Source organism: Anabrus simplex, chromosome 3, assembly GCF_040414725.1.
Source record: "Anabrus simplex isolate iqAnaSimp1 chromosome 3, ASM4041472v1, whole genome shotgun sequence".
In the NCBI taxonomy this organism is placed as follows: domain Eukaryota; kingdom Metazoa; phylum Arthropoda; class Insecta; order Orthoptera; family Tettigoniidae; genus Anabrus; species Anabrus simplex.
This window is the reverse complement of record NC_090267.1, coordinates 48,389,279-48,460,544: the sequence shown is the minus strand read 5'-3', so window position 1 is coordinate 48,460,544 and position 71,266 is coordinate 48,389,279. Positions and strand designations below refer to the sequence as shown.

At 42.4% G+C, this 71,266-nt stretch overlaps 23 non-coding genes across 23 annotated transcripts; all 23 read right to left on the bottom strand.

Annotated features, from left to right (window-relative positions):
• Positions 1-52,219: 52,219 nt before the first annotated feature.
• Positions 52,220-52,291, bottom strand: TRNAA-CGC (transfer RNA alanine (anticodon CGC)). The gene has a single exon. It is a non-coding gene; the product is annotated as a tRNA-Ala (tRNA).
• An 83-nt stretch (positions 52,292-52,374) lies between these two features.
• On the bottom strand, positions 52,375-52,446 carry TRNAA-CGC (transfer RNA alanine (anticodon CGC)). Its single transcript has one exon. It is a non-coding gene; the product is annotated as a tRNA-Ala (tRNA).
• An 82-nt stretch (positions 52,447-52,528) lies between these two features.
• Positions 52,529-52,600, bottom strand: TRNAA-CGC (transfer RNA alanine (anticodon CGC)). The gene has a single exon. It is a non-coding gene; the product is annotated as a tRNA-Ala (tRNA).
• An 82-nt stretch (positions 52,601-52,682) lies between these two features.
• Positions 52,683-52,754, bottom strand: TRNAA-CGC (transfer RNA alanine (anticodon CGC)). The gene has a single exon. It is a non-coding gene; the product is annotated as a tRNA-Ala (tRNA).
• Positions 52,755-52,836: 82 nt separating this feature from the next.
• Positions 52,837-52,908, bottom strand: TRNAA-CGC (transfer RNA alanine (anticodon CGC)). Its single transcript has one exon. It is a non-coding gene; the product is annotated as a tRNA-Ala (tRNA).
• An 84-nt stretch (positions 52,909-52,992) lies between these two features.
• On the bottom strand, positions 52,993-53,064 carry TRNAA-CGC (transfer RNA alanine (anticodon CGC)). Its single transcript has one exon. It is a non-coding gene; the product is annotated as a tRNA-Ala (tRNA).
• Positions 53,065-53,146: 82 nt separating this feature from the next.
• Positions 53,147-53,218, bottom strand: TRNAA-CGC (transfer RNA alanine (anticodon CGC)). Its single transcript has one exon. It is a non-coding gene; the product is annotated as a tRNA-Ala (tRNA).
• A 236-nt stretch (positions 53,219-53,454) lies between these two features.
• Positions 53,455-53,526, bottom strand: TRNAA-CGC (transfer RNA alanine (anticodon CGC)). The gene has a single exon. It is a non-coding gene; the product is annotated as a tRNA-Ala (tRNA).
• Positions 53,527-53,607: 81 nt separating this feature from the next.
• Positions 53,608-53,679, bottom strand: TRNAA-CGC (transfer RNA alanine (anticodon CGC)). Its single transcript has one exon. It is a non-coding gene; the product is annotated as a tRNA-Ala (tRNA).
• Positions 53,680-53,761: 82 nt separating this feature from the next.
• Positions 53,762-53,833, bottom strand: TRNAA-CGC (transfer RNA alanine (anticodon CGC)). Its single transcript has one exon. It is a non-coding gene; the product is annotated as a tRNA-Ala (tRNA).
• An 82-nt stretch (positions 53,834-53,915) lies between these two features.
• Positions 53,916-53,987, bottom strand: TRNAA-CGC (transfer RNA alanine (anticodon CGC)). Its single transcript has one exon. It is a non-coding gene; the product is annotated as a tRNA-Ala (tRNA).
• Positions 53,988-54,069: 82 nt separating this feature from the next.
• Positions 54,070-54,141, bottom strand: TRNAA-CGC (transfer RNA alanine (anticodon CGC)). Its single transcript has one exon. It is a non-coding gene; the product is annotated as a tRNA-Ala (tRNA).
• Positions 54,142-54,223: 82 nt separating this feature from the next.
• Positions 54,224-54,295, bottom strand: TRNAA-CGC (transfer RNA alanine (anticodon CGC)). Its single transcript has one exon. It is a non-coding gene; the product is annotated as a tRNA-Ala (tRNA).
• Positions 54,296-54,377: 82 nt separating this feature from the next.
• Positions 54,378-54,449, bottom strand: TRNAA-CGC (transfer RNA alanine (anticodon CGC)). The gene has a single exon. It is a non-coding gene; the product is annotated as a tRNA-Ala (tRNA).
• Positions 54,450-54,531: 82 nt separating this feature from the next.
• TRNAA-CGC (transfer RNA alanine (anticodon CGC)) lies at positions 54,532-54,603 on the bottom strand. Its single transcript has one exon. It is a non-coding gene; the product is annotated as a tRNA-Ala (tRNA).
• An 82-nt stretch (positions 54,604-54,685) lies between these two features.
• On the bottom strand, positions 54,686-54,757 carry TRNAA-CGC (transfer RNA alanine (anticodon CGC)). The gene has a single exon. It is a non-coding gene; the product is annotated as a tRNA-Ala (tRNA).
• Positions 54,758-54,839: 82 nt separating this feature from the next.
• On the bottom strand, positions 54,840-54,911 carry TRNAA-CGC (transfer RNA alanine (anticodon CGC)). The gene has a single exon. It is a non-coding gene; the product is annotated as a tRNA-Ala (tRNA).
• Positions 54,912-54,992: 81 nt separating this feature from the next.
• TRNAA-CGC (transfer RNA alanine (anticodon CGC)) lies at positions 54,993-55,064 on the bottom strand. The gene has a single exon. It is a non-coding gene; the product is annotated as a tRNA-Ala (tRNA).
• Positions 55,065-55,307: 243 nt separating this feature from the next.
• TRNAA-CGC (transfer RNA alanine (anticodon CGC)) lies at positions 55,308-55,379 on the bottom strand. The gene has a single exon. It is a non-coding gene; the product is annotated as a tRNA-Ala (tRNA).
• An 82-nt stretch (positions 55,380-55,461) lies between these two features.
• On the bottom strand, positions 55,462-55,533 carry TRNAA-CGC (transfer RNA alanine (anticodon CGC)). The gene has a single exon. It is a non-coding gene; the product is annotated as a tRNA-Ala (tRNA).
• An 82-nt stretch (positions 55,534-55,615) lies between these two features.
• On the bottom strand, positions 55,616-55,687 carry TRNAA-CGC (transfer RNA alanine (anticodon CGC)). Its single transcript has one exon. It is a non-coding gene; the product is annotated as a tRNA-Ala (tRNA).
• Positions 55,688-55,769: 82 nt separating this feature from the next.
• On the bottom strand, positions 55,770-55,841 carry TRNAA-CGC (transfer RNA alanine (anticodon CGC)). The gene has a single exon. It is a non-coding gene; the product is annotated as a tRNA-Ala (tRNA).
• Positions 55,842-59,350: 3,509 nt separating this feature from the next.
• Positions 59,351-59,424, bottom strand: TRNAT-AGU (transfer RNA threonine (anticodon AGU)). The gene has a single exon. It is a non-coding gene; the product is annotated as a tRNA-Thr (tRNA).
• Between the last annotated feature and the right edge of the window lie 11,842 nt (positions 59,425-71,266).

Here is a 71,266-nt window from a genome sequence, read left to right as displayed (position 1 = left end):
ATCAACAGCGTCATATGTCCTCACTCCATATGAACACTGCGGAGAGGTTTGGAATTTAATCCAGGCTTTTGGCACGCAATCTAGTGATTAGAAATTGTATACCACCACCTCCCCTACCCTGCCGGTCAGTATTCTGATGGTGAATTTTTCTCGACCAACGGAACTCGAACCGGCTAACCACGGTGTCTTGGCTACCGGGTGGGCTGATGTTCGAAGATGTGCTAACGAGGGAAACTCAAAGAGGACTAGCGGTACCTACTCCTCCAATGATACAACTGAATTGACATTATGCCACGGTTAAGTGTGAATTACTAGACTCATTGTGTCTTTCTTTCTTAATCTGTTCACCCTCCAGGGTTGGTTTTTTTCCCTCGGACTCAGCGAGTGATCCCATCTTTACCGCCTTTATGGCAGTGTCCTGGAGCGTGAGAATTTGGGTCGGGGATACAACTGGGGAGAAGGACCAGGATAAGTGGGAAACTCCGGAAACCACTTCGAGGATAACTGGGGTGGGAATCGAACCCATCTCTACTCAGTTGACCTCCCGAGGCTGAGTGGACCCCGTTCCAGCCCTAGTACCACTTTTCAAATTTCGTGGCAAAGCCGGGAATCGAACCGGGGCATCCGGGGGTGGCAGCTAATCACACTAACCACTACACCACAGAGGCAGACACTAAACTTATTAATTCATTATTTATTGTAATGGTTTTGCACGTTGGTGATTGAGGCTATGTTAAATTAATGAGCGCAATGTTCTAGTTATAGGCCTAATTTATTTGTTTGTTTCATGCTTTTGCAACTGGTTTCTGATTAGTTAACTTACGAAGTGTGAGCCAGCCAGCATAATGATTAGAAGGGCATCTGTACTGACTGCCAGGAAGAAACCTCAGCTTGTTAAGTCTTCAATAGCTGAAAATATATTCTTTTTCGTTCGTGCTAGGTCTAATCAGAAATAAATAAAAATGCTTGGCGGAAGTCGCTCTTCTGTTGTTTTCTGTTGTTACAAATATCATCATTGTCAACCTCAAAAATACAGTTTACCGGGAGAAGTGGGCGTGCGCTTAGAGGCGCGCAGCTGTAAGCTTGCATCCGGGAGGTGGTGGGTTCGAACCCTACTGTCGGCAGCCCTGAAGATGGTTTCCCGTGGTTTCCCATTTTCACACCAGGTAAATGCTGGGGCTGTAGGGCCTACGTTAATTAAGGCCACGGCCGCTTCCTTCCCACTCTTAGGCCTTTCCTATCCCATTGTCGCCACATGACCTATCACAGCAAAAAAAAAAAAAAATCCATTTTATAAAATCATGACTTTGCAAAGTCCACTTCAGCCAAAGTCGACTTTGGAGAAATTAGCGACTTAAAGCAAAGTTAGACTTTGTAAAGTATCTGCAGAAAGCGTTGTTCTTGAATACGACTCTTAGCTTCTGGTGGCTGTTGGTGTTCCAACTGAACGGCCAAGGTTCGAATCTTGTTATATCCTGAAATGTTCACCTACGAAATTATATTAAGTCAGGAAGAGCATTCGACTAAAGCTCAAAATGGCCCAGGGTGGCTCAAAGCAAAGCAAAGTCATCTCCGTACAGGTCATGAAGGTCCATGAAGGATAGTGAAGGTAAAGGCTTCCAAAAACCAAAACAACAAATGACGCAACAGCCCCGAAGGACCTTGGCTTAACAAAAGAACGCTGCTCAGCCCGAAGATTACGCGGTGTCGTGTGGTCAGCACGACGGATACTCTCGGCCGTTATTCTTATCTTTCTAGGCCGGGGCCGCTATGTCACGGTCAGATAGCTCCTCAATTGTAATTACGTAACTTGAGTGGACCTCGAACCAGATCTTCAAAACCAGGTAAAAATCCCTGACCTGGTCGGGAATCGAACCCGGGGTTCCACTATTGGTAATCTCGGCATTAAGTGGGATAGATTGGTTATCTCTATGTTCAGCTGCCTTTACCCCCAGAAATTAACCTGACACTCGTTTTGGTGCAGACTGAGTGAAACTCAGGGCCATGTGACCTCCAGAAGTCGACATCTCGTTTCTTAAAATTTTTGACTACCGGTAGCTGACGGGTGAACTTCAGCGCATCCGGGACTGGAACACTGTAAGTACCTAGGTGTTAATATAAGAAATAGTCTTCACTGGGGGTAATCATATTAACGAAGTTATTAAGAAAGGTTACAGATCTCTTCACATGATTATGAGAGCATTTAAGGGTTGTAGTAAGGATGTAAAGACCAAGCTCGTTAGCTGCAGTAGCTTAATTGTGGCCAGTATCCAGTATTCGGGAGATAGTAGGTTCGAATTCCACTGTCGGCAGCCCTGAAAATGGTTTTCCGTGGTTTCCCATTTTCACACCAGGCAAATGCTGGGGCTGTACCTTAATTAAGACCACGGCCGCTTCCTTCCCACTCCTAGCCCTTCCCTGTCCCATCGTCGCCATAAGACCTATCTGTGTCGGTGCGACGTAAAGCAACTAGCAAAAAAAAAAAAAAAAAAAAGGATGTAAAGACCAAGCTCGTTAGATGCAGGAGCTTAATTGTGGCCAGTATCCAGTATTCGGGAGATAGTGGGTTCGAACCCCACTGTCGGCAACCCTGAAGATGGTTTTCCGTGGTTTCCCCATTTTCACACCAGGCAAATGCTGGGGCTGTACCTTAATTAAGTCCACAGCCGCTTCCTTCCCACTCCTAGCTCCTTCCTGTCCCATCGTCGCCATAAGACCTATCTGTGTCGGTGCGACGTAAAGCAACTTGCAAAAAAAAAAAAAAAAAAAAAAAAAAAGGTTGTGTAGGTCTCTGGTAAGACCGCCGTTACAATATGGTTCCAATGTATGCGACCCACATCAGGCCTAATTGATACGATAACCGGAAACAAATACCAAGGAAAGCAGCACGATTTGTTTCGCGTGTAGTGTTTCGAAAATGTTGCATACTTTGGGCTGGGAAGACTTAGGAGTAAGGAGATGAGATGTTTGACTATGTGGTATGTTTCGAGCAGTCAGTGGAGATTTGGCGTGGGATGACATAAGTAGACGAATAAGCCTGAGCGGAGCTATTAAAATGGAAACGCTCATAGTTTATATATATAAAGCAGAATATCTGTCTCTCTATCCGTCCGTCCGTTCCTTATACAAATCCATACCGTTCCACCAGTCTGAACCAAATTTTGTGTACTTATCTATTTCAATCTTGCGGGTAACCCAATCTACAAGAAGTATTAACAGTCCTCTCCATTCCCTATATCTAGGTCCCTTGACACATTAACATAGGCTAATATAGGCGAAATATCGAATTTGTTCTACAAGGACGAGACAAAGCTCATTTTAAGCCTCATGTCGTGAAGAACAAAACTCGGCAAGGCCCTGCGGGGTCCGAAAACCATGTTTTACGGGCCTAAAACCAATCGTCTTGGAGATATTGGCATCATACTACCTCAGAAATGACCAGCCGTAACCATGGCAACATCAGTTCAAGGATTCTGCAGTAGAATACAGGCCTAGTGTTCGAAGTAGGAACGTGCGTAAATGTAGGCTAGGCCTAGGAGAGATTCTGCTACGCAGATGACTGTCTGAAAAAAAAATTTAAAAAAAAGCACTGTGGGGGTAAGACCTCCCAGGGGTGAAGGTGGGAAGAGGGTGGCATATAAAAAATCGAAAATAATATCGACTCCATAGGTAAGAATGTTCAGCCCCCACAGCCCCCATCGAAACGGGGGGTGAGTAGGGGTAAAGGTCCAAAATAGCCGAAATTATGGATGTATGTGTGTTCACCTGTCTGGGCGGGGGTGGAAAGTGGGTGAAGTATGAAAGTAATAAAAAACGACGAATATTAAAGTAGAATCCATAATTTTCGGGGTCACTCAGATGAATAGTGACACTCCAGATGTCCTTTAAGTCCAACTTCAGCCGCATCGGCATGGGGGTGAGAAGGGGGGAAAAAGCAACCGAGATTACGGATGAAATGTGCGTATGTTCCGGCCTAGATATAATCAAAAACGGTCGATATTAGTGTCGATTCCATCGTTTTCTGGGTCACTGAGATGGCGTTTAAGTCAAAGTTCAGCACCCATCGGTATAAAAAATAACTAACGCGGAACAAGAAACAAAATAATGTGTAGCTAAAACTTGAAATTCAACACATAAGACTAACTCTAAAACTACGAAATAGTTCTTAAAATATCAGCCAACGTCACAATAAAGAGATCTACAAAACTTCGATTCACACGTAATTAACAGGTAATAGGTACCTGAAACAATGAATAAAGTGACCTGGCAGCGCCGGGTAATACAGCTAGTATGAAGATAAAGCTGGAGTTTAAGAGGCAAACATTCACTTGTAGGACGGGGAGTAAGTGATTGGAATAACTTATCAAGGGAAATGTTCGATAAATGTCCAAGTTCTTTGAAAATATTTAAGAAAAAGTGAGGTAAAAAACTGATAGGAAGTCTACCACCTGGGCGACTACCCTAAATGCAGATCAGGGAGGATGGCTTGAATTGATTGGCACATTGTCGTGGTGGATTGATGCATGTATCAATACATTTCATATACGTTAGAGTTTCATGTGCTATGCTGGTACGTCCTGTCCCTGTGTGTTCCCCTGATTAATATACTATATACCAGTAGTGTAGCCAGGATTTCAGTTTGGGCGGGGGGGCATTCATCCAGAATTTTATTTTGATCGGTGTCCAAACTTCCATAGTTTAGGTGGTTTAGAATACCGAAAAAGGAAATGAGTGTCCTTGGATCCAAGTAAGAGTGGTGGATTCGTGCGGATTCCGGAAGCTAATAGTAATCTTCTTCTTCTTCTTCTTCTTCTTCTTCTTCTTCTTCTTCTTCTTCTTCTTCTTCTTCTTCTTCCTCCCCCGCTTTTCCCACATCTGTGGGGTCGCGGGTGCGAACTGTGTCGCACATGTGGATTTGGCCCTGTTTTACGGCCGGATGTCCTTCCCGACGCCAACCCTATATAGAGGGATGTAATCAGTGTTGTGTGTTTCTTTGGTGGTTGGTAGTGTAGTATGTTGTCTGAATATGAATATGTTGGGACAAACACCCAGTCCCCATCCAGAAGAATTAATCAGCCGGGAATCGAACCCGGGACCGTCTGAACCGATGGCCTCAACACTAATCATTCAGCCAATGAGTCGGACTCCGGAAGCTAATATTAATGTACATTATGTATAAAATGCTCAATAAAAGGACATTCGTTAAAACTCCTGGGGTGTCTGGACTCCTTGGACGACAACACCCCCGTTTCCCGGCTACATCTGTTACTCCCATTCCAACATAACTGCAGCATTTCATATATTCCGAGTACAAGTGAAATGAATGCAAGAATAAACAGTTTGAGTAAGGATGCAATATTCTGGTTTAGAATAAATACGGTAATGTTATTATAATAATGGTCATGTGATAAGCAATAAAGAAGTGACATTTTATACAAATAATGCGGCAAAGATATATACACACACATCGAATACATGTTTCTCGTCCTTCTTGTTCATGCCTAGATGATAAAGGCAAGAGAATGATGGCCCGCCGTGACTCGTTATTTCGACATTATAAACAAACCCTACTTGACAAAGACTTCGAATCCAACCGCATCTTAAGAAATAGCACAATGTAGTTAATCAGAAATTTTAAAAAAATGTATATATTTTCGGAATTTAGCTAACAACTTAAACTCTAATCGCGCATGGGACCAACTTAGAGCTCTGGGAATAGGAAAACATCAACAGAGACAGACAACTCCTGACATTCCACTTGACGAACTGAACGATTACTTTAGTAGAATAAATATTCAAGCTACCCAAATAAACTGCACCAACTCACCGTCCTCCCCTCCAGCCAATCCATCATTCACATTTCGCAGTGTCACAGAAATTCAGGTTAAAAGGCTTTGTACTCGATTAAATCAAAGACTACAGGTGTAGATGATATTCCTATTACTTTTATACATAACATTATGGGTGCTATCTCGCCTATACTGACGCACATACCGAACTACTGTTTACTAAACGGAACTTTCCCTACTGTCTGGAAAACAGCCAATATTATATCGGTACCTAAGAGTTTAGACCCACAATCACCCTCTGACTATCGTCCTATGTCCATACTCCCTGCGCTTTCTAAAGACTTTGACCGCTGAGTATACGAGGAAGTTCTGGAATACCTAAATAAAAATTCTCTTTTGGACCCTTTGCAATCTGGATTTGAGAAGGTTCATAGTACCGCGACAACAATTTTGAAGGTTACTGAAGACACTAGAAACGCTATGAACAAAAGACTGCTCACTATACGTATCCTTCTGGACTTCAGTAGCGCCTTTGACACTATAGTAATTCCGACTATGATAAAGAAAATGGAACTGCCAAATTTCGACCTGGCTGCGCTTAAGGTTTTTAGTTCTTATTTGAGTAACCGTAAACGACAAGGCCTCTAAATGGAAAATAAAACTTAGTGTTGCCCGACAGGGCAGTATTCTACGGCCCCTAATTTTCTGTATTTATATGAATGACATACCATCTGTGACAGGAAATAACACACATGACCTCTGTGCTCACGATCTTCAAATATATCGACACTGCAAAACAAGATATTAACAGGGACCTCCGACGACTCAGTGAATATGCACAACGAAGCTCTCTTATACTAAAATTTAAAAAAATCAGACAATTATAATTGGATGACGAAAATTACTGAGCTGCTCAAACAATCTCGCAATCCCGCCTATCCTACTGAATGGCAACATTATTCCCTACAGTAAAACGGTTAAAAATCACGGCGTAATGATGAATGAAACAGTTGTCTGGTCTGATCACACGAAAAAAAATACGTAAAAAGATTTTTGGAGTTCTTCACCCTCTTAAACGGCACAGGGATGTATTTCCATTTGAGCTACAGGCCGAACTAATACAGACACTCATTCTTCCTATTCTTGACTATTGTGACGTTGTTTTAGTTGACATGACGAGAGAAGAAACATTTAAACATCAACGAGCACTGAATACCTGCCTGCGATTTATTTACAATATCGGGTACGATGTTCATATCACCCCATACTATCAGGCTGTCTCATGGCTGATGTCTGATAAACGTCGGCAGCTACACACTTTAACGATGGTGATCAGAGTGGTAGCTGAAAGTCAGCCAATGTATATTTCTTCTAAATTCATCATTTTATCATCATTTCACAACTTAAATACACGTTCTAGATTCATTCTTTCTATTCCACTGCACCGCACAAATAAAATTAATAGATCATTTGTGGTGACTGTCGCCAGATTATGGAATTCTCTGCCAGCTCAGGTCAGAGAAACTAGTTTTTTAAAATCACGATTTAAGGTCACCTGCCGAGATTACCTGCTGAGGACAGCTGACTGAATGGTTGAAGTATGAATGTGTGCGTTCCTGAGGATTAGCCATTGTTAATATTAATTAGTTGTAATATTAATTTAGTAAGCAATTTATTTAAATTTATTTTCAATTCTCTTAATTTATGTAGTTTTAACTATCTTAAGTATCTCAGTATTTTATTTAAGATTCTGATTAGTACGTGGTTAAGTGCACGTGAGGGCCTGGAGCCCTAACTTCGCCACTGTACTGAAGGGACAAACAAACAAACAAACAAACAAACAAACAAACAAATATATATATATATATATATATATATATATATATATATATATATATAATGTAAAGCGTATGGGTATAGATATTTTGTTAGTCGGTAAAGAAAAATACACGTTACAACATATGTTATGTGGGGTTTACCTTGTCCTATTAGTTTCCAACGCGGTTAGGGCCACGCAGCTGTGAGCTTTCATTCGGGAGATAGTGGATTCGAACCCCACTGTCAGCAGCCCTGAAAATGTTTTCCCGTTGTTTCTCATTTTCACACCAAGCAAATGCTGGGGATGTACCTTAATTAAGGCCACGGCCGCCTCCTTCCCACTCCTAATCCTTTCCTATCCCACCGTCGCCATAAGACCTATCTGTGTCGGTGCGACGTAAAGTAAATTGTTAATTACTTTTCCACGCAAGCCTGGGATACAGAATGTAGTAGTATAAAGTTAGAGTTTTGTGACGCTAATATTCGTATGTATAATTTTTATTAACGTGCCAGAAACCAACGACACTGAGCTGTTACCATTTCAACACCGTTTTAAGGATTACCGATCCAAGCCGGGCTTTGAACCTGCGAACTCAGACTCAGAAGGACAGCGACTCAACCAACTGAGCCACATAAAAAGGAGGCGTTTGTGATTATTGTTATAAATAGATGCAGTTAGTATTTTTTACAAAGGTTTTATGAGGAGCATTTATTAAGGCGTACGTTTTCTTACTGTCCTAAATGCACGAGGTCGGACAGAAGAACTAGCTGGAAGCCAAGGAGCCTTGTAGGGGTGTCACTTCCTTCTCTGTTCACTTTTCCAAACCAAACCCCATGGCGTAAGAGCCCCGAAGGGCCATCGCCTACCAAGCGACCGCTGTTCAATCCGAAGGCCTGCAGATTACGAGGTGTCGTGTGGTCAGCACGACGAATCCTCTCCGCCGTTATTCCTGGCTATCTAGACTGGGGTCGCCATCTCACCGTCAGCTAGCTCCTCAATTATAAATACGTGGGCTGAGTGTACCTCGAAGTAGCCCTCAGATCCAGGTATAAGTCCCTGACCTGGCCGGGAATCGAACCCGGGGTCTCCGGTAAGAGGCAGGCACGTTACCCCTCCACCGTGGGGCCGGCTGGTTACTTTTAGGTATCCTTATTTTCGAATTTGACTTAAGGCATTCTGCATTCAATTCCCGGCACTGACAGAGTTAAGAAAGGCATGGGATGAGGAGGATACAGGCTTGTTCTTGAGTGCAATAGAGTTTTCCTTGAGTCTCCCGTAATCTAAATATCTACGGCCTGGAAGGTAGTCACCTTCACGGGGTGTAGTACCAAAGTGGTTCCTTTTTTTAAGTAGACAAATTAAATGAATATTCTACTTCCTCACAAACGAAGAACGATATTATCAATTTTACGAACAGTTTCAATAATGCAGCAGGCTTATGTTTAGTTTAGTTTAGTTTAGTAATGTTTTATTTTACCTGGCAAGATTAAGGCCTTCAGGCCTTCTCTTCTATGATTGTACATGGTAACAATCAAAACCAACAAAATCTACTGAAGTTCCGTCACCGCACTCGGTAGGACCAGCTTTCTTTTCATATCCACCGGGCGAGTTGACCGTGCGGTTAGGGGCGCACAGCTGTGTGCTTGCATCCGGGAGATAGTGGGTTCAAATCCCACTGTCGGCAGCCCTAGAGATAGTTTTCTGTGGTTTCGCATTTTCACACCAGGCAAATGCTGGGGCTGTATCTTAATTAAGGCCACGGCCGCTTCTTCCCACTCTCAGCCCTTTCCTTTCCCATCGTCGCCATAAGACCTACGGTGCGACGTAAAGCAAATTTTAAATAAAAAATAAAAAATCTTTTCACAACCCCTTCCAAGGAAAAGTTGTATCCATACTACTGGCCACTGCATTCACTCGCCATTTAAGGTACAGGGTAAGTCCAAATAATGGTTGGATACTCAAAATACACCACCACAAATGATGCGGTTCTGGCTCAAAAGTATAAGGAAAGGTAAGGGACGGGATCTACTGTTTTAAGTAGAATCCGTATCAATAGAACGTGACTTCCCATTTAAAAAATGTTTCATGCATCGACTGCGATTCAAGCCTGGGCCGTCCTGATGAGAAGATAGAACCATTGTAACTGAGTTATCACGCCCGCCAATTACAAAATAGTTACCCGCACTTTTGATGGTGCCATTTGAGGTTCCAATCAGTCCCCGGGCATTTGACAAAATATATAGGCCTACCTATCGAACTTAGGCACGTATCCGCGATTGTCTTGCTACTGTAAGAATAAAAAATATTTTTCATAACTTACCGAGGATGCACATAGTGTTGGCGTCTCAGTACGGTCCCTCTTAAAAAAAAAAGTTACTTATATGGCACAAAATGAGGAACTAACGTGCAGCTCACAATCCTGTCACAGTCTTCCCAACGCTGCAACTTAAACACAGCACATCTCTCAACCACGGTACAACCCGAGGATCCCTAGGACATTGTTGTTTCCTGGAACCGATATGCAAAAGCTGACACGATGCTGTAAGCTTGCAACTGTTTCTGGCCGTCGCCCCCGTTATCTCGGTGGTCACGTTCCGGCCCCCTACTGAGTAATCCCTTGCTAATTGCCCCTTTCTTCATGTCTTGACATTTTTCAACACACGGTTACATTCTCAATAGTGAGACCTCTACAGGGAAATATCCCCGCGCATCACAATCCTAAGTGTCTTCCTTTCATTCAGGCAGTACGAATATGGAGAACTACTGTATGTATGGACCTATTGAGCCCTGCTAGTAGATTATTGTCGCTACGTTAAATTAACATTTCGACGTACGTTTTTAAATTGTTCGTACCGTACGTAAAACAACGGCTGATCCTCGCTCTAGTTTCAGGAAATATTTTGGGGGGAGGGCCCGGCTCCACTGCCCCCCCCCCCCTGGCTACGCCAGTGCTGTGTACAGTTGTAGAAAATGAGTTGTAACATGGAAATAAAGCGTTTCAGGTCCCGTGACATTTTTTCTTCTTCTACGTGAGGAATGTGTCCTGGAAGTTTGCCCATACCTTGTTGTTACACTCTGCAATAGATAACGACTCTTTGTCAGCAAGGACATTTCGGAGAGTGACACTGGAAATCGTCCACCTATGTGGTGTAATGGTTAGTGTGATTAGCAGCCACTCCCGGAGGCCCGAGGTTGATTCTTGCTCTGCCACGAAATTTGAAGTGGTACCAAGAATGGAACGGGATCCACTCAGCCTCCGGAGGTTAACTGAGTAGAGGGAGTTCAATTCCTACCTCAGCCATCCTCGAAGTGGTTTCCTTCTCTAGGCAAATGCCGGGATGGTACCTAACTTAAGACCACGGCCGCTTCCTTCCCGCTTTCTTGTCTATCTCTTCCAATCTCCCCATCCCCCACAAGACCCCTGTTCAGCATAGCAGGTGAGGCTGCCTGGCCACGTTACTGGTCTCTCTTCCCAGTTGTATCACCGAGCTCGATAGCTGCAGTCGTTTAAGTGCGGCCAGTCCAGGAAAAGACTAGGAGTAGGAAGGAAGGTGCCCTGGCCTTAATTAGGGTACAGCCCCAGCATTCTCCTGGTGTGAAAATGGGAAACCAGGGAAAACCATCTTCAGGGCTGCCGACAGTGGGGTTCAAACCCACTATCTCCCGAATACTGGATACTGGCCTCACTTAAGAGATTTCAGCTATCGAACTCGGTTGTATGTATGTATGTACCGGGCAAATTGGCCGTGCGGTTAGGAATGCGCAGCTGTGAGCTCGCATGCGGAAGATAGTGGGTTCGAACCCCACTGTCGGCAGCCTTGATTGTGGTTTTCAGTGCTTTCCCATTTTCACACCAGTCAAATGCTGGGGCTGCACCTTAATTAAGGCCTCGTCCGCTTCCTTCCCACTACTAGCCCTTTCCTCTCCCATCGTCGCCATAAGACCTATCTTTCGGTGCGACGTAAAGCAAATCAAAAACCAGTTGTATCTCCGACTTAAAATGTCTCACACTCCAGGACACTGCCCTTTAGGCAGTAGAGGAAGGATCTCTCCCTGAGTCCGAGGGAAAAACCAAGCCCGGACAGAAAACGGATACTGCAATGAAATGAAAATTATCTCAGTAGAGGGGCGAATTCGAGGTGTTTGAAATACATAGTTCTTAAATAGTGAAATTAATGCAAGCTTAGTTCCGATCGTTCTCACTGTGAGTTTGTACGATTTACTAGAGCTTGCTGAAGATCATATTGAAAGTCCTAAAAGTAAGCTTGGCCGGCCCCGGTGGTGTAGGGGTAGCGTCCCTGCCTCTTACCCGGAGGCCCCGGGTTCGATTCCCGGCAAGGTCAGGGATTTTTACCTGGACCTGAGGGCTGTTTCGAGGTCCACTCAGCCTACGTGATTAGAATTGAGGAGCTATCTGACGGTGAGATAGCGGCCCCGGTCTAGAAAGCCAAGAATAACGGCCGAGAGGATTCGTCGTGCTGACCACATGACACCTCGTAATCTGCAGGCCTTCGGGCTGAGCAGCGGTCGCTTGGTAGGCCAAGGTCCTTCAAGGGCTGTAGTGCCATGGGGTTTGGTTTGGTTTGGTTTGGTAAAAGTAAGCTTGAATAAAAGAACATTCTTAAAACTGTCAAGTGTTGGATGCTTGGTGTTTGTTCTTGTCATATATCATATACTCCCAAACTGAAGTTGTAATGTGCTGAGAGTTTGTTAGCCAGCAATAAGGTTAGTTGGGACAGCGATACGTCTTCATTTGTGCTGACGGCTACCACGTCAGTGACCTGGGTTCGATGTCGCCTCAATCAGCAGCTGTCAATGAGATCTATTATGTCCTCATGGCTTCTTGTATCATACTAGATTCTCTGCTTTGTCAAGGAACAATGCGCCGTGTCATTTGTCTTCAAAACCGTGGTGAGTGATGATATGGCAACCTTAAGCCACTAAGAATTTCGAGATTTAACTCTTCACTCTGGTGTTTTAACGTTCAGTAGTAGAATTCCAGATGGCATTCACATTCCCATGTGCATTGGATGACTAACCTACCATCAATCAATCAATCAATCAATCAATCAATCAATCAATCAATCAATCAATCAATCAATCAATCAATCAATCAATCAATCAATCAATCAATCAATCAATCAATCAATCAATCAATCAATCAATACTGATCTGCATTTAGGGCAGTCGCCCAGGTGGCAGATTCCCTATCTGTTGCTTTCCTAGCCTTTTCCGAAATGATTTCAAAGAAATTGGAAATTTATTGAACATCTCCCTTGGTAAGTTATTCCAATCCCTAACTCCCCTTCCTATAAATGAATATTTGCCCCAGTTTGTTCTCTTGAATTCCAACTTTATCTTCATATCGTGATCTTTCCTACTTTTATAAACGCCATTCAAACCTATTCGTCTACTAATGTCATTCCACGCCATCTCTCCGCTGACAGCTCGGAACATACCACTTAGTCGAGCAGCTCTTCTTCTTTCTCTCAATTCTTCCCAACCCAAACATTGCAACATTTTTGTAACGCTACTCTTTTGTCGTAAATCACCCAGAACAAATCGAGCTGCTTTTCTCTGGATTTTTTCCAGTTCTTGAATCAGGTAATCCTGGTGAGGGTCCCATACACTGAAACCATACTCTAGTTGGGGTCTTACCAGAGACTTATATGCCCTGTCCTTTACATCCTTACTACAACCGCTAAACACCCTCATAACCATGTGTAGAGATCGGTACCCTTTATTTACAATCCCATTTATGTGATCACCCCAATAAAGATCTTTCCTTATATTAACACCTAGATACTTACAATGATCCCCAAAAGGAACTTTCACCCCATCAACGCAGTAATTAAAACTGAGAGGACTTTTCCTATTTGTGAAACTCACAACCTGACTTTTAGCCCCGTTTATCAACATACCATTGCCTGCTGTCCATCTCACAACATTTTCGAGGTCACGTTGCAGTTGCTCACAATCTTGTAACTTATTTATCACTCTATAGAGAATTACATCATCCGCAAAAAGCCTTACCTCCGATTCCACTCCTTTACTCATATCATTTATATATATAAGAAAACATAAAGGTCCGATAACACTGCCCTGAGGAACTCCCCTCTCAACTATTACAGGGTCAGACAGAGCTTCACCTACTCTAACTCTCTGAGATCTATTTTCTAGAAATATAGCAACCCATTCAGTCACTCTTTTGTCTAGTCCAATTGCACTCATTTTTGCCAGTAGTCTCCCATGATCCACCCTATCAAATGCTTTAGACATGTCAATCGCTATACAGTCCATTTGACCTCCAGAATCCAAGATATCTGCTATATCTTGCTGGAATCCTACAAGTTGAGCTTCAGTGGAATAACCTTTCCTAAAACCGAATTGCCTTCTATCGAACCAGTTATTAATTTCACAAACATGTCTAATATAATCAGAAAGAATGCCTTCCCAAAGCTTACATACAATGCATGTCAAACTTACTGGCCTGTAATTTTCAGCTTTATGTTGGATACATACAAGGATACACAAAATGGAAAGAGCATATGGTATAACAAAAAAATACATACACAAAAATGTTTATCTAAAAACCTTAAAATAAAGCACTGCAACACAGTTGTGAAATCAGAATGCTTATATGCCAGTGAATGATTAGTACTCGATTATAAACTTGAAAGATTGGAAGTACTAGAAAGAAGAATTATAAGAAAACTACTAGGCCCTCTAAAAACTACAGAATTTTGGAAATTAAGAAGTAATAACGAAATTTATCAGAACATAGAAAACATATCTATAACAGTACGGAAGAGGAGACTGCTATTTTTTGGACATATTTACAGAATGGACGACAATAGACTAACCAAAAAGATCTTCACGTATCTTTGGAAGAAAAAGTCAACAACTGCCTGCATTCAAGAGATCGGCAGCCCTGAAGATGGTTTTCCGTGGTTTCCCATTTTCACACCAGGCAAATGCTGGGGCTGTACTTTAATTAAGGCCACGGCCGCTTCCTTCCAACTCCTAGGCCTTTCCTATCCCATCGTCGCCATAAGACCTATCTGTGTCGGTGCGACGTAAAGCCCTTAGCAAAAAAAAAAAAAAGAGATTCAACAGATCAAAAAAGACTTGGAAAGAAACAACATCAGAGAAGAAGTAATGGAAAGAGAAATGTTCAGGAAATAAATTCTAAAGATGGAAGGATTCCAAGAGAGGGAGGCGAAGAAAACCGGCAAAAAGTGGTCTGAAGAAAGAAAAGAGAAACATAGTGAAACAATGAAGGAATATTGGAAGAAAAGGAAGGAATAACAACAAAGGATGAAGAAATGAAATTGGAACGTGGTCCCTAGTAGGCCCTAACGCAAGAAGAAGAAGAAAAGAAGATGTTGGTTTTACGTCCTACTAACTTGTTTTTTATTTTATTTTCGGAGACCCTTTCCATGCACACTGTGAGTACCTAACTACCTACCTACATACAATCATACCTTTTTTTTTTTTGCTATTTGCTTTACGTCGCACCGACACAGATAAGTCTTATGGCGATGATGGGACAAGAAAGGCCTAGGAATGGGAAGGAAGCGGCCGTGGCTTTAATTATGGTACAGCCCCGGCATTTGCCTGGTGTGAAAATGGGAAACCACAGAAAATCATCTTTAGGGCTGCCGACAATGGGGTTCGAACCCACTATCTCCCGGATGAGAGCTCACAGCTGCGCGTTCCTAACCGCACCGCCAACTCGCCCGGTACATACATACAAACGAGTTCGATAGCTGAAGTCTCTTAAGTGAGGCCAGTATCCAGTATTCGGGAGATAGTGGGTTCGAACCCCACTGTCCGCAGCCCTGAAGATGGTTTTCCCTGGTTTCCCATTTTCACACCAGGGGAATGCTGGGGCTGTACCCTAATTAAGGCCAGGACCACTTCCTTCTTCCTACTCCTAGTCCTTTCCTGTCCCATCGTCACAATAATATCTACCTGTGCGGTGCGACGTAGAGCAACTTGTAAATAAATAAATAAATAAAACATGCATGCAAAGTAAATAATTAAATAAATTAATCAATCAATTTCCATCTGCATTTCGAGCTGTCACCCCGGTGGCAGATTTCCTACTTATTTACGTAGCATTTTCTGAAATTATTTCAAGGAAGTTGGAAATGTATCCAATCTTTCCCTTGGTAAATTATTCTAGTCCCTAATTTATCTTCCTACAAACGAATATTTGTCTCAATTCGTCCTCTTGAAAGCCAACTTCATCTACATATTGTGATATTTCCTACTTTTAAAGACACCACTCAAACGTATTCTTCTACTAATGTCATTCTACGCTCTCTCTCAACTGTCAGCTCGGAACATACCTCTTAGTCGAGTAGCCCGTCTCTTTGCTCCCAATTCTTCCCAGCGCAAACTTCGCAACATTTTCGTAACACAACTTTGTCGGAAAGAGTCTCTGTGGCTCAGGCGGCAGCGCGCCGGCCTTTCACCACTGAGTTCCATGGTTCATATCCCGGTCACTTCATGTACGATTTGTGCTGGATAAAGCGAAGGTGGGGTAGGATTTTCTCTAGATACTCCAGTTTTCCCCGTCATCTGTCATCCAGCATTACTCTCCAATATAATTTAATTTCATCTGTACCGAGCTCGATAGATGCAGCCGCTTAAGTGCGACCAGTATCCAGTATTCGGGAGATAGTGGGTTCGAGACCCACTGTCGACAGCCCTGAAGATGGTTTTCCGTGGTTTCCCATTTTCACACCAAGCAAATGCCGGGGCTGTACCTTAATTAAGGCCACGGACGCTTCGTTCCCACTCCTAGCCCTTTCCTGTCCATCGTCGCTATAAGACCTATACGTGTCGGTGGGACGTAAAGCAACTTGCATAAAAAAGAACACCTGCCAGGCATTAATCATTGCCCCAGAGGAGTGCGACAGGCTTCAGCAGCCGGCACAATTCCTATCCTCGCCACTAGATGGGGGCTTCATTCATTCATTCAATTCCTGACCCGGTCGAGTGACTGGAAACAGGCTGTGGATTTTCATTTTCACTCTTTGGCGGAAATCACCCAGAACAAATCGTACTTCTTTCCTCTGAATCTTTTCCAATTCTCGAATAAAGTAATACCGGTAAGGGTTCCACACACACACTGGAATCATACTCTATTTATGATCTTACCAATGACTTTTACAGTATACGCCCTCTTCTTTACATACTTACCCCTACCTACATACATAGAACCTGCACACAGTAATAAAACCACTGCATGATACACTGACTTGCCAGACGAACATTGCGATACAGTAATATCTTGGATGAGTGCTTCAACCGAGCAAGTTACTGCACGGTTCGGGTCACGTAGTTATCAGCTTGCCTTCGGGGGGTAATGGGTTCGAACCCCACTTTTCACAGCCCTGAAGATGGTTCTCCTTGGTATCCCATTTTTAAGAGTTTTCTTTGCGTCCCACCGACACAGATAGGTCTTATGGCGACGATTGGATAGGAAAGGGCAGGAAGCGACCGTGGCTTTAATCAAGGTACAGCCCCAGCATTTGCATGGTGTGAAAATAGGAAACCACGGAAAACCACCTTCAGGGCTGCCGACAGTGGAATTCGAACCCACTACCTCCCGAATGCAAGCTGACAGCTACGAGAGTCAAACCACGAAGCCACTTGCTCGATAACATTAAATGCTACTGTAGTAAAATCTTGCACCACGATTTACCTAACAAGGATGCGGACATGTTTAAGAAATGTCTTCATATTGTACAGAATTTTCTCTTTGCAATCATATATAGTACACAGATACCATTACCCCCAAAATCAAACGGTTTATTATTTTGTTTAAATACATAGAAAGTGATATTGTGATTAAACATTATGTTTTATCAATCTAATTGGATGGTCTAATTTACACACACACACACACACACACACACACACACAAGCAAACAATTATATTTGAGAACTACCCACGGCTTCGCTTGCGAGGATTTCGTAATTTGATAAAAAATTACTTATTCCTCAGTACTGCACTAAGACATTATCTGTAAATCCCTAAAGTATAAAAATTCACCGAAAAATTTACCCCAGAACCTCTTTGTAAAGCACGTTTGGGGCATTGCCTTTTGGGGTACTGGCTACTGGCAGACCTAAATCTGGAACATGGGACATGGACATGAGAAACAGTCCTCCTTTATGTCGAAAAAAATGTTTTCTTTATTTCTAAAGGACATACCTTACCGTTCCGTTCATGGTCAAATAGAGATGATCTGCAGATAATTAAAATATGCAGATGAGACCACATAGAAAGGACATCAGATTTTATATTATTATGCAATAGTACGCAACATTGCGCGCTTTTTAAGAGATCAGAACATCAGTAGTGAGGTGGAGTTCCCAGCATGAACAATATTTTTTATGAACCCACGCAAAACCACTTATCTCATAGCGTCTGATGCCAGCATCTTCAGGAGAAACCGCGGGAGAAGTCAGCTTGGAGGGAAAGGAAACTCGTTGGATATCTCTGTCCACACAAGGAATAGCGAGATTTGGAAATAATAGCTGGAATGAGCGTAATTTTCTGCACATTTTGATATACCACACGAAGGTATTAATAATCTCTACAAATTAATGTATAATTACCTCGAGCACCGTAAGAGAAATTCCTTTTCCGCGAGTGCACATTCAAGTGGACCTCACAGCAAGAACCTCGCGGGCGTGGGTAACGCTCTTTCATAAATCAGCATGCGTGGGACGCGAGAAGCATTCTCTGTGCACATCGCTGACTGTAAGGTGTACGTGTGTGATGGCAGCTCATCGACAAGAAGACTGGTTTCATCTCCATACGTCGCAGTTAGAGAGACTGCATTGCCATAGTGACATGTAAGTAGCAATCTTGTGAGAAGTAAATAGGAACTTTGAACAGTAAACTCATTTAACTGCTTTCTTTAGAAACATTTCTTTGCCACTAATTATTCTACACAGAGTTGTATATTACAGTCTGATGCTAACGTGTTCTCAATTAGTGTTACAAGTTAGGGTATGCTCGGGAAGACAGTACAGCTTAAATTATTTCAGTATAATCTCGGTCAATTGTAAGTTCCATTTGTATAGGAGAATCGTGTACGGTTTTGTAAACATAAAAGAGAGTCAAGATAGCTAAAGGGAATGAGTCAGATGCCAAGAAGGGAACCTAGGCATCTAAATAAAGATACGAAATAATATGGCTTTTCCTTACAGTTCTCTAACATCAAGAATTCACCTGATACTGCCAGGTCATCACGCTGGGAGCGCTGGTACGAGCCGAACAACGGGGACATACGTCATCGCAGAGAGGCAACGATCGAGGACCACTGGCAGCGTGCACCACATCCAGTCAAGGCACCGTAAACAACTAGGTGGCGGCGATCAACACAATAGTACGAGTTTCGAGCTGAACAACACAGATCCTCGTGATGGCACCAATCCCGAACTCCGAACTGCTGCCTTCCATCAACAGCATTAGCATGGGTTGCTAAATCTCATGTCCGCCAGAACTGCTTTAGTGTACTTACAGATGCAGGTCAGACAAATCCTAACTTATCATCATGAAGCAGAGATAGGGTAGTTCAATAACTTAAAGATGTAACTTAACGCCTTCAGGCTAATTTGTAAATAGTAAGTGTGTCCTCGGGCACTTGTATATAAATTATGCTCAGGACGCGCACGATTAGGATAGTTTAATTTTGTATGTTATTGTTACGGAGTTTTCCGTGGTAGTTAGAGGTGAAAGAAGGTGCTGGGATGAATAGGACTCAATCTACGAAATTAAAGTTAAATTTTAAAATTTAACAAGGTTATATTTTTCTTTTCAAGATCAAGAAATAACAAATATAACAGGTACACAGTAGCCTAACAACAAATTGAGAATGTTAAATTACGGTGTTACAGGATTTGGGCTCCGAGAGCCAGACACACAATTCTTGAGCAGTAAGCCCAACTTTACCCAAATACAAGATTCGACAAAGGGGCAGAAAACCCCAATCATGCCCAGGAGCACTTGCTCCCAATTACCTAATAAAGCCTCCTCGAGGCACACAAAATCAACTTTTAAGAAAGAGCAAACCCGCTCTCAAAATTCAAGCCTATCAAAGGCCACACCGAACTCCACCTTTAAGCTGTCCTCCAATTACAATAACACAGGGGTAAAAATACCCAACCTACTGAGGCCTATTCAGTGAAGAAACAGGACAATACATGGCCTCCAAAAATACCAACTTGAGAGGAGGCGAAACTGCAGTCCTAATACATTTTGTTTAAAACCTACTTGGCACTAGGCCGTTAATGCAAGGGCTAATCCCATACAACAGAGGTGACACGATAGGAAAACTAATTACATTTCGAAACGAAGAAAAATGGTTGAGAAAACGTAGTCACCTCAAGAACAATATGAAAGGGAGCTCGAGAGGGTAGGCACTCTCTATCCCAATTTGTAGTTTAAAGAGATAGAATTTATACCAAGAGTCTTTTACATTTTAAAGGAAAGTTACATGATAAAAGTTTCGAACCCGCCCCGAGGGTTAAACTGCTGAGCTAGCAAGAAAGAAGTTATAAGGCGGCCATTACCTGGTGGTTGAACTGCTGCCCGAAGAAAGAGGCGCTTCCTGCCCCCTGCTACATAATTTACACACTGATAGATGTTACTGAAGTGGCGCAGAGACCCGAAAATCAGCAGTTTATATACCCTCGCGGAACATTCGAGACCTTTCAGGAATGAGAACACCCGCCCACAAGCCTTTTATTGGACGACCAAAAGATTACATGTCAGAAGTGAAGAAGAAAACCAGGATTGGTGGAAAATTAATTACAGAAATTACTCATTGGTCGAATTCAAAACTGGCGGAAAGTGAAGGGTTATACAGCCAACCTAAACAATGACTGAAAGAAATTTAACAAAGAACAAACTTATGAACACAAAATTTCTCCAAAAACACAGTTCTTTCACTTCGCACTAGGGTGCATAATTGTAGTCCTTCAGTAGTGCCATCTAGAAGAGAATGTTCACGCTTCTTACTACAGGCAAAACAAAAATACATCGAAAACGACACCGTTCAGAACACTTCAAAATTTACAAGTAGGGACATCTTCTGAGAAACTAGGGAATTAACACTGTAGTTAAAATTCAGGCTTCCTCCAGTAGAGGAGTTTCAACTGGCGCAATGTTTGAATTAGCCGAGCGGAGGTGTACCGCCCGGTACAGTTATATTTCTCGATTTTGGTTTCATGTGTGTCGTAATTTATTGTACATAAGGTCTTCAGTCAATGAAGAAAGTGTCATTATTTCATCAACAAAAGGACTTGCGCAGTCTGAGATTTTTTATAGGCAGACCGAGAGTCTTAGGGCCTAGCTAGAAATGCATGAGGCATGTTTAGGTATATGTGGTATTGTTGTCAGACGTAATGCTATAAGATCTTCAATATTTCCTTTAATGCATATGGGATCTTGCCCGAGGTTGAGTTTGGCATGAATTCACGCATAAATAAATAAGAGAAGAGATATATGTGCTTGATAAGCCCAGAAATGATAGATAGGAGCCCTTAATTGCGCGATGTATGCAAGTATCTGTGAAATGATATTTGTATGTGCACACAAAATGCACGGGAACGTAAAGGGATAAAGCTCTAGATGAGCTCAAATTATGAATAAATTAGAGTGCTGTGATTTGCGCTGTATGGAATGAGAATACGTGTGGTACTTACACGTGAGTTCTGTCAATAAGAGGGCATGGTAATTAAGGACCTTTACTAGGGCTGGGATTTTGTGAATAAGAGTCTCGCCAGTTGCGTGTTTACCAACTGTCAGCCGCTCGTAAATGATGACAGGCTTATGATGGCGCTCGACTCTGATTCAAGCTTCCTGGGTCACAAGGGGGGTGGTTTCTGACGTCACTCTCAGAGGGAAACTCTCTCTACACGTCTGGTCTGAACAGTGAAGTCTCTGGCTACCGAAAGGGAGCCAAGACCTGATTCTTACAGGTTTTTTTTAACCCTTTCACTCCCACTGGGACATATATGTCCCGCAAGGGTATCAACCAATACTATTGGGATTTCATTCAATTATAATAGCACAGGACCGTGTCCCAATGGTTATATATAGATTTGTTAGCTTTAGCATTGCCATGAATTTCCAACAGATGGCACGTGTTCTAAGTTTTATTCATAGAACGGGAGATTATCGATACGGGTCACTGTTTTCGCGCCAATTCTCAGAGGTTACATTATTGCGTTCATTGTGTAATACACGCAGGTGCTTATAGCGATAACAAATACCACTTTCTTGCATCTTACATATTATTATATCAGGTTAGTGCAATGTAATATCTAATTTCTTTACAACGGGACACATATAACCCACTGGTAGTTTTCGTTGGGACGTATAGTCCCAGTGGTATTTTATAATCTGGTTTACGAAATAGATTGTGTTTATTGTAGCTAAGATGACTTCAAAAAGACGGCATTGGGAGGATGTCTTTTCGAATGACAACCAACTGGCAAAGTTTTTAGGGACAAATGAAGAAGATTCAGCGTCAGATTTGGATTTCGGCTCTGATGATGTTGCGGATGTAAATTATGTGCCTAGTGACAATGATTCGGTAGGTCTGGATGGTGATACTGCCTCAGAAGCAGACAAAAACGACAATTGCAGGGAAAGTTAGACAGGAGCCAATCCGCTTGCTGCAAGATGGCAAGATTCTAAAGAATTGGTGGTACTTAGCAACTGCCATGTGGCAAACGAAGTCGAAGTGCTAAAAAAAGAAAAAAGATGGAAGTAGAGAAGTAGTTCCCTGCCTAGAATCAACATCGTTCTACAATGAAATTATGGGAGGTGTAGACCTCTCTCAGAAAGTTGGAACATACGATTTTGATAAAAAATCTCAAAAGTGGTGGAGAAAGGTTTTCTTTAAGGTTCTCATGACGGCCGTTGTCAATTCTTGGATTTTGTATCAAGAAACCAAGCATAAAAGGATTCCGTTGCTGGAGTACATTATTCCCCTTGCAGAACAAATGATGGCTGTTGGGAACGTAAAAGCAACAGCAAAAAGGAAGAGGATATCTGGGCGACCTACCTCGGCATCAAAATTGACGTTGTATGTTGGAGGTCAGTTGCCGGTGGAAGGCAATACCAGAAGGCGATGTGTGAGGTGCTCAAAGCTGAAGAAAGGAACAAGAACCAAAAACTCTCTGTGCAATGTGTAAGCTCCCTCTGTGCAGGCCTACTTTGCATCTTATCACACTTGATCTGCTGCACATAATCTAACCTACATGTGAAGTGTTCTAAAACTAATAATTTGATATATCATCGTTTTAAGTTTGGCTATTTAGTATTCTGTGTACCATATCTTTTAGTTCATATTCTTATAAATAATGGTATTATAAATAAGAGTTGGCATCTTTCAAAATGTACCAGTGGGACATATATGTCCCACCCCTCTCAGAGGCACAACGTATCAGATATTAATTAGATATTGAAATTATATACTAATTAGAAGTTCGTTGACCAGTAAATGCAAATAAATAACCTAATTTATGAAAAAATAAAATTGGTAGTGAAAGGGTTAAAGTGAAATATATACACGGTTGCCTGTACCGTTGTACATGCATTCTAGAGATTCATGATCATTCTGCGCATTGTTAATAAATTGGGTTTCCATTGTGTCGTAATTAGATATGTCGCATGTCTTACAGTGGAGTCAGGAGTTCGAGTCTTTGATGTTATGTATTTTGTGTTGCATGTTTTAGTGTTAAGTGCATGTGTTAACCTTAAGTCCTACAGCATACTATTCGTATGGATAAATTTCTATATTATTTGTGTAAGCGAGTTAACTTTCCCTAGATTCATTATTTGTTTCATTTCTGTTGAGGTTAGCATTTGTCTGAACCGAGTGAATAAGCTGGTAACCAGATTTCCGCTGCATCTAAGGATGGAGATACAAAGTTTTCCCAACAGTACCTCGGCCGACGACCGAAGAGCCTATTACTTAATGTCATTATTAACTGAAGAAAGAGTATTTGTATACAATTTGTTTATTCATTTAAATATGAGTAATCAAAGCTCTCATTTTGTAATAAATGTTTGTTATCTAAATCCGAAATTTGCAACTCACCCATTTCTTATTTTAGCTTATGTTAGTTTATAACCTGTTCGAACAATTCCTCTTCATTTTTTATTGTTTCGCTGACCCACTTTACCCAATTACCTTATTTCGACTGAGCTATGCTGTGCTGCAGAAGATGATTTACGATTCGGGTAAGCTATGTGCCAAGGTTACTCATCGTTTGGGAGTGTGCTTATCCACTATAATGTACCTGGTCGGTTCTCAGCATTGGCTTGATAGCGACCAGGGCATTGTAGGGCACAATACCAAATACCAATTTTCACGTCTGAACATCTTAGGTTTTGAGATTTAAGTATCCTCATAAAGAGAATTCAACTCCTTCTTCACTTATTTCCGATCTCCAGCTTAAGTTGATTTTCCGAAGAAAAAAAGCACGTGTTTCTTTATTTTTAAAGGAGACTACAAATACCAATTTTCACGTCTGTAACATGGTACGTCTATGAGATATAATATAGATATACTCATTGTAAAAACTGCCCCACTCCTTGGCTGAGTGGTCAGCGTTGAGGTCTTCGGTTGACAGGGTTCCAGCTTCGATTCCGGGCTAGATCGGGGCTTTTAATCGCTTGTGATTAATTCTTATGGCTCGGGGATAGGTTGTTTGTATTTGTCCCAACACTCTCCTCTTCATATTCACTCAACACACCACATTACCAACCGCAACAGGAACACGCAACAGTAATAACATCCCTACACACACACACACACACACACACACACACACACACACACACACACACACACACACACACACACACACACACACACACACACACACACACAATAACACAGTTGCCGTCAGGAAGGGCATCCAGCCGTAAAACAGGGTCAAATCCACATATATTTTTTTGGGACACAGTTCGCACCCGCATCCCCACAGGTGTGGGTAAAGCGGTAGAAGAAGAAGATACTCATTTTAAAAATTCACCCACATTTTTTTATTATTTTCACCCCCTTAAGTGGATTTTCTACAAGAAAAAGGTGTGTACATTTTTAAAGGAGATTCCAAGTACCAATTTTAACGTTTGTAACATCATTTTCCGAGATATATGTATCCGCATATAAATAATTCATTTCCTTCCTCACTTCTTTTCCGCCCCCACCCCTTTTAAGTGGATTTTCTGAAAACGAACATTTGTGTTCTTTTGTTTTTAAAGGGGATTCCAAATACCAATTTTCATGCCTGTAAAACGCTAAGGTTTTGTGATATATTGTAGATAATTTCTCAGCTGTAGAATCCTGGAGTTGACGTTGCCATGGTTGGCAGTTCATTACTTTATCCGATTCCTAGAGCAGGGGTGCCAATATCTCCGTAACGGTTGGTTTTAGGGCCTTAAAACATGGTTTTCGGGCCCGTATGGCTTACCGAGTTTTGTTCTTTGCGTCAAGGAGTTTAAATTGAGCTTTGTCTCGTCCTTGTACGACAAATTCGATATTTTGCCTGTATTAGCCTATTATTTTTATATCTATCCCCCCGTGCCCCCCACCTTGAATTGTTTTGAAAATAAAATACAACCCATGTTACTCACTGGAAATGTAGCTTTCTATAGGGGAAGTAATTTTTAAAATCGGTTCAGTAGACTTTGAGTCGATCCGTTACAAACAAATATAAAACATTTCCTCTTTATAATATTAGTATAGATTAACGACAACAGTTCCGTAATTAGTGGCTATTTACAAAGTCCCCGTCCTCCGCTCAGCAGGCAGCCTGCTCGCTGGTATTACCTGGGATGGCGTTAATTCAGGTTGACAGCTCACTATTCACTTTGCTTCGCACGCGCAGTCACACACGCAATAGCTGCACGCAGGACTCCTTCACTTTGACGACATCACAGGGGGGTTCACTTTCGATGGGCTAGAGCACATCAGACTTGGACACGAGATCGTTGGTCCACAACGTGATAATATGTTTTACATCCTGATGACAACTCACTGTACATATGGTGGGTAAGGTGGGGGGAGTTACAATGATCATTCTCAGTAGAATGTCACCAACAGCTTGGACGTTCAGAACTATTCTGGTCAGGTATCATGTTCAGCTGTCGTACACCACTGATAAACATGACGGTCGCAGTGGCTGAACACAACATTCTCCGACTCATACTAAGTCGTTTTGCAGAGGCTGTAGGAGAAGTGTTTACGCTACAGGAAGGTAATGCTCGTTCACATCGTGCAACAGTTGTGAATAGATATCTGGAGGGGCGAGGGATCCGTAGAATGAACTGGCCAACGTCTTCCCCGGACATGAACTGCATGGTGCATGCGTTGGACCCTACTTAAAGAGCAATTTCCAACCGTCAACATCCGCCACTAACGATTAAGGCTCTGAAACTGAGACCGTTTGCCCCAAGGAAGATTTGGTCCTGAGCAGGCATGGCCCGTCGCATTCAAGATTGCCTCAGGATTCCTGCAGGACTGTCCTAAATGCAGAACAGTGGTGATTGATTTAGAAACTACCTGTTTGTTTAAGAAGCCTTTCTCGTGGACAGTCGAGATTTTCTTCTGATGACGCAAAGCACACTTCTCTGCGAAACGTAAAGAATTTCACCTTATTTTCTCGACACGGCATAAGCCCAAAAGCCTATACAGTATCATGTCTATAAGTACGGGCCGTGGAAACATCAATTGTACACATACTGAGTGTTTTTCTTTTCGTACTGGGCCCAAAGTTACCCAGTAGTGTACGAGCTGTTGCATTTTCTATTCTGAGTTTCCCATTAAATAATATGATATCGGTTTCACATTGACACAACAGAATCTGGTGTATGCTACTTAATCCGTTCACCGTCCAGGGTTGGTTTTTCCCTCGGACTCAGCGAGGGATCCCACCTATACCGTCTCAAGAACAGTGTCCTGAAGAGTGAGACATTTGGTCGGGGAATACAACTGCGGAGGAAGACCAGTACTTCGCCCAGGCAGTCTCACCTCCTATGCTGAACAGGGGCCTTGTGGGGGGATGGGAATATTGAAAGGGATAGGCAAGGAAGAGTGAAGAAAGCGGCCATATCAGCATTTGCCTGGAGGATAAGTGGGAAACGACGGAAAATCACTTCGAGGATGGCTCAGGTGGGAATCGAACTCCCTCTACTCAGTTGACTTCTCGGGGTTGAGTCGACCCCGTTCCAGTCCTCGTACCACTTTTAAAATTTCGTGGCTAAGCCGGGAATCGAATCCGGGCCTCCAGAAGTGGCAGCCAGTCACACTAACCACTACACTACAGAGGCGGACAATCTGGCAATCGGGTATAATGCTTATTTTTTAATATAGTATGTCACACATCGACATTAGATCTGAAGAGCAATATAATAAATTTTCATCAAACTTCGACTCTTCATAGAAAAGGTAAAACGGCTTTCCAGTACATCGCAGAAAGTACAGTCGTTCCACTTTGCATAGATAAGGAATCTGTTAGTCTAAAGATAGTTAGACTGTGACGTCACGCTGAAAGGAAACGATTTATAAGGCTTTGAACTGGGGCAGATAATAGAGCACGTAGATAGTTTTCACTTGTGGCTTGTTGGAAAGACTTTAGAATTCTGTAAGATATTATAGTCCACTGGTGTGATGATTATTTTGTTGAGAGGAAGTGCAACTTGGTACCGATCGTCTGTTTACACTAATCGGAGGGAAAATTGGAGGAAAAACAAGAATTTCCCAAGAGAGTTCGGGCAGGAAAGATGGAAGTGAGGAACCTGGCACAAGTAAGTGGAAGCAGTGCCATATTCATATACGGGAACCGTGGTCCCCAATCCATGCTCCGAAGTTGAAAGCCCCTGAGCCACCTTTTAGTCGCCTTTTACGCAGACAGGATATATTCTACAGACCTCAGCCACAGGGTAAAATTAAGGAGGGAAGATGGAAGAGGTCCGGCACATTCAAAAATGTAGGTATCGGAAAAGGGAAGGGAAGGCCACGCTGGGCTGAGTGGCGCTGGCCTTCTGACCCCAACTTGGCAGGTTCGATCCTGTCTCACAAGGGGGCATTCTCTACTCGTCACCACCGATTTCGCTCAAATTTATAGAACATGCAGGGCTTGGCTAGAAATGAAAGTACCCGAAGTGGGAACTCCAGATGGCCAAGCGTATAGAAAATAAAAATAAAAATTTTGACGCAGCTCTCGCACCGTATAAGCCACTTACGTTAGCGCGCACGCCAAGCAGTTGGCGTAGAAGTAAGAGCTCGGGCTAGTAATTCGACGGTCGTGGGTTCGACTCCCCGTGTGGAGACTGTTCTTTTTGGTCAAATTTGGTACCTTAAGGCTACGGCTGCTTCCTTCTCTCTTCCTTGCCTATCCCTTCCAATCTTCCCATCCTTCCACAAGGCCCCTGTTCAGCATAGCAGGTGAGGCAGCCTGGGCGAGGTACTGGTCATTCTCCCCAGTTGTATCCCCGACCAAGAGTCGTAAAACCGTAAAAGTGGGACTAAAAGCCAATAACATTATTTATTAGGAAGAGCTACGATGGGTGTGAAAATTAAAATTTAAAAAAAACTTCCCAGGCCTAGTAATCGTAAAACGTTCGGGGTTGGAAAAGAAGAAGTGTTGACCAAGGGTGGTCTATTTTTCGAAGTATTGGAAACAATGCCAGACTCTGGTAAGTGAATGGTGGTCACCAACCCACGCTACTTGAGAATAGCTGGTCCCCCTTGCAGTCGCCTCTTTCGATAGTCAGGGAATACCGTGGATGTATTCTACCACCCCCATCCAGGGATATTGCGATGAGTAGAGTGCGCATTCATATGCACTAAAGAAAGACAAAATGTGCACTCATACAGTATTATGCACTATTGCTTACTCTGGAAAATACTTATGTTTCCTCTATGTATAATGTTCTTTTTCCAAATATCAACTGCTGAAAATGAATACTTTTAGCTGCTTTTCTTTTTCCCTGATTTCTAGTGGTTACTGGTCTTTATACAACAAGCCCGCCTGGTGGCCATGATCGTTAAGGTCTGAGGTCTAAAGTCTAAACGGTCTGACTGCGAGGTTAGTCGGTTCGAGTGCCGTTGATGGAAAAAATTTCACCATCAGAATGTTGGCCGGCAGGGTAGGGGAGGTGGTGGTATACCATTTCTAATCACTAGATTGCGTGTCAAAAGCCTAGATTAAATTTCAAACCTCTCCGCGTGCTCATATAGAGTGAGGGCATATGACGCTGTTCATGGTGATTCGTCCGACGGATGGGGACGTTAAGCCTTAAGCTGACCCCTTGGTGCTGTTCGACAGGAATAGCCTATGTGCCGACACCGGGTTTCACCCTCTCCCTACATCATTATCATTATCCCCACATCCAGACCCACAAGTCGCCCATGGGAGTCAAATAGATAGACTGACAGTCGACAGTATTAACAAAACCTTGACAATATGTTATTTCTTCCGGTGGCGTTTTGGTATTCAGTTCGGAATGTCTAATATCTGTTCATGAACCGTCAGTTCAAAGTGAGGTGGAGCTCCATCACGTTGGAACCACATCACTTGACGAAGGGCAAGTGGGATGTGTTCCAGGAACGTGGGTAGTACATCTCTGAGTACCACTGTGTACACTTCTGCATTTACACGGGGAGGAAGAAGAAACGGGCCTACTACGTAATCACGGACTATGCCTGCCCACACGTTGACTGAAAGTTTGTGCTGATCGCTCTTCACAACTGAAGCTTGGGGATACTCATCGGCCCAAACATGACTATAGTGACTATTTACATTCCGTCTATGGGAGATGAGGTCCTGTTTTGTGGCCCATTCGTTCACCTGATCTACCCCAATTGATTTCTTCTTGTGGGGCCAAGTGAAAAACCTTGTGTATTGAGACCCCTGTCGAGACTGAAGAAGATCTCTTGGCAAGAATTCTCGCTGCCTGCGACGCTGTTCAAACGTCACCGGGGATATTCGAACGGGTACGACATAACTTTGTGCAACGATGCCATGCCTGAACTGACGCAGGGGGACGCCATTTCGAACATTTGTTGTGAATGAAGCAGCTTGTGAAACTTGTGCAGGTACACGGACTTAAATGAGTAAAATTTTGCTTAACTTTTGACTCGATCGTTTCCAGACTACGGTTCCTTATCTCAAATTGATATATTTGCCATCCTCCATCGTCCCTGAAAGTTTGTAACGTCAACACGGGTACATTCTGTATATTCATTTGTATGCACTATAAAACTTAGCCATTCGATTTCAAATTGTATGAATCACTTTTATTTCTTATGGGCAAAACATGCAAATATGCCAAAATCCACCCTCTAGTAATGTGTCATGATTTAGTACTAGTTGTCCTACCGGTTGTTGACGTGTTGTTGAAAATGTACAAACTACAGGGTTAGCAGGAGATATGCCTATCACTCACGTAGAATCTGATAGGGGCTGATGACGTTGCAGTTTTGCGCCTTGTAAGAATAAAGCTGGTAACAACCACCACTTGACTCGTTACCATGATGAATGGACAGTGAATTCAAAGTTGGGCTTTTAAAAATCTAAATTCGTGAATAACTCAGTTATCATAGCTATTACGGTGAATGTGTATTAGACATAAAAAAATTGGAAGCTGCATTTTTTACAACTTGTTAAAAGTAATCTTTTGAGACAGAACTGATATTTTTGGAGATACATTATTTTTTTTTGTAAGAAATGTTATAACCTTGTATATTTCAGTCATTACTTCTCGTGCTGTAAAAGAAAACCGCGTGAAACATAAAAGATAATAAATTGCAATTTGCACAACATTTATTGTGTATCATTTTCGATACAGCCTAACTTTGACAGAGGAAATTGCATTTTCTGTTTCGGCCCCCTTAAATCGCTACACCTCTGTAAGTTATACTTATCGAATATATAGTCTACTGCACAACCTGGCTAACCCTGAACAATGAATACAGAGATACAAGAAATGTATTCACTTATCTTCTCCTGATATCTGGGCACATCATAATTTAATTAAATAAATAAATAAATAAATAAATAAATAAATAAATAAATAAATAAATAAATAAATAAATAAATAAATAAATAAATAAATAAATAAATAAATACATTATCATTATAGACTGTTATGCCTTTCAGCGTTCAGTCTGCAAGCCTCTGAGAATTTACTAAACGTCGCCAAGTGGCCTCATTTAGTTCTATACCTCTTATCTTTCAATCGTTACAAACCGAGTCTAACCATCGTCGTCTTGGTATCCCTCTACTTCTCTTACCCTCCATAGCAGAGTCCATTATTCTCCTAGGTAACCTATCCTCCACCATTCGCCTCACATGACCCCACCACCGAAGCCGGTTTATACGTACAGCTTCATCCATCGAGTTCATTCCTAAATTAGCCTTTATCTCCTCATTCCGAGTACCCTCCTGCCACTGTTCCCACCTGTTTGTACCAGCAATCATTCTTGCTACTTTCATGTCTGTTACTTCTAACTTATGAATAAGTTATCCTGAGTCCACCCATCTTTCACTCCCGTAAAGCAAAGTAAAAGAAAAGAAAATAAATAAATAAAGTAATAAATACATACATATAAAAATGAATAAATCACATTTTCCTTTGGGAAATCAAATGATGATAAATATGTATTTCAATAAATGAAACTCAAACTCATAACGATTAATTTATTTGCGTCTAAAGAATCATTTTCGAGAGATACAGTGACTATATAGAATTTGGAGTGGACAAGTGAAGGTTTCAGTGCATCTACAGGGAGAAACTGACTTTGAGCTCATGAAGCTACCAGAATGAAATAATCAGTTCTTTAGAGTGTGATGAGATGAGGCGTCTTTGATAAACGAGACTTGCATATGTCTCTCAGTTATGGCCATCCATCGATACTTCACATCGCAGCCTGCACGTTTGCTAGGTAACATCGTGTCACTAATTTTGTTTCCCTAATTTCTTGATGACAATTTTCAGATGAACCCTAGCCATAAGACATACTTATGTCAAATTAAATCGACTCTGCTTTTGACTTTCGTACATCTAATCCAAGAAAGAAATTACGTATATGGAAAACCCTTAAAAGTGTACGGACATAATTATTTACCCAACAGCCAGATAAAGTGATGTTTTGCTTTACAAGTGAGATGTTCAGTTGTAAACTACTCGACACATATGGCTATATACAGTAGTCGAGACTTATAGGACTTATAGTGATGCCTCGTTTTGCGGTGGTGAGGAGTAAGGAAGGAGCTCTCCCGGTTCCGGCAATACTGCCAACTGAACGGAAATGAAATCTGAATTGAATCGATAGTATGATCGATCGATATGAATTTTCTAAACCTTTATTATCTTAAGCCAACAACTGTGTCTCACACACATTATATAACATTTCTCGATGCGAATTTTGTTCCTGGCATGAATTCTATATTTTGGCTTTGCTGTGTAAACAATAACAGTACTAGTTCGTAAAGTGTACCCCAGACGTCTCACGGCGATGCATAATCGATTCATAGTTTGTGGTTCAAAGGTTGCCAATACGAATCTCGAAGATAACCGAGGTCTACCGATTCAGCACTAGAGAGCCCAGGTATCACTAAAAGTTTCGCGTATTGTACTTGTAACCGTACTCAAGTACGACCCCCGAGTTTAGGTTAGGAAATGTTTCTATATGACGATCTCCCAATTTTAGGTTAGGAAATGTATGCACATTATTTTGTAATACAAAGTAGTGAATATCATGCGAGTTTGTTTAATTAAGATGTAAGAACATAGTTATAAGAAGGATTTGTAGTTAAGAAATATTGAACATGTATATCCTTATATTTGTATAACTTCTAATTAGGGCAAGAGTCGTCTGTACACATGGCCTAGCAGTGATGATTGTGCAACATGGGAAACAGTGGCTACATCTGTAAAGACGGTTGAAATCGGTTGAAAGTGTTGCAACAAGTGGATTGGAAACCCGGGGTACAGCCGGAAAGTATACACTGAATATGGTAATTCATCAGTCTGGATGAACATTCGAGATCGCTACATTTCGTATCAGCCACTCGGTAACCAATCCGAAAGCTCCGATTTTGAATGAGGTTACGCTGACTGAAAGACACTTGAAGATGTTTCGCGTAGATCGTTGCTACCAGTGGAATACTGGCGATGCTAGAGCCACGTGGAGCAAGCCTATATGCACGCGTACGCACGTGCGACGAGGTCATTATTCATTATCCTTTACGGAGTTACTAGTGTTGAAAACCTTGGTTATGGAGTCACTACTATACCATTACGGAACAGACTACGAAGCCATTACGGAGTTATTACGAGTGTATTACTAGGTTATTACAAGTTCATTCCTGGTGTGCATTCTGTGGAAGACGCTACATAGTGTTCATTTTTCAGTCGTATTCTGGATTATTCCTCTCCGAGAAAATTGCTCAGTGTGTATGGTGGTTTATGTGTGTTATCTGGAGGTAATGTGTAGTTGTGCACAGAACTGATTATTGCTAGATGAAGTCGTAGAATAAGTGTTCAGTGCTTGGCCATTCTTTGAGTTGCAGGTAAGGTAATGAAGAAGTTTAGAGCCTCGTCAGGCTGATGACCGTCGCCTTGGGAGAAGAGGCTCTACAGAGTCAATTATGGCATGCATCGTTCATCTATTCCACAGTAGCCTTTTAACATTGTGAAGTTGTATGGTTTGATTAACAGAGCATAGTGAGGTGACTGGGATTGCCCTTTTCTCATACAGTTATAACCCGTGGTAAACTGATTCCACGGTGATGATGCTATTTTATTCATGTAAATGAGTTTAAGAATGGGCAGTCGTCTTATCCGTATGAAACCATCAATCTGAAGCGTGGGCTTCAGAACTATGCACATTTGTGGTTGGTAGATTGTAGATGTTGTTTATGGATGTTTAATTTTGTAAGCGGCAAAACGAGTTGGACTCATCACGTGATGATTATTATTGGTAAGTTTATTTGTTTTATTTTGCTTCGGGAGTAAATTCTCGTAGTGAAACTTTTTGGAAAATATTTTTATTGGCGGAATAGGGAAAATCCTGGCATGCTACCCAGAATTATTTTCAGAGTTAAATAGTTGGAGGAAAGGTAATGGATCAAGTTTGGAGCCTCGTCACCCTGATGACCGTCGCCTTGGGAGAAGGCGTTCATTCATGCTCTGCAGAGTCAATTATTCCTGTAAATCTTTTGCAGGTGGCACTCAATTTCGTCATTTATATTTTATTCCAGTTACAATTGATCAATTTTGTGTTAAAATTTCGCCAAGAAGTTACATACTAAAAAGCAAATATCGCCGTCCTATTCTCTTTTTTAATGGCTCATCATTGTTGCCAACTTGACTAGTTACATATTGAAATCATGACAACACATAACCATCAACAAACTAATCTCAGTGTACGAAGGTCGATCAAATATAAACGGGATTTTTGTTCCTGAATATCAACAGTTGGTAGGACTGGCTCCGCGCTTCTGCTATGCTTAGGCGGGGCCGTTAGGAGTGGGGAGAGCGTGCTGTTAGATATTTCCCACCGTTTCGTCAGTAACGCTCACGATGTCGGAGCAACAGATGCATCTCTCCATTGCGCAACTCATAATTATAAAATTTCTTGCTCGTGGAGGAGTTACAACGGCGGAAATTTGCCAGAAATTGACTGCACAGTTCGGTGATCAAACATTGTCAAGGACGCGTGTGTGTAAAGAGTGACGGAGGAAAGGGGAGGCAGCACCAGTAAAATCCAAGACTCGACTGTCAGCTGGCAAGGTTCTTGCAACCGTTTTTTTTTTTTTTTTCGATCGGCGAGGCATTTTGCTGATTGATTTTTTGCATGAACGACACACACTCAATGCTGCTTTCTACTGCGAGCTGTTGAACAAGGCGAAGGTTGCATATCACCGCAAAAGACGAGACCAACCGATTCGAAAATGCGCGGCTCCATACTGCAGCTCTAACTGTCTACAAGCTACAGGAAATGCACTGGACTGCACTTGATCATCCTCCTTACAGCCCGGACTTATCGCCCTGCGATTTTCATTTGTTCAGAATGCTTAAACAAGCTCTAGGAGGGAAACGATATGAAGATGATGAGAGTGTGGAAGACTTTGTGCGCAACTGGCTGGTGACACGACCCTGTTCTTTTTACGATGAGGTCATCAAAAAGCTGCTCATACGCTGGGACAAATGCGTTTTCAGAGCAGGAAACTATGTGGAAAAATAAATTGTAATTGCCTTGTGTTTTTCAACCAATGAATTTAAATAAAAATAAAATCCCGTTCATATTTGATCTCCCCTCGTAAGTATCAATAATGGAGATTCCCTTACCCAACTAAGTGATCAATCAATATATACATAATTAACTCGGTTTTCATGCTCAATGAGGAACGAAGGAAATAAAGGAAAGAAGGAGGGAAATAAAAACACTCTCTCACACTCACTCAATTTATTTGGATACACGCATTACAATAATCGTATTCTTTGTATTTGCCTGCTGTAAATAATTCAGCTCCCTTCTTGAAATTTGCTATTATTTTGCCGGATTGAAGTGAAACCATTCTGTAATAACACACACAAGCAAACATATTACATGAACATATGCCGTACATCAATAAGAATACACAGAGGCTAAGTCTGCAAACCGTGCCAAAAGTCATGACAAGACAAGGTTAGGTCAGGTTGATAACGAAATTTCCTTCCATTTCAACTGAACTGATCTTTATACAGGAGGTAACGTTGCTTTCGTTTTTGGGAGCAGTTCTTGCAGATTTTTTCTTCCTTCTTATACCGTATCCGAGCTGAATTCTTCTTTCTTTCCTTCTTAATCTGCTTACCCTTCAGGGCTCGTTTTTCCCTCGGACTAATCGAGGGATCCCACCTCTACCGCCTCAAAGGCAGTGTCCTGGAGCGCGAGACTTTGGGTCGGGGATACAACTGGGGAGGATGACCAGTACCTCGCTCAGGCGGCCTCACCTGCTATGCTGAACAGAGGCCTTGTGGGGGGATGGGAAGATTGGAAGGGATAGACCAGGAAGAGGAAAGGAAGCGGCCGTGGCCTTTAGTTAGGAGCCATCCCGGCATTTGCCTGGAGGAGATAGCTGAATTCTATACATAAGAATTGGACAAAATAAGACCGTATAAAGGCTGCGTTCGTCATTTAATACCTTCTTCTTCTTCTTCTTCTGTTTAACCTCCGGGGTCGGTTTTTCCCTCGGACTCAGCGAGGGATCCCACCTCTACCACCTCAAGGGCAGTGTTCTGGAGCGCGAGACTTTGGGTCGGGGATACAACTGGGGAGGATGGCCAGTACCTCGTCCAGACGGCCTCACCTGCTATGCTGATCAGGGGCCTTGCGGGGGAATGGGAAGATTGGAAGGGATAGACCAGGAAGAGGGAAGGAGGCTGCCGTGGTCTTAAGTTAGGTACCATCCCGGCATTTGCCTGGAGGAGAAGTGGGAATCCACGGAAAACCTCTTCCAGGATGGCTGAGGTGGAAATCGAACCCACCCCTACTCAGTTGACCTCCCAAGGCCGAGTGAACCCCGTTCAGCCCTCGTACCATTTTTTAAAATTTCTAGGCAGAACCGGGAATCGAACCCGGACCTCCGAGGACAGCAGCTAATCACACTAACCACTACACCACAGAGGCGGACCATTTAATACCAATTAGGCCTACATTATTAAATTCATTATTCAAACATGCCACAATTCTAGTTACGGTACCTCGTATTACTCAAACGGATTTACAGTCCTTCCGAAAAGGAAAAAATATGCTTTACTTTTACGCGCAAATGTAACAGTAATGATTTTCACAATGCGGCAGTGGCAGTGTGTATAATCGCGAAACTCAGGAAAAAGAAAATCATGACTACATAGTGCCAACGTGCAAGATTAACAGTAACTGTAAGACGTCGTATCGGCAAGTAGAGCCCCTGAACTGTATGGTAAGCGACATTGTCAGTAACTATAAATCACTATCTTCAGTATTAATAGGGGATAAATAGTAAGGTTGTTCCCTTAGTGACTACGCTTACGTGTCGAGGAGTATAATCGAGCTAGCGAAGGAAGAGGGGAGAGGTTGTATTGAGCGTGAGTGCTGAGTGAAGAAGATGGAGGTTGCTGTTCAGCAGTTCGGGCGGCCATAGGTCGGTGGCCTCGATCTGTGAAGTGTGAGCGTACGGCAAGTGCGAAGAGTAACTGGCAAAAATCCGCTCTGATGGCGGCAGCTGTGGTGGCTGTACTACCCGTAATAGGAAGTGTTGACATGAATCCTGGTCCCGGACCAGTAGGATCAATTGGCTGGGAAGAGATGGAGAAGATTTTTTTTTTAAAATAGAGAGGCTTGTCAAGTTGAGCAAACTAGAGAGATCTTATCCGGGAACAATATTACGAAACGAAGGAGATGAAAGAGCATTAAAGAGGAACTAAGAATAATAACAGAGAAGGTTGTACAGAATACTAGTGAATTAGAAATACTGAAGCCCATTGTAAAGGATTTAGAGGAGGAGTTAAGATATGTAAAGCGGCAAGGAAATATGATCAACCAGGAAACGAAACCAAACCCCATGGCGCAACAGCCCCGAAGTGCCTTGCCCTACCAAGCGACTGCTGCTCCGCCCAAAGGTCTGCAGATTACGAGGTGTCGTGTGGTCAGAACGACGAATTCTTACGGCCGTTATTCTTGGCTTTCTAGACCGGTGCCGCCATCTCACAGTCAGATAGCTCCTCAATTGTAATCACCTAGGCTGAGCGGACCTCGAACCAACCCTCAGATCCAGGTAAAAATCTCTGACTTGGCTGCTAATCGAACCTGGGGCCTCTGGGTAAGAGACAGGCATGCTACCCCTACGCCGCGGAGCCGGCGATCAACCAGGAAGCCAGGAGGAAAAAAAAAAAAAAACTACAGTAGATTTGAGAGTGAAAATAAAAATTTTAACGACTCAGTGGATAAGGTGTTGGATGTAATAAAAACCATATGAAGGTAAACTGCGGTGAAGTGGACATAGATGACGTGCGCAGAGTGGGGAGAGTGAATGGAAAGAGGCCAATTAAAGTTATTGCTGGCTTTGATGGTAAATCAAATTTTAAGGAACACTAGGAATTTAAAATGAGAAAGAATATGAGTGAAAAGGACATGGACAAAGATATCATTACGGAACAGACATTTCTACATTTATATTTAGGAAGAGCAAAGAATAATTCAGGAGTCAAGGAGTACATACGATGAAAGCGCCTTATAGTAGGAGTGAGATGTTTACGTCATTGTCTCGAAATTTGAAAGAGTGACGCAAATTGATCACTTTAGTGGCTGTCGCGTACAATTTTTTATTCCATGCTATGGCGAATTTACATATTTTAAATTAAATACATATATACATTATCTTTATAGACTGTTATGCCTTTCAGCGTTCAGTCTGCAAGCCTCTGAGAATTTACTAAACGTCGCCACAATCCTCGATTTGCAACTAGTGTTCTGGCCTCATTTAGTTCTATACCTCTTATCTTTAAATCGTTAGAAACCGAGTCTAACCATCGTCGTCTTGGTATCCCTCTACTTCTCTTACCCTCCATAGCAGAGTCCATTATACTCCTAGGTAACCTATCCTCCTCCATTCGCCTCACATGACCCCACTACCGAAGCCGATTTATGCGAACAGCTTCATCCATCGAGTTCATTCCTAAATTAGCCTTTATCTCCTCATTCCGAGTACCCTCCTGCCATTGTTCCCACCTGTTTGTACCAACAATCATTCTTGCTACTTTCATGTCTGGTACTTCTAACTTATGAATAAGATATCCTGAGTCCACCCAGCTTTCGCTCCCGTAAAGCAAAGTTGGTCTGAAAACAGACCGATGTAAAGATAGTTTCGTCTGGGAGCTGACTTCCTTCTTACAGAATACTGCTGATCGCAACTGCGAGCTCACTGCATTAGCTTTACTACACCTTGATTCAATCTCACTTACTATATTACCATCCTGAGAGAACACACAACCTAAATACTTGAAATTATCGACCTGTTCTAGCTTTGTATCACCAATCTGACATTCAATTCTGTTGAATTTCTTACCTACTGACATCAATTTAGTCTTCGAGAGGCTAATTTTCATACCATACTCATTGCACCTATTTTCAAGTTCCAAATTAAATACTTCATTATAAATAATGTTGACATGTCGCCACCGAAATCATACATCATCGAGACGGCCGTGAACAACACAATCGATACAACTACGGCATGTGAACAAATGGTAAACGTGGTGGGAAATTCAAAAATCAACACTCGAGAGAGAAAATCTGAACCAGTTAGAGAAGCTATTGGTAAGCGAATCAGAGAAGCTTTTACAAATAAAAGTGCTTATTTGGGCATTTCACGATGCAGATTTTCGGATCTTTAGAGCATATAACTCTCTACGCATGACTATATGATGGCCATCCGGAACACTGCATTGTACGCTACTGAGACCATGCCATTGGGCAAAAGAGCTTTTGTTCGATTGAAAAAGGAGGAAAGAAAGATCCTGAGAGATATTTCGGGTACCAGAAACCAGGGTGAAATATGGGTGCGTAGATTAAGGCAGGAGATATACGAGAAAATAGAAAGTAGAACCAATTTCAAGTGTATTGCGGAAAATAAGCTTGAGTTTCGTGGGACATTTGATGAGGATGGATGACAACAGGTTGACAAAGAAGTCATGGAATGCGACATGCTTAACAGGAAATGACTGGATGAAGGAAGTTATGGAGGACTGGAAGGCTATTGGCATAATGGATAAGTATATAGGCCTATATTTTTTAGTAAGTTGCTTTACGTCGCACCGACACAGATAGGTCTTATGGCGACGGTGGCACGGGAAAAGGAATCACGGATTCCGGTGGGAATAGGATACTGATCAAACTGTTACGTGAACGGAGTGTTTTTGAAAATAATTATTTATTGTGTTTTGTAATTTGTATCATAATTGATTGTATGCTTTATGCTCAGTGAACCTCGGGATGGTGCGGACACGAGTGTACCGACTGTGTCGTAAATAAAATTGTGTCGGGACCATAGACTTCGAAAGGAGAATTATGGAGGAGAGCTCTAAAGACGGTTGTATTTCCGTCGTTATGGAGTGAGCACCGCATCGATGGGCCGACTCGATGGCTGAGATGGTGCATTGCTGAATCATCGAGCGGAGTGGACAGGGATGAGTACATCTAATTTTATTTACATTACATGCATGACCAGCTGCCTGTGTAAATTTGTAAATAGTAACTTCTTGCATGTAACGTTTAAGATTTGTTTGATTTAAATATGTAGCAAGTGTCATCTAGATGTATAGGGTTAATTTGGGGGGTTTGTATTCGTGTATATAATTTTCGTGTGATAGTGTAATTTGATCATCAGAATTTATTCTTAAGCGTGTGTTAAATAATCTTATGAAATAATATCAGCGTGTGTTAGTGTAATAGTATGCCGTACGTAAGATTAGATGGCATTTAGTACATTTGTAAGTAGCTCGTGCGGCATGTTAGTAGTATGGCATGTTGCATGACTATTTTCCGCTCTTCGAGAAAGAATCATCAATGTTGTGCTACGGACTCGATCCAGTGACCATCAGTGAATATTACAGTTTATATTTAGAGTCAATGTTCATGGATACGTGATTTGAATGTTGTCAGGTTAACAATATGTGCTGTGAGTTAGTTCATGTTTCTTAATATTTCGGTATTGAGTTTATTTGTGCTTTGTTGTTTGAGATGTTGTTGTTGTTGTTGTTTGAGTCATCAGTCCATAGACTGGTTTGATGCAGCTCTCCATGCCACCCTATCCTGTGCTAACCTTTTCATTTTTACGTAACTATTGCATCCTACATCTGCTCTAATCTGTTTGTCATATTCATACCTTGGTCTACCCCTACCGTTCTTGCCACCTACACTTCCTTCAAAAACCAACTGAACAAGTCCTGGGTGTCTTAAGATGTGTCCTATCATTCTATCTCTTCTTCTCGTCAAATTTAGCCAAATCGATCTCCTCTCACCAATTCGATTCAGTATCTCTTCATTCGTGATTCGATCTATCCATCTCACCTTCAGCATTCTTCTGTAACACCACATTTCAAAAGCTTCTATTCTCTTTCTTTCTGAGCTAGTTATCGTCCATGTTTCACTTCCATACAATGCCACGCTCCATACAAAAGTCTTCAAAAACATCTTTCTAATTTCGATATCAATGTTTGAAATGAGCAAATTTCTTTTCTTAAGAAAGCTCTTCCTTGCTTGTGCTAGTCTGCATTTTATGTCCTCCTTACTTCTGCCATCGTTGGTTATTTTACTACCCAAGTAACAGTATTCATCTACTTCCTTTAAGACTTCGTTTCCTAATCTAACATTTCCTACATCACCTGCCTTCATTCGACTGCACTCCATTACTTTTGTTTTGGACTTACTTATTTTCATCTTGTACTCCTTACCTAAGACTTCATCCATACCATTCAGCAACTTCTCGAGATCTTCTGCAGTCTCAGATAAAATAACAATATCATCGGCAAATCTCAAGGTTTTGATTTCCTCTCCTTGGACTGTGATTCCCTTTCCAAATTTCTCTTTGATTTCCTTTACTGCCTGTTCTATGTAAACATTGAAAAGGAGAGGAGACAAACTGCAGCCTTGCCTCACTCCTTTCTGGATTGCTGCCTCTTTTTCAAAGCCCTCGATTCTTATCACTGCAGACTGATTTTTATACAGGTTGTAGATAATTCTTCGTTCACGGTATCTGATCCCTATCATCTTCAGAATCATAAATAGCCTGGTCCAATCAACATTATCGAATGCCTTTTCTAGATCTACGAATGCCATGTACGTGGGCTTGTCCTTCTTGATTCGATCCTCTAAGATCAGACGTAAAGTCAGGATTGCTTCACGTGTTCCTACATTTCTTCTGAAGCCAAACTGATCTTCCCCCAACTCAGCTTCAACTTGTTTTTCCATTCTTCTGTAAATAATACGTGTTAAAATTTTGCAGGCATGAGATACTAAACTAATAGTGCGGTAGTTTTCACACCTGTCAGCACCGGCTTTCTTGGGAATAGGTATAACAACATTCTGCCGAAAATCGGATGGGACTTCTCCTGTCTCATACATCTTGCACACTAAATGAAATAACCTTACCATGCTGGCTTCTCCTAAGGCAGTCAGTAATTCAGAGGGAATATCATCAATTCCAGGTGCCTTGTTCCTATTTAGGTCACTCACAGCTCTGTCAAACTCTGACCTCAAAATTGGGTCTCCCATTTCATCAGCATCAACAGCCTCTTCATTTTCCAGAACGAAATTATCTACATCGTTACCTTGATACAACTGTTGGATATGCTCCTGCCATCTTTCTGCTTTGTCTTCTTTCCCTAGAAGTGGCTTTCCATCTGAGCTCTTAATATTCATGCACCTAGATTTCCTTTCTCCAAAGGTTTCCTTGATTTTCCTGTATGCAGCATCTACCTTTCCCAGGACCATACAGCCTTCGACATCCTTGCACTTCTCCTTCAGCCATTCTTCCTTAGCTACCTTGCACTTTCTATCCACTTCATTCTTTAATCGCCTGTATTCTTTTATGCCCTCTTCATTTCTAGCATTCTTGTATTTTCGTCGTTCATCAATCAGGTCTAGTATCTCCTGAGTTATCCACTGATTCTTAGTTGATCTTTTCTTCCTTCCTAACATTTCTTCAGCAGCCCTACTGACTTCATTTTTCATGACTCTCCACTCTTCCTCTACTGTGTTTCCTTCGGCCTTTTCATTTAGTCCTTGTGCAACATGTTCCTTGAAACAATCCATCACACTCTTTTCTTTCAACTTGTCTAGATCCCATCCTTTTGCATTCTTTCCTTTCTTCAATTTCTTCAACTTCAGACGGCATTTCATGACCAACAAGTTGTGGTCAGAGTCCACGTCTGCTCCTGGGAAAGTTTTGCAATCCAACACCTGGTTTCTGAATCTCTGCCTAATCATAATGAAGTCTATTTGATACCTTCCAGTGTCTCCAGGTCTCGTCCACGTATACAGCCGTCGTTTGTGGTGTTTGAACCAAGTATTGGCGAGGACTAGATTATGGTCAGTGCAGAATTCAACCAGCCGACTTCCTCTTTCGTTCCTTTGTCCCAATCCAAATTCTCCTACTGTGCTACCTTCTCTTCCTTGGCCTACCACTGCGTTCCAGTCTCCCATCACAATTAGATTCTCGTCACCTTTGACATATTGTATTAAATCTTCTATCTCCTCATATATTCTTTCAATTTCTTCATCATCCGCTGAACTAGTAGGCATATAGACCTGCACTATTGTGGTGGGCATTGGTTTGGTGTCTATCTTGGCGACAATAATTCTTTCACTATGCTGGTCGTAGTAGCTTATCCGCTGCCCTATTTCCTTATTCATTATTAAACCAACTCCTGCATTACCCCTGTTTGATTTCGTGTTGATAATTCGGTAGTCGCCTGACCAAAAATCCTGTTCTTCCTGCCAACGTACTTCACTTATACCAACTACATCTAACTTTAGCCTATCCATCTCCCTTTTCAGATTCTCTAACCTACCACAACGATTCAAACTTCTAACATTCCACGCTCCGACTCGCAGAATGTCAGTATCCATCTTCCTGATGATCGCCCCCTCTCGTGTAGTCCCCACCCGGAGATCCGAATGGGGGACTAGTTTACCTCCGGAATATTTTACCCGGGAGGAAGCCATCATCAGTCCATCATTCATACAGAGAGAGCTGCATGTCCTCGGGAGGTGGTTACGGCTGTAGTTTCCCGTTGCTTTTGAGATATGATATTTCAATATTCAGAACGGTAGTGTGAGGAAGAGAACCAGTGATAATGTGGAATAAAATATGACGAGGTTGATAATTGAATGCAAGAGGTGAAGTCTTCTTGCGAATCCTGGTGAGGTTTGAACCAGTGATTGTTATAACTGAAGGCAAGATATTGTGTGTTCCTGAATGTAGATTGCGAGGAATATTTGTTATTAGCCCGAAGGAGACTAGATTATATAAGGTGTTTGGAAGAAACTGAATAAAATTGCCTTGTGCGGAGATAGCGCGGAGCGCTGACAGATATATTAAGCCAAGTGCGAAAACAGATGTGTTTTATTTTCAAGCCAAGCTTCTCCACGGCACAGCGTTCGAATGTTAAAGATTATACCCCGTAGAGTGAGGGTCATTGAAGACTAATTACGATGTTATCTTATACAATTCCAATTGATTAGCTAGAACCACAGCACAAGGCTTTTAAATATTTAACGTCATCTGAGTATCACTTTAGTTAAAAATAAGGGAATTTCAGGTTACTGTAATGGCATGTCCTCTTATTCTCGACCAGATCAATGGACTTGGGATTCACTGATGACCATCATTTCTGGATTTATTTTGTGAGTTATATGTTTATTGTGTACTTGAAAACGCAAATTCTGTTTTCTGGTTGTTGTGATTTTATTGATTGTGGATTCAGTTCCATATGGTTGCTATGTTTGTTGCAAGGGTTCCATTCCCACTGCAGTAAAGGCAGTATAGATGTAAGATTTTGGGGGAGTTGCGTTCATTTATGTTATGTATAGCCCTTCGCTACAGATGTTTTTATTCAGTATGGTTAGCAACGTGTAGTTTCCATATTGGTGGAACTTAGTAATGATACAGCTGGTTATTTGCGTGTGTGAAGTTGAACCTTTTCGGGTCTAATTTCTCATGTCGTAATTAGATCGGATGTACACGCCAGTCCGCGTCTGTTTCGTGGTAGTTATTGTAAACGAAATTCAGCAAAAACAAAGAAAATGATTTAATGAATTGTAAATAGAGATTCAATGGATTTAATGAATTTAATAATTTGATATTTGATAATTCAGTAATTTAATAATTTGATTTTGAGTTCATAAAATGTAGTTTAATAATAATACAGTATAATGAATGTAACTTAAATTCACTTGTAAAGGTAGCACAGTTCATCTTTAGTTATGGAAATACTGTTCAGTAATATAGTAATGAAACCCTATAAGAGTAAATTAAGATGGAATGATAATTTAATGAATTAGAAGTCGGTAAAAATTTGTGATAACGAAGCCGTAAGTATGGATCCATCAAACTATGTAATGAAGTTCAACCCCTCAATAGGTAGTTTTCTTATGAGTTTGAGATTAAGGAAGAGTATTGTTTTCTGTCAGTGATTTAATGTGTGGAATTAAATTAAATTTGAAACAAGTCGACCTATTAAATTTAACAAATGAAGCATTTGTGTTTATTGGAAGATAATATTTGGAGGATTTATGAATAATTATGGGTTTCAGTTGACCTAGTGAGAGTTGAGTCACATTATTTTTATAGTGTTGTCTTCTTATTTTCGTTATCGTTCTTAATCGTTTTTAAATAAATTTGTTTGCAAAATGGTTCTCATTCATAATCATGTTATTATTTTTTCTCTTTTATCCTTCCTGCTTATTAATTTAAGATTAGTTTATTTTATTTCGAAATATCACCGGGGATCACCCGTGTACGACCCTGGGATTATAGCCAATGCCCAAAATCATAGGCTGGAAGGGTAGACTATATGGTCTGACACCACAGTTAGCCAGTTCGAGCCCCGTCGTTTGAAAAATATTCACGGTTAGAATGTTGGAGGGTAAGGTAGGAAAGGTGGTGATATACAATTCCTGATTTCTAGGTAGTGTGCCAAAAGCTTGGATTCAATTGCAGACCTCTCCGCAGTGTTGATATGGAGTGAGAGCATATGACGCTATTGATGTTGATTTGTCCATCGAATGGAGACGTTAAGTCATGATAAGATACCTTGGTGTTATTCGATAAGAGTAGGCTACATGCCGCCACCGGGTTTCACCGTCTTCCTACCTCATTATCATCATTGCCGTCCCACACCCAGACGAGCAGGTCGCCTGTCTCCCTTGGGAGTCAAATAGAAATACCTACACTAGGTGAACCGAGTTCGATAGCTGCAGTCGCTTAAGTGCGGCCAGTATCCAGTATTCGGGAGATAGTAGGTTCGAACCCCGCTGTCGGCAGCCCTGAAGATGGTTTTCCGTGGTTTCCCATTTCCACACCAGGCAAATGCCGGGGCTGTACCTTAATTAAGGCCACGGCCGCTTCCTTCCCACTCCTAGCCATTTTCCTGTCCCATCGTCGACATAAGACCTGTCTGTGTCGGTGCGACGTAAAGCAACTAGCAAAAAAAGAAAAAGAAAAACACTAGGTGAGCCGAACATGTCTTTGGATACTGAAAGCCATACCATAAATAAACAATAAAAATAAAAATTCTCAGAGTAGTGGTAAAATTTGGGAAAAGAACGTTAAATATTTATTACGAATGTTTTATATAATCATAATTCACCTCAACATCACCATCATAGTCGACTGCCCTAAATGGAGATCAGTTTTGATTGATTATTTGATCTTCATCATCACAATCGTGTGCTTCGGTCAAGAGTACGTCCTTCAAAAGTTCTTGAAAGTGGATACATTCTTCTACTAGTTCAGATTCTACATCATCCGGATACTTTTCCACAAACATTTCCTCATACAGTATTTTCGAATGTCTTCAGAAGGTAAAAATTTTAAGCAACCGAGGATGGTTTCATTTTAATAGTACCGAGCTCGATAGCTGCAGTCGCTTAAGCGCGGCCAGTATCCAGTATTCGGGAGATAGTAGGTTCGAACCCCACTATCGGCAGCCCTGAAGATTGTTTTCCGTGGATTCCCATTTTCACACCAGGCAAATGCTGTACCTTAATTAAGTCCACGGGCGCTTCCTTTCATTCGTAGGCCTTTCCTATCCCATCGTCGCCATAAGACCTATCGGAGTCGGTGCGACGTAAAGCAACTAGCCAGGTCTCTAGTGTAATGTGTTGTATGTAAATGAAGGGGACCTTGCAACTCCCCAAACTGGACGATCATGATTCCACTCAGTTTTGAATGCTTTAATTATGAAAGGTACAGAACTCAAGGAACCCACAGAGCTTGTTACAAATAGAGCATTGTGGAGGCGCTTACTTATAATAATTTCGTGTGGCTATTTCTAGCCGAGTGCAGCCCTAGTAAGGCAGACCCTCCGATGAGGGTGGGCGGCATCTGCCATGTGTACGTAACTGCGTGTTATTATGGTGAAGGATAGTGTTGTGTAGTGTGTGAGTTGCAGGGATGTTGGGGACAGCACAAACACCCAGCCCCCGGGCCATTGGAATTAACCAATGAAGGTTAAAATCCCCGACCCGGCCGGGAATCGAACCCAGGACCCTCTGAACCGAAGGCCAGTACGCTGACCATTCAGGCAACGAGTCGGACGGCGCTTACTTAATTCACAGAGACTTGGAGACTGAACGCTAAAAGGCATAACGGTCTATAATGAAGATGTATGTTTGTTGTACGTCGCACCGACACAGAAAGGTCTTATGGCTACGATTGGATAGGAAAGGGCTAGGAATGGGAAGGAAGCGGTCGTGGTCTTAATTAAGATACAGCCCTAGCATTTGCCTGGAGTGATAATGGGAAACTACTGAAAACAATCCTCAAGGCTCTGGAAAATGGGGTTCGAACCCACTATCTCATAGCTTTGTGTCCCTAACTGCACGGCCACTTCCTCGGTATGTACAATGCGTGTATGTATGTATGTGAGGTAAGCTGTGCAAGTTTTTAAAATTATTTCAGTTAACACAGTGGCGTTCGTTGAGCTTCCGTGGCTCGGGCCGCGGCGCGTCGGCCTCTCGCCGCTGGGTTCCGTGATTCAAATGCCGGTCACTCCATGTGAGATTTATGCTGGACAAAGAGGAGGCGGGACGGGTTTTTCTCCGGGTACTCCGGTTTTCCCTGTCATATTTCATTCCAGCAACACTCCCCAATATCATTTCATTTCATCTGTCATTCATTAATCATTGCCCCAGAGGAGTGCGACAGGCTTCAGCAGCCTGCACAACTTCTATCCTCGCCGCTAGATGGGGGTTTCATTCATTCCATTCCTGACCCGGTCGAATGACTGGAAACAGGTTGTGGATTTTCATTTTCACAATGGCGTTCGTTACACTGAATGCCACATCCTGCAGCAGCTCGAAATAGAAACAGTTAATGAAATCTGGCTCCACTAATTAATATCGCAGTTTTGTCATCTCATTTACCACGCATTCCCGCACAATCACAACGCCGGTTGTATCCACGAGCTTGTTAAAATTTAAATCGGGTCTGGAGCTCGAGAACTCAGATAAATCAGGATTAATAATGCTGTGCGAGTTAGCGTGTTGGCCTTTGGTCACAGGGGTCCCGGGTTCGATTTTAGGCAGGGTCGGCGATTTTAACCATAATTGGTTGATTCCGCTGGTACGGGGGCTGGGTGCATATGTCGTCTTCATCATCATTCCATCCTCATCACAACGCGCGGGACTCCTGCGAGCTCGGACACTCCAGGCACAAAAGCCATACGCCATTTCATGTTTCACTGCGAAATAGTGAGTTCGAACCCCACAGTTACCCTGTCGGTGGTGAGGGGAGGTGCGGTAGAATACACCCACGGTATTTATTTATTTATTTATTTATTTATTTATTTATTTATTTATTTATTTATTTATTTATTTATTTATTTATTTATTTTCGCGGATAAGTCTGCAGGTCCTCTTGGGCTGGGAAGCCTTGGGAGTAAAGAGACGAGATGCTCGACTATGTGGATGTTTCGAGCTGTCAGTGGTGAGGTGGCGTGGAATGACAAAAGTAGAAGAATAAGCTTGAGTGGAGCTTTTATAGCTTTTTTAACTTGTCCTGATTGACTGACTGACTGACTGACTGACTGACTGACTGACATGTTAACATGTAGGTGCTCGCTAATGGAGGTTTTCGGATATCCCGTCGCTAAGGGGGTGAAAAGGGGGGGGGTGAATATTTAAAATGAGGATATCTATATCTTAAAAACGTAAACGTTTACAGATGTAAAAATTGTTATTTTCAATCTCCTTTAAAAATAATGAAACACGTATTCTTTGGTTTACGGAAAAGAAACTTAACCGCGGGGGGGGAGGGGGGAGCGTGAAAGGAATGAAACATTTGTTGAATTATTTGTATGACAATGTATACATACCAAAAAATCTAAAGAAGTTATAAACGTGAAAACTGGTATTTGGAATCTGCTTTAAAAATAAAGAAACATGCAAACGCGCATTTGCGGGGGTGAGGGGAGAAATCAAATTGGTAGAAGGGGGATGAAAACGGAGATGAATTCCTTTTACGAGGATACATATATCTCAGAAACTGAAGATATTACAGAAGTGATAATTGATATCTGGAAGCTCTTTTAAAGAAACGAGTACTGTTCGTTTTTGGAAAATTCACTTGAGTGGGGAGTGTGAAAGAAAGTAAAAAACTGAATAGTTTTCTCAAGAAACTTAAATCTCAAAACTGAAGGTTTCAAACGTGGAAATAGGTATTTGGAATCTCCTTTAAAAGTAAAGAAACATGCATTTTTGGGTGGGGGGAAACCAACATAACAGGCGGGGGTTGAGTGATAAAGGAGTTGAATTCTTTTCATGAGGATACTTATATCTCTAAAACTGAAGAGATTACAGACATCAAAACTTGCATTTGAAACTTTCTTTCAAAGTAAAGAAACACGTAATCTTTTGTCTTTGGGAAATCCACTTATGGGGGGTGAATTAATTGGAAAATTAGTTGAATACTTTGTATGAAGATGTTACAGATGTGAAAATTAGTATTTGGAATCTCCTTTAAAAATAAAGAAACACGCATTTTGGTGGGGGAATCAACTTGGGGGCGGGGGTGGTGAAAGAGGAGCTTAATTCCTTTTTATGAGAGTACACAAATCTCAAAACTGAAGATGTTACAGTCGTGATAATTGGCATTTGGAAGCTCCGTCATAAACAAAGAAACAAGTTTTTGGTTTTCGGAAAATTCACTTAAGGAGGGACGGTGAAAAGAAATCAGAAAAATTTAATTTTGTTTATGGAGAAACTTATATCTCAAAAAATTAAGGTTGTACACGTGAAACTTTTTATTTGGAATCACCTTAAAGAAAGTAACACACATTTTTTGGTGGGGGGAATCAACTTAACGGGCTGGGGTGAAAAAGGAGTTGAATTATTTTTATGAGGATACTTATATCTCAAAAACTGAAGATGTTAGAGGCATGAACATTTATATTTGGAATATTCTTTCAAAGTAAAGAAACACGTGTTCTTTTGTCTATGGAAAATCCACTTGAGGGGGCGAATGAATTGAAAAATTACCGTAGTTGAATTCTTTGTGTGAGGATACTTAAATCTCAAAAAATTAAAAATGTTGTCCGGCTCCATGGCTAAATGGTCCTGGGACCTCCCGGCAGTAAAAGCCGTATGCCATTTCATTTTACGTTGTATGTCAGAAACTTAACATGCTAGAACAAGAAACTTGGCATTAGGAAAGTCCTTTAAAATTCCAGGAACGTGTACCTTTTTGTTTTCGGAGAGGGCACTTAACAGGGGGTGAAAAGTAGTGAAAAATAGTTGAATAATTTTTGATGAGGATACTCATATCTTAAAAACTGAAAATGTTACAGACGTGAAAATTTATATTTGGAATATCCTCTAAAAATAAGGAAACATGTATTTTTTCGGAAAATACACTTAGATGGGGGTAGGGGAAGGACTGATCAAGGGGTTAAATTCTTTTTATGGGGATACTTATGTATATCTCAAGAACGGAATGTGTTACAGATGTGGGAATAGGTATTTGGAATCTCTTTTAAAAATATAGAAACATGTATTCATTTTTTGACTTGAAAGAAGACTGTTTCTCGCATGTACACTTCTATGTCGCTTGGTCGTCTTAGCCCCAAAAGGTAATACCACAAACATGGTTTACAACGAATTTTTGGGGTAAATGAAACTCAATTTTTGAGTGAGTTTTTATACTTCATTCATTTTCAGATAGTATCTTAGTACAATGCCGAGGAACGATTACTCTGATCAAATTACGAAATCCACGCGAGCGAAGCCTCGGGTAATTGCTAGTATGAAGATAAAGTTGGAATTCAAGAGAACAAATCGGGGCAAATATTCATTTAAGGTACGGGAAGTGAGGGACTGGAATAAATTATCGAGGCAAATGTTCGATAAATTTCCAAGTTCGTTGAAAATATTTTTTAAGCAAGATAATCAATTATAAATAAATGTAAATCTTTCTTTCTTTCTTTCTTTCTTTCTTTCTTTCTTTCTTTCTTTCTTTCTTTCTTTCTTTCTTTCTTAATCTCTTTACTCTCCAGGGTTGAGTTTTCCCTCGGAGTCACCGATGGATTCCACCTCTACCGCCTCAAGGGCAGTGTCCTGGAGCGTGAGACGTTGGTTCGGGGGATACAACTGGAAAGGATGACCAGTACCTCGCCCAGGCGGCCTCACCTGCTATGCTAAACAGGGGACTTGTGGGGGATGGGCGGATTAGAAGGGATAGGCAAGGAGGAGGGAAGCAAACGGCCGTGGCAGAACCTGGAATCGAACCCGGGCCTCCGGGGGTGGCAGCTAATCATACTAACCACTACACCACAGAGGTGGACATAAATCTAAACATGATGTAAAATATTGATAGGGAATTTGCCACCTGGGCGACCGCTCTAAATGCACATCATTAATTGATTCCCCGGCCCGCGTGCATTGCAAGCCGTGGAGGCCCTGACATTTACGCCAGTGCCGACCTCTTTTGTTCAACCCCGACGGTTTTAGGTCTAGGCCTAGGGAGTCTTTCATTATTAGACCCTCCGTGGCCCTTGCCTTTCTTTTCCCTATACCACCATTCTTCGAAGTGTCGTGCTTCTATTTCTCACTCCCGAGTCTTAGGGGGCACCGTGCGCTGTCATCGGAGCATGTGAGTAACCGACCACTTGTGCGAGACACGGCACAGCGCAAAGTAAACAGGCGCTGCTGCACAAGGAGAGTAGCGTCAGGCACTCCCATCAGCAAAAACACCTGTGCGTCACAGGTCCGTTTTTTCACCGAACTCAACGAGGGAGCCCACCTCTACCGCCTCAAGGGCAGTGTCCTGGAATGTGAGACATTTGTTCGTGGATACAACTGGAGAGGAGGGCCATTACATCTCCCAGACGGCCTCATCTGCTATGCTGAGCAGGGGCCTTGTGGGAGAATGGGAAGATTGGAAGGGATATACAAGGAAGAGGTAAGAAAGCGCCCATGGCCTCCCGGCATTTGCCTGAAAAAAGAGTGCGAAACCGCGGACAGTTACTGTGGTGGGAATCCAACCCCCTTTACGCAGTGGACCTCCCGAGGCTGAGTGCACTCCGTTCCAGTCCCTGTACCAATTATCAAATTTCGTAGCAGAGCCGGGAATCGCATCCAGACTCCGGTTGTGGCAGCTAATCACACTAACCACTACACCACAGATGCGAACTTTTCATATATTCAAAATAAAAATACATTAAGTAATTAATTATTAATAACAGACATTAATCATCAAAGCAATAACATCAATGTTTAACAAAGATGTCCATGTCTTGCATATGTTTTGCTCTGAAAAATACTGGAGGAGCTGGGATTTGAACCCAGGACGTTCCGCATGCGAAGCGGACGCTCTATCACTGAGCTACACCCCCCGCACCATGAATCATCAAAGCAATAACATCAATGTTTAACAAAGATGTCCATGTCTTGCATATATTTTGCTCTGAAAAATACTTGGAGGGGCTGGGATTTGAACCCAGGACTTTCCTCATGCGAAGCGGACGCTCTACCACTGAGCTACACCCCCGCACCATCCAGCATCAAAGCAAAAACATCAAGGTTTAACAAAGATGTCCATGTCTTTCACGTATTTTGCTCTGAAAAATACTTGGAGGAGTTGGGATTTGAACCCAGGACTTTCCGCATGCGAAGCGGACGCTCTACCACTGCGCTACACCCCCGCACCATTCACCATCAAAGCAATAACATGAATGTTTAACAAAGATGTCCATGTCATGCACATATTTTGCTCTGAAATATGCTTGGAGGAGCTGGAATTTGAACCCAGGACTTTCCGCATGCGAAGCGGACGCTCTACCACTGAGCTACACCCCCGCATCACTTATCGTCAAAGCAATAACATGAATGTTTAACAAAGATGTCCATGTCTTGCATATATTTTGCTCTGAAAATTACTTGGAGGAGCTGGGATTTGAACCCAGGACTTTCCGCATGCGAAGCGGACGCTCTACCACTGAGCTACACCCCCCCGCAGCGTTAATCATCAAAGCAATAACATCAATGTTTAACAAAGATGTCCATGTCTTGCATATATTTTGCTCTGAAAAATACTTGGAGGAGCTGGGATTTGAACCCAGGACTTTCCGCATGCGAAGCGGACGCTCTACCACTGAGCTACACCCCCACACTATCAACCATCAAAGCAATAACATCAATGTTTAACAAAGATGTCCATGTCCTGCACATATTTTGCTCTGAAATATGCTTGGAGGAGCTGGGATTTGAACCCAGGACTTTCCGCATGCGAAGCGGACGCTCTACCACTGAGCTACACCCCCGCACCATTCATCGTCAAAGCAATAACATCAATGTTTAACAATGATGTCCATGTCTTGCACATATTTTGCTCTGAAAAATACCTGGAGGAGCTGGGGTTTGAACCCAGGACTTTCCGCATGCGAAGCGGACGCTCTACCACTGAGCTACACCCCGACACTGTTAAATAGCAAAGCAATAACATCAATGTTTAACAAAGATGTCCATGTCTTGCATAGAATTTACTCTGAAAAATACTTGGATGAGCTGGGATTTGAACCCAGGACTTTCCGCATGCGAAGCGGACGCTCTACCACTGAGCTACACCCCCACACTGTCAACCATCAAAGCAATAACATCAATGTTTAACAAAGGTGTCCATGTCTTGCACATATTTTGCTCTGAGAAAACTTGGAGGAGCTGGGATTTGAACCCAGGACTTCCCGCATGCGTAGCGGACGCTCTACCACTGAGCTACACCCCCGCATCACTTATCGTCAAAGCAATAACATGAATGTTTAACAAAGATGTCCATGTCTTGCATATATTTTGCTCTGAAAAATACTTGGAGGAGCTGGGATTTGAACCCAGGACTTTCCGCATGCGAAGCGGACGCTCTACCACTGAGCTACACCCCCACACGATCAACCATCAAAGCAATAACATCAATGTTTAACAATGATGTCCATGTCTTGCACATATTTTGCTCTGAAAAATACTTGGAGGAGCTGGGATTTGAACCCAGGACTTCCCGCATGCGTAGCGGACGCTCTACCACTGAGCTACACCCCCGCATCACTTATCGTCAAAGCAATAACATGAATGTTTAACAAAGATGTCCATGTCTTGCATATATTTTGCTCTGAAAAATACTTGGAGGAGCTGGGATTTGAACCCAGGACTTTCCGCATGCGAAGCGGACGCTCTACCACTGAGCTACACCCCCACACGATCAACCATCAAAGCAATAACATCAATGTTTAACAATGATGTCCATGTCTTGCACATATTTTGCTCTGAAAAATACTTGGAGGAGCTGGGGTTTGAACCCAGGACTTTCCGCATGCGAAGCGGACGCTCTACCACTGAGCTACACCCCCACACTGTTAATCATCAAAGCAATAACATCAATGTTTAACAAAGATGTCCATGTCTTGCATATATTTTGCTCTGAAAAATACTTGGAGGAGCTGGGATTTGAACCCAGGACTTTCCGCATGCGAAGCGGACGCTCTACCACTGAGCTACACCCCCACACGATCAACCATCAAAGCAATAACATCAATGTTTAACAATGATGTCCATGTCTTGCACATATTTTGCTCTGAAAAATACTTGGAGGAGCTGGGGTTTGAACCCAGGACTTTCCGCATGCGAAGCGGACGCTCTACCACTGAGCTACACCCCCACACTGTTAATCATCAAAGCAATAACATCAATGTTTAACAAAGATGTCCATGTCTTGCATATATTTTGCTCTGAAAAATACTTGGAGGAGCTGGGATTTGAACCCAGGACTTTCCGCATGCGAAGCGGACGCTCTACCACTGAGCTACACCCCCGCACCATTCGGCATCAAAGCAATAACATGAATGTTTAACAAAGATGTCCATGTCATGCACATATTTTGCTCTGAAATATGCTTGGAGGAGCTGGAATTTGAACCCAGGACTTTCCGCATGCGAAGCGGACGCTCTACCACTGAGCTACACCCCCACACTATCAACCATCAAAGCAATAACATCAATGTTTAACAAAGGTGCCATGTCTTGCACATATTTTGCTCTGAAAAATACTTGGAGGAGCTGGGATTTGAACCCAGGACTTTCCGCATGCGAAGCGGACGCTCTACCACTGAGCTACACCCCCGCATCACTCATCATCAAAGCAATAACATGAATGTTTAAGAAAGATGTCCATGTCTTGCACATATTTTGCTCTGAAAAATACTTGGAGGAGCCGGGATTTGAACCCAGGACTTTCCGCATGCGAAGCGGACGCTCTACGAATTAGCTACACCCCCCCCTCCGGCAGCATTAATCATCAAAGCAATAACATCAATGTTTAACAAAGATGTCCATGTCTTGCATATATTTTGCTCTGAAAAATACTTGGAGGAGCTGGGATTTGAACCCAGGACTTTCCGCATGCGAAGCGGACGCTCTACCACTGAGCTACACACCCGCACCATTCATCGTCAAAGCAATAACATCAATGTTTAACAAGGATGTCCATGTCTTGCATATATTTTGCTCTGAAAAATACTTGGAGGAGCTGGGATTTGAACCCAGGACTTTCCGCATGCGAAGCTGACGCTCTACCACTGAGCTACACCCCCACACTATCAACCATCAAAGCAATAACATCAATGTTTAACAATGATGTCCATGTCTTGCACATATTTTGCTCTGAAAAATACTTGGAGGAGCTGGGGTTTGAACCCAGGACTTTCCGCATGCGAAGCGGACGCTCTACCACTGAGCTACACCCCCACACTGTTAATTATCAAAGCAATAACATCAATGTTTAACAATGATGTCCATGTCTTGCATATATTTTGCTCTGAAAAGTACTTGGAGGAGCTGGGATTTGAACCCAGGACTTTCCGCATGCGAAGCGGACGCTCTACCACTGAGCTACACCCCCGGCATTACGCGGCTGCACAGTAAGAGAGTCTACTGCCATGCACTGAAGCTAACTGTGCCTTACAACAGGATTGGAACTGATCTTGTTAGTATAAGCTGAAATGTATTAAACTTGTGATTACTGTGTGTTAGTAAGATAGTCTGACGTTTTGCAAATTTGAAAGAAACTAAACCATGCTTTCCTTTTATCAGTCAGAGCTGCCGCCCAATTTTCGCTGGATGTTCCCGTTAAAAATAAAAATACATTAAGTAATTAATTATTAATAACAGCCATTAGTCATCAAAGCAATAACATTGAATTGCTCTCGGATTTAGTTTTAGAGCGAAACAAGTGTTTAGGTACGGTGTTGGAAGAATTGTTCGCCTCTGCGGTGTATGGTTAGTGTGATTACCTGCCACCCCTCGGAGGGCGGGCTTAACGATTCCCGGCTCTGCCACGAATTTTGAAAATTGGTACGAGGGCGGGATCGGGGTCCACTCAGCCTCGGGAGGTCGACTGAGTAGAAGGGGAAGGGGGTCAATTTCCACCTCAGCCCTCCTCGAAGTAGTTTTCTGTCGTTTCCCACTTGTCCTCCAGACAAATGTTTTTTTTTTTTATTTCCTAGGGGCTTTACGTCGCACGGACACAGATTGGTCTTATGGCGACGATGGGATAGGAAAGGCCTAGGAGTTGGAAGGAAGCGGCCGTGGCTTAATTAAGGTACAGCCCCAGCATTTGCCTGATGTGAAAATGGGAAACCACGGAAAACCATCTTCAGGGCTGCCGATAGTGGGATTCGAACCTACTATCTCCCGGGTGCAAGCTCACAGCCGCGCGCCTCTACGCGCACGGCCAACTCGCCCGGTCTAGACAAATGCTGGGATGGTTCCTAACTTAAGACCATGGCCTCTTCCTTGCCTATCCATTCCACCGCAAGGCCCCTGTTCAGCACAGCAGGTGAGGCAGCATGTGCCCAGTTGTATCCCCGACCCAAAGTCATACGCTTCAGGACACTCTCCTTGAAGCGGTGGAGCTAGGATCCCTTGCTGAGTCCGAGGGAAAACCAACCCTGAAGGGTAAACGGATTAAGAAAGAAAGAAAGAAAGAAAGAAAAACAAGTTAAATCAATTATAAAGCAGTAATTTAATAGTGTTACAAGTTTTGTTCAAATTTACAAGCCTACTTTTTTTCTGACACATATGAGTCCCCCCTGTGCTACTGTTGCTCTTGGTGTACGCAGGTAGTTTTCACAGCTTTTGAAACTTTGTGTTTGTTTTCCAACAATCTTGAACACTTGAAAGGGAGAATAATAAACCTTCTTTCAGTTATGTGGTTATTTCATTTTTAAATATGGATTTACCGTCCATAAAATATGCCTGAGTAGGTTGGCTAGTATTTGAATACTGTGATGGTGTTAATGATGATGATAACGAGGACAATGACTTCGAAATAGAATTAATGAGCACAGGCTCCTCCACTGATATTTATTCGGTTGTATGTGTTTCTTAGCAAATCTCTCTCACCTTGGGTGAAACTCCGGAATATCGTAACAACAGAGTGACAGTGTTCGTACAAAGTTCGTTCGTAATCTGGTTTCCCTCCAGGGTCGGTTTTTCCCTCGGACTCAGCGAGGGATCCCACCTCTACCGCCTCAAGAGCAGTGTTCTGGAGCTTCAGACTCTGGATCGGGGGATACAACTGGGCAGGATGACCAGTACCTCCCCCAGGTGGCCTCACCTGCTATGCTGTACAGGGGCCTTGCGAGGGGATGGGAAGGTTGGAAGGGATAAATAAGGAAGAGGGAAGGAAGCGGCCGTGGCCTTAAGCTAGGTACCATCCCAGCATTCGCCTGGAGGAGAAGTGGGAAACCACGGAAAACCACTTCCAGGATGGCTGGGGTGGGAATCGAACCCACCTCTATTCAGTTGACATCCCGAGGCTGAGTGGACCCCGTTCCAGCCCTCGTACCACTTTTCAAATTTCGTGGCAGAGCCGGGAATCGAACTCGGGCCTCCGGGGGTGGCAGCTAATAACATTAACCACTCCACCACAGAGGCAGACAACAATCCTTTTCTTAATCATCGTTATCCGATCGATTAGATTCGCAGTTTGACTTTTGTGAGTCAATGCAAAGTTTCACTTAAGTCTTTATAACTACATTCGGTGTGGACTTTTAAAAAATGAAAAAAAAAAAAAAAACCAACGCTCGGGGTATTGAACCAAGGAACGCAGTACTGAAGAAATGATGTAAATATGTTTTGACTAGGATTTGAATCAAAAAGGAAACGAGTAAAGAAACAAGCGATTTTAGGCTTTTTTCCGGTACCGCATTTAGGCCGGAAGTGATTTAGTCCTTCAGCTTTCGGCACAATTGAGGAAATGCTTAATTTTACGTTTTTCGTTGTACGGGGGAGCCCTACTTTGTCTGCTAAGAAATGTTTTCAACATTAATAGTCATAGGCGATGTTGAAATAATGTTTATAAACACCACACCAACTCGATTACATTATTTAATTACTAGGTGCAAGGTATTGATGGAGACTCAAATAATATTATTATTAACTGACGGGTTACTGACAGGATTGGACAAGCGACCCCCCAGCAGTGTTACAGGCGTTACAGAAAATACAAATGATATCGACGTCCAGGGTGCGAAATCGCGGGGGGGGGGGGAAAGGAGGGATTCCCCCCCCCCCCCCGCACCGACGATTTTATCTCAAAGGTTCCCCCCACTAAAATTGCCCGAGGGGGATCCTTTCATTATAAAATAAAAACTCCGCACCTGTTTCACTCTGACAAGTCGATCTGAAACCCGGGCGAAAACGTAAATTACTTGAAGCTCTCCTCCGTTGTCATTGCTCTAAGTAGGTGGAGCTTAAACCACTCAAGTACTTCTTGGAGAGGGTGTGTTTCCGATAGGTATCAATAGGACAATGTTCACTTAAGCAGTGTACAAACCGACACATTTGTTCAGTCAACACTTAACCCTGGTAAGAGGAAGGTTTCACTAATAAAGCAATAAATCAGGACAAATCACGCCTCGTATGCCTTTATTAAGAAAACGACAGTCTCTCATAAACTTCTCAGATGATTGGAATACCGCCTTAATGTTTATCATTCTCGTTATAACAACAAGATCTAAAATTTACATTTTTCTCGGGGAGGGATTAGTTAAATTACAGGTGAATTTTATATCCTCTCCCCCCCCCCCCGCCGGATAATGCTTGAAAAAAACAGTAGTAGTTAAGCCCTATGTCGCTTCTCCCCCCCCCCCACCACTTCTTTCTGATTTCGCACCCTGGCGACGTCTCATCAACTAACATTCGTATTTATACTAGAATGGCCGCGAAAGTAGGCTTGTATGATGTTTATTCCACTGCCGAACATTTCGATTGATTTTGCTTACCTTGCACTCGACGACTAAATTGAGTGTTATTTATCACAAGCGGTTAAGAAAGTTCTTCAACTTTAATTAACACCGGCGTCTCTATTAACATCTACAATACTTACAAGGTAAAAATATCCTCACTAGGCACCGGAGGGATTCGAACCCTCGATCTCCTGTTTACTAGACAGGCGCTTTAACCAACTAAGCCACGGCGCCGCTGCTGCGCTCAACTCTATCTTGACAGTTATATCATACTTATCACTGGTGTGTAGCCTGGGTTTCTACACGCTGATAATGCTGACGCGGTCACTGGTTTGGTTACGTAATTCGTTACTTGTTTGTTTTTTCTCTCGGGCTATGAGTGACTGTTTCAAGTCAACTACAGCTCTACGTCGCAAATGTGTAGGCCCAGTTTCTTCAACGAATGTTAAGTGTTAACACATAGGCCCGGTTTCTCCAACGCTGTGTTAAATTTCTTAACAAATATTAGTGCGCCTCTGTGTTGCAGTGGTTAGTGTGATTAGCTGCCACCCCCGGAGGCCCGGGTTCGATTCACGGCTCAGCATTTTTTTTTTTTTTTTTTTTGCTATTTGCTTTACGTCGCACCGACACAGATAGGTCTTCGGCGACGATGAGATTGGAAAGGCCTAGGGATGGGAAGGAAGCGGCCGTGGCCTTAATTAAGGTACAGCCCCAGCATTTGCCTGGTGTGAAAATGGGAAACCACGGAAAACCATCTTCAGGGCTGCCGACAGTGGGGTTCGAACCCACTATCTCCCGATTACTGCATACTGGCCGCACTTACGCGACTGCACCTATCGAGCTCGGTGGTACCTAACTTAAGGCCACGGCCGCTTCCTTCCCTCTTCCTTGTCTATCCCTCCCAATCTTCCCAAGGCTCCTGTTCAGCATAACAGGTGAGGCAGCCTGGGCGAGGTACTGGTCCTCCACCCCAGTTTTATCCCGACCCAAATTCTCAGGCTCCAGGACACTGCCCTTGAGGCGGTAGAGGTGAGATCCCTTGCTGCATCTGAGAGAAAAAACAATCTTGGAGGGTAAAATGATTAAGAAAGAAATAAAGAAAGAAATACCTGAAATGGTCCAGCTGTTCCAGTTTCTTGTTTTTAATATTACCAATCCGACATTCAATTCTCTTAGGTTTCGTCCGTACTTATATCTTTCTAGTTAAAATTAATTCTAAATCTTAAGACAAAAAAATCAATTTCTAAGGCAACAACGACCTTGAGGGAAGGCGAGTAGTAATCTGCGAACTTATGTAAGATTGCTTGCTTAACGGCTACAAGGAATTATACCGTGTTACGAGATTGTCGTACGACCTTCGATCGACATCACTGCTCTGGAGCTGTAATCAACAAGTCCACAAGTGTGGGTTCTGACTACGAGGGTGGAGAAACCAACTTTCTTCTTTCATTTCAATAGTTCCTCTTACCCCTCACCCTAGTGAGGTTGGAGGTGCTAATTATGCCGAATATGTGGACTTCGTAGTGTTTTACGGCCGGATGCCCTTACTGACGCCAACCCTAAGTGGTGAGATGTACTCACTATTGTGGGTTTCTGTAGTGTGGTGTTGCGTGTTAGCGATGATGATGGTGTTTGTTGTGTAAAGGGGCCTAACATCTAAGTCATCGGCCAGTGTTAGCATTGAGATAAAGTCTAACGTCCAGTGCCCGAGTCAGAGAAACTAATCAGACACGACTAAAATCCCGACCTGGCAGGGAATCATACCTGGGAGCCTCTGAATTGAAGGCTGCTACCCTGACCATCAGCTAAGGAGTCGGTCTTCTTTAATTATTCAAGGGGCTAGCTCCATGACGGCGCAAGGCAGAACTGCATCATTTAGGGTGATCTTGATTTTATTATGTCTCCGGTTTGATGCAAATGAAGTAAACACAGTCTAATGTTGGACATATTCGGTATTTTTGAAGGATATTTTAATTAGTGTTTAAGAAATTTACTTGGTGTCGTTTTGGCTCTTACCAGAAATGCCCCGAGTTCGATTTCCGGCCAGGTCAGTGATTTTCTCCTGTATCTGAGGTCTGTTTCGAGGTCCGCTCAGCCACTTTTTTTTTTACAATATGCTTTACGTCACATCGACACAGATAGGTCTTATGGAGACGATGGGATAAGAAATGGCTAGGAGTACGCAGATGAAGAATACACCCGCGGTATCCCCTGCATGTCGTAAGAGGCGACTAAAGGCCCACCAAATGATGATGGATTTGGAACTGTGAGATAACCCGTGATTAGTACCATTACGTGAAGACTACCATGGGTCGACGTTACTTACTATTAGTAACACTATAGGAACACTATAGATTTGTGCTTAGTATCATTAAGGGAGGAGCACCATTGGTTTACATTACCTGGGATTAGTACCACTATGTGAGGAATACCATCTCCGTTACCTGTGATTAGTACCCCTAGGTGAGGAACACCACGGGTCAGCGTTACCTGTGATTAGTACCCCTATATGAGGAACACCATGGGTCTACGTTACCTGGAATTAATACCATTATGTGAGAATCACCATAGATTTACATTACCTGTGATTACTACTACTAGGCGAGGAACACCACGGGTCTGCGTTACCTGTGATTAGTACTACTAGGCAAGGAGCAAGAGAAAAATATTCAAGAGCTGAAATGTATTCATTATAGAGAGGATTTATTTAGTTTATTTTCCGGGTTGAACCGTGTTGTTGTTGTCACAGTTTCGAATACTGATTACCTCGGATCGAATAGGGGTATTTCAGTCGCCTTGACAAAGAATACTGCAATGTATTCGAAACGTTGGCAAACTGTACGTGATGTACAGGCAATAACAACAACGAGGTTCAACCCGGCAAATTAACTAAATAATTCTTCACCCCGTGGAAGCTTCACCTCTAAGATAGAGAGGATTTATCGACTCACACTTTACAATAGAAGATTGATACAAATGTTCTTTCACAAAATAAAAAGTTACTTTGAAAAAGAGGTAAAGTATCTCATTAACAAGTTTAACACTGTGAAGTGAGGGAAAATCATCCACCATAAAATAACTTGATGCCATTTGCTTTGAAAGGGATTAACATTAAGTCAACCAGGAGAAGACGTCCATGTATGAACCCTGTCTACTGTACATCTCCAATCATTACGACGTTCCATTTTAAAACTGGTGTGTTATAGGACTACTGTTTGGCAGTAGGGGTGCTGTGCCACTGGACCTGGAAACACATGAAAAGCTCGGATTGTCCTTAACTTGTTTAAATGACATCGGATTAAATATTATTAAGGAATTACTAAAAATACTCCATCGCCATTTGTATTTCAAAGGATAGGGAGTCAATCCTATACTATACCACGCATTATTCCACTCAACAATGCAAGAAATTGTGATTTTATTTGAGGATCTCCGTGGTCAATTACTATTTGTAATATGATATCTTTTCGGAAATTAATTTTTAAAAAATATTTTTATTTTAAACTTTAATGATTTTATAAGACCACCTCTGTGGTGTAGTGGTTAGTGTGATTAGCTGCAATCCCCGGAGACGACGGTTGCGATTTCCGGCTCTGCTACGAAATTTGAAAAGTGGTATGAGGGCTGGAACGGGGTCCTCTGAACCTCGGGTGGTCAACTGAGTAAGGGGGGAAGGAGGTTCGATTTTCTCCTCAGCCACCCTCGAAGTAGTTTTCCGTAGTTTCCCACTTCTCCAGGCAAATGCCGGAATGGTACCTAACACAAGGCAATGGCCGCTTCCTTTCATCTTCCTTGTTTATCCCTTCAAATCTTCCAATCCCCCACAAGGCCCCTGTTCAGCATAGCCGGTGAGGCTGCCTGGGCGAGGCTCTGGTCCTCCATACCACTTGTATTTCCATGAGCCAAAGTCTCACGCTCCAGGACACTGTTCTTGAGGCGGTACATGTGGGACCCCTCGCTGAGACCGAGGGTAAACCAACCTTGATGGGTAAAGGGATTAAGAAAGGGAAAAATTAAAATGATTTTTAACGCTTTTAGGCCTAAGTAAGTGTGTTCCAAACCATTGTCCCGTTCCTCTACAGGACCAAGTGTAATAATAATAATAATAATAATAATAATAATAATAATAATAATAATAATAATAATAATAATAATAATAATAATAATAATCTTCTTAATCTGTTTACCCTCCAGGGTTGTTTTTTCCCTCGGACTCAGCGAGGGATCCGACCTCAAGAGGGCAGTGTCCTGGAGCGTCAGACATTGGGTCGGGGGATACAACTGGGGGGAATTTTTTTTTTGCTAGGGGCTTTACGTCGCGCCGACACAGATAGGTCTTATGGCGACGATGGGATAGGAAAGGCCTAGGAGTTGGAAGGAAGCGGCCGTGGCCTTAATTAAGGTACAGCCCCAGCATTTGCCTGGTGTGAAAATGGGAAACCACGGAAAACCATTTCAACTGGGGAGAATGACCAGTACCTCGCCCAGGCGACCTCACCTGCTATGCTGTGCAGGGGCCTTGTGGGGGGATGGGAAGATTGGAAGGGATAGACAAGAAAGAGGGAAGGAAGCGGCCGTGGCCTTAAGTTAGGTACCATCCCGGCATGTGCCTGAAGGAGAAGTGGGAAACAACGGAAGACCACTTCGAAGATGGCTGAGGTGGGTATCGAACCCACCTATACTCATTTGATCTCCCGAGGCTGAGTGAACCCCGTTCAAGCCCTCGTACCACTTTTCAAATTTCGTGGCAGAGCCGGGAATCGCACCCGGGCCTCCGGGGTGGCAGATAATCACACTAACCACTACACCACAGAGGAGGACTAATAATAATAATAATAATAATAATAATAATAATAATAACAATAATAATGGCGTGTTGCCTCCGGAGAGACCTGGTGCAGGTCTTTCGAGTTCACGCCGTATAAGTGACCTGTGCATGCGTGAGGATGTGGCCCTACGAGAAATGAATTCTAATGTTGAAGACGGCAGAAAAACCCAGTCTCCGAGCCAGAGGAATCAACTAATGAAAGTTAATATCCCTGAAACGGCCAGGAATCGAACCCGGGACGCGTGTGACCATTTAGCCATGGAGCCGGGGAGTCAGGTGTGAAGTGAGATGTATCTTCGTAGCGAGTTTTTACGACCGGATGCCCTTCCTCATGTCAACCTCATGAGAGGAGATGAAACTGATCGTATATGACAGTAGGAGGGGAGAGGAGGAAACACGGTGTCGGCATATATTCTACTCCTATCGAATAGCACGAATGCTCAAGGCTAAATGTCTCCATCCGACGGACGATTCGCAGTCAATGACATGTGCCCTTTCTCCATATCCTCTTCAAACCCAATGTCCATATGTGAGGACAAATACATGTTATTCTCTGACTATGAATTTAATTTGAATTTCTAAATAATTTTATATTAAAGTCCTTGATACGCGCGACAGGAGGGTGAATCATACTCAGTGTCCATGATCTTGGTGTAAATATACCCCTGCTCCCCTTCCTCACAGCACATGCAAAGTTTCCACTACTTGCTGTGGCGCTATGCAAATCGGTTAGCCGTGACGAACGACATTTTGTTCGTGTTTCCGCTAACAACTTTGATAATAATTAAAGAAAATAAAGGAAAGAATTAGTTGATGAGACAACATGGCACGTACTAATTGCTTTTGTTTAATGATTCCTATAATTCCTAGTCTCAGTCGGCTAAAATGGAATTAAAATGTAATATTTTATCTACAACGTGCCGGTTGGCGGGGGGGGGGGTGGAGGGGGGGGAGGGTGTTGCCGCTACTATTGCTACCCGGGCATTTCTCTGATGTGATGCACCAGGGGCGTAGCCGATGGGGGGTTGCTGGGGATTAGAACCCCCTCCTCCCCATGGAATGTTTACAAAAGAAAAGAAATAGAAACTAACCATAAACAAGTGAAAATCGACTCAATGGGTTGCCTCTTTTGAACATTCACAGAGCCATCATTATAAAACCAACAGATCTCTTGAATCTACTTTCTAAGAAGCATCAAAAGGTGGATTTTAGATTGCAATCTGAACAAACTACTCGCTGTAAAACTGTTGACCTTGATCATATTGTTGTTGTTCTGTATGTTAATATATGATTTTGTAGTGTACTGCAATCTAAATATCAACTTCATTCACTGGTTTCAGAGTCCTTTTAACGATACTCGTGCATGCGTACACGACACACGCACAAGCACCTTCAGTATGTTCTATAATTTTGTAACTACCTCCCCCCCCCCCCCCCAATCGGTCCATCCTGCTTATGCTACTGTGATGCACTTCAAAATAATAGAACGCCAGCCGCAAGTTCAACACCTTGGCCGAATAGTCAGCGCAATAACCTTCGGTTCAGGACGATGTATTCAACTTTTCTGTGATGGTTGGTAGTGTGGTGTGTTATGTGTAAATCAAGAGTTCAAAGCAGAACAAAGAACTGAGTCCCCGAGCGAGAAGAATTCACCACCCAGCTAAAATCTCCGGCTTGAACTTGGCACCTTCCAAACCCTAAGTCGCTACACAGAAGGAACTGGATCTTGTTTATACAAGCACTGTGTTCAACTTTCCAAATTATCACTGAGAACGAGTCGACGCTGGAAAGCATTGCTTCACACAAACCAGACAAAGAAAACGGATATTACTGAAGACTCGGAATCCCCTAACCCTTTGGTTTCATTGGAGGCGTCAAATGTTCCTGGAACGGAAGCGTCACGTTTTCCTGCTGTGTCATGCGTTCACTCGTGACATTCGTTATTATCGGCGGCCTTGTTTAGACATTGCCGGACTGACAACTTCGTGGTGTAGGGACTTACCCACTTACCCAGGAGCCCTGAGTTCGATTTCTGGCCAGTCCGGGGATTTTAATTCAGGACTGAGGACTGGATAGTGTTCACTCAGCTTCGTAAAGAATAATAAATAAATAAATAAATAAATAAATAAATAAATAAATAAATAAATAAATAAATAAATAAATAAATAAATAAATAAATAAATAAATAAATCATCTGCATTTAGGGCTGTCGCACAGGGGGTTCCAATCCCTTATTCCTCGTCCTATAAATGCATATTTGCCACAATTCGTCCTTTGAATTCCAGCTTTACCTTCATTTATGATCTTTCCTACCTTTATAAGCTCCACTCAAGCTTATTCGTTTATTAACGTCATTCCACTCCAACTCTCCATTGACAGCGCGGAACATACCACTTAGTCGAGCAGCTCGCTTCCTTACTTCCAAGTCTTCCCAGCCCAAAGTTTGCAACACTACTCTTTTGTCAGATATCAGCCAGAACAAATCGTGCTGCCTTCCTTCGGATCTTCTCCAGCCCTCGTATCAAGCAATCCTGGTGTGAATTACATACACTGAAACTATACTCTAATCGGGGTCTTACTTCTCTCATTTACATCCTTATTCAACATCATCCTCATTTACCCCTACTCCTGCCGGGTCGGGGGCATTTATGGAACTACTTCACCTTCCTCTCTCCTTCCACCATTCCTCTTCAATAATTCGGTCCCAGTCGAGGTTTACTGCAATCCCTAAATATCCTCTATACCATATGAAGAGATCTGTAACCTTCATTTATAAACTCGTTATTGTGATTACCCCAATGAAATTATTTCCGTATATTAACACCTAGGTACTTACGGTGATCCCCACGAGGAAGGCTGCTATCACCCCATCAACACAGTAATTAGAATGGGTGAAACTTACAACCTGACTTGTCATCCCGTTTACCATCATACCATTGTCTGCTGTCCTCACAACATTGTTGAGGTCATTTTGCAATCGCGATTGACCTGTCTAAAGCATTTGATAGGGTGGATCATGGGATACTACTGGCAAAAATGAGTGCAGTTGGACTATAGACAAAAGAGTGACTGAATGGGTGGCTATATTTCTAGAAAATAGATCTCAGAGAATTAGAGTAGGCGAAGCTTTATCTGACCATGTAATAATTAAGAGGGGAATTCCTCAAGGCAGTATTATTGGACCTTTCTTTTTTGTTATATATAAACGATATGAGTAAACAAATGGAATCAGAGGTAAGGCTTTTTGCGGATTATGTTATTCTATATAGAGTAATAAATAAGTTACAAGAATGTGAGCAACTGCAACGTGACCTCGATAATGTGAGATGGACAGTAGGCAATGATATAATGAAAAACGGGGTTAAAAGTCAAGTTGTGAGTTTCACAAATAGGAATTTCTTTTTTTTTGCTATTGGCTTTACGTCGCACCGACACAGATATGTCTTTTGGCGACGATGGGACGGGGAAGGGCTAGGACTGGGAAGGAAGCGGCCGTGGCCTTAATTAAGGTACAGCCCCAGCATTTGCCTGGTGTGAAAATGGAAAACCACGGAAAACCATCTTCAGGGCTGCCGACAGTGGGATTCGAACCTACTATCTCCCGAATACTGGACCCTGGCCGCACTTAAGCGACTGCAGCTATCGAGCTCGGTACAAATAGGAAAAGTCCTCTCAGTTTTAATTACTGCGTTGATGGGGCTGAAAGTTCCTTTTGGGGATCATTGTAAGTATCTAGGTGTTAATATAAGGAAATATCTTCATTGGGGTAATCACATAAATGGGATTGTAAATAAAGGATACAGATCTCTGCACATGGTTATGAGGGTGTTTAGGGGTTCTAGTAAGGATGTAAAGGAGAGGGCATATAAGTGTCTGGTAAGACTCCAACTAGAGTATGGTTCCAGTGTATGGGACCCTCACCAGGATTACTTGATTCAAGACCTGGAAAAAAATCCAAAGAAAAGCAGCTCGATTTGTTCTGGGTGATTTCCGACCAAAGAGTAGCGTTACAAAAATGTTGCAAAGTTTGGGCTGGGAAGAATTGAGAGAAAGAAGACGAGCTGCTCGACTAAGTGGTAGGCTATGTTCCGAGCTGTCAGCAGAGAGATGCCGTGGAATGATATTAGTAGACGAATAAGTTTGAGTGGCGTCTTTAAAAGTAGGAATGATCACACTATGAAGATGAAGTTGGAATTCAAGAGGACAAATTGGGGCAACTGTTCATTTATAGGAAGGGTAGTTAGGAATTGGAATAACTTACCAAGGGAGATGTTAAATTTCCAATTTCTTTCAAATCATTTAAGAAAAGGCTAGGAAAACAACAGATGGGGAATCTGCCACCTGAGCGACTTCCCTAAATGCAGATCAGTATTGACTGATATCGCTCACATTCGTGTAACTTACAGTACTTACTACTCCATACAGAAGGACATCATCCGAAACAAAACAAAAAAAAGCTCGCCTTATCTGTGACTCCACTTATTTACTCATATCATTTATATACAGTATATAATGAAACAGTCCGCCTCTGTGCTATAGTGGTTAGTGTGATTAGCTGCCAGCCTCGGAGACCCGGGTTCGATTCCTGGCTCTGCCACGAAGTTTGAAAAGCGGTACGAGGGCTGGAACGGGATCCACACAGCCTCGGGAGGTCAACTGAGGAGAAGGTGGATTCCATATTTCATTCCTACCTCATCCAACCGCAAAGTGGTTTTCCATGGTTTCCCACATCACCTCCAGGCAAATGCGCCGGGATAGTACGTCATTTAAGGCCACGGCCGCTTTCTTCCCTCTTCCTTGTCTATCCCTTCCAATCTTCCCATCCCCCAACAAGGCCCCTGTTCAGCAGAGCAGGTGAAGCCGCCTGGGCCTCCCCAACTGTATCCTCCCCCCCCCCCCCCCGGCCCAAAGTCTCACGCTCCAGAACACTGCCCTTGAGGCGGTAGAGGTGGGATCCCTCCCTGAGTCTGAGGGGAAAACCAACCCTGGAGGGTTGAAATAATTAAATAAATAAATAAATAAATAAATAAATAAATAAATAAATAAATAAATAAATAAATAAATAAATAAATATTTTTTATTAGTTTTTATGAAATAATAATAATTATATCCAAACCTACAGATGAAATGAAGATGCCGCAACTTCAGATCAACATTTCTCTATATCATAAAAGAACTTAACAGATAGCGCTTTCTGTCCTGCCCTTGTACTCAACCACTTAGAACCAAGACTCCACGTGGAATTCAGCCCAATTTTAAGGCCGCATGGCCTTCCTGATGTTAATCCGACTTGGAAATGCACTATCTGATGTATGCTTCTAAGGTGGTCATTAGACGTAAATAAAGAGGTATTGAGACAAACGAGCCTGAGGAATTAAACAGACGAGATTTAAAGCCCATACCCAGCAGGGAATTAAACGTGGATCATCTGAACCGCTCAGCGTTCTGGTAACTAATCGAACATCAGCGGATATGTACACCTACATGAAATTTCTCCTCTTGGGTGCATTGTGCCAGCGAATGAGTGAGTTGTGGAGTTCTCCTTTAGTCAGTGCCTTGACCATATGTTAAACTTCACCTAATGGCTAATCCAGGTCTGATATGAGGTCTCCAAGTGCCCTAGAATTCCGGCGTACAGAAAGCATGTCAAGGCTCAACTCTGAGATGTAGTGAAGAATCCGCATGACTTCCTCCGCTCAAGACACCTGGGACTTCTTTGCGAACTGAAGATAGATGGATCTCCAACCCTGCAGCTATTTGCTGCCAGTATACTACATGATATTATACATTCTTATTTCTCAGTGACATTCACCGTCAAGGCTCGGGGCGAGGAAGCGACCTCAATATCTGCCGCCTCCACGGAGAGATTACCGTGTTCTACTTACTGCAGGTAGTGCGTGGTACTGCATTCACTCCCTGATCCTGTAACAAATGAGAGAGGTATTATTGGACCTTTATGATTCTTATGTACATAAATTATACTGTACAGAGTACCGTAAAACGGGTATATTTTGCATCAAAATTGACAACTTCAAAGGATGCCTTGAACAATTTCCACAGATATTACCGGCATTTTGGTTACTCTGTTATCATGTATTCATCTATCTTAATCTGCTTACCCTCCAGGGTTGGTTTTTCCCCCGGACTCAGCCAGCGATCCCATCTCTACAACTCTGCCACGAAATTTGAAAAGTGGTACGAGGACTGGAACGGGGTCCACTTAGCCTCGGGAAGTCAACTGAGTACAGGGGGTTCGATTCCCACCTCAATCATCTTCGAAGTGGTTTTCCGTGGTTTCTCACTCCTCCTCCAGACAAATGCCGGGATGGTAGCTAACTTAGGGCCACGGCCGTTTCCCTCCCTCTTTCTTGTGTATCCCTTCCAATCTTCCCATCTCCCAATAAGGTCCCTGCTCAGCATAGCAGGTAAGGCTGCCTGGGCGAGGTACTGGTTCTCCTCCTAGGTTGTATCCCCCTATCCAAGTCTCGCGCTCAAGGAGACTGCCATTGAGGCGGTAGAGGTGTGAACGCTCCCCGAGTACTAGGGAAAAACCAACAATGGAGGGTGAATCTATATATATAAAATAAGAGTTTTGTCTGTACATTGCTCAGAATTTGAAAATAAGGGTATTTCTGTATCGGTCATGTCCATAGTAACAAGAAAATGCACTTTTTACTTTTCCGTAATGTCTGTCTGTCTGTCTGTCTGTCTGTCTGTCTGTCTGTCTGTACACGCATCACGAGAAAACGGTTGAAGAGAATTTAATGAAAATCGGTATGTGTAGTCGGGGGATGAGCCTCTACAATCTAGGCTATAAATAATTTTACTCACACTGAGTGAAATGGTAGTTTAGGGGAAGGCCTAAAATTGAATTCTCAACTATTTATGTTATTAGAGGTCTAATGAAAATCGGTATGTGAAGTCGGGGGATGAGCCGCTACAATCTAGGCTATAAATCATTTCACTCACGCTGAGAAAAATGGTAGTTTAGGGGAAGGCCTAAAATTTAATTCTCAAATATTGTTGTTATTAGTAGTCCTATCTTGATGAAAATCGGTATGCAAAGTCAGGAAATAGGTCGCTATAGTCTAGGCTGTAAATTATTTTATTCACGCTGAGTGGAATGGTAGTTTAGGGGAAGGCCTAAAATGTAATTCTCAAATATTTCTTATTAGAAGTGTAGTTGATGAATTCTAGATAACTAAAGTTATATAGTATTAAATTTCCTATTATTCATGTCTTATACAT